General features: G+C 47.3%; 1 protein-coding gene across 1 annotated transcript; it reads left to right on the top strand.

Moving 5' to 3' along the window:
• The first annotated feature begins 25,475 nt into the window (after positions 1 to 25,475).
• On the top strand, positions 25,476 to 41,124 carry LOC140719900 (uncharacterized). Its single transcript, XM_073034826.1, has 7 exons — positions 25,476 to 25,524; positions 26,131 to 26,279; positions 32,359 to 32,472; positions 35,566 to 35,664; positions 39,620 to 39,713; positions 40,246 to 40,310; positions 40,946 to 41,124. Exons 2-7 carry the CDS (start codon positions 26,213 to 26,215, stop codon positions 41,122 to 41,124), a joined length of 618 nt encoding a protein of 205 aa, XP_072890927.1. The 5' UTR covers positions 25,476 to 25,524; positions 26,131 to 26,212.
• The last annotated feature ends 30,965 nt before the right edge of the window (positions 41,125 to 72,089 follow it).

Genomic DNA, 72,089 nt, shown 5'->3' on the forward strand with positions numbered 1-72,089 from the left:
CAACTGAGCCTCAAGCTCATCTACTTTATTTCTTATTCTTCGCACATTCATAGATAATAATTTTCATCCATCACTCCCCTCGTTTCACACGTCGATCCCTATTACATTTGGCCATACGCTACGATCACTTCCTGAGCTTTCTGCCTCTTTAATTCTGTTCTCGTTCTTAAGTTTTCTTATTCACTCTTTCCTTCTTCTTCGTCCACAACTGCCTGTTGAATTCCTCTCCTCGTTCTGTCTCCCCGTTCTCTTCCATTTTTCCTCCCAGCAACTTCATCTCTCAGCCTATTTCCCCTCTCAATCCATCACTCTTATCTGCTGCTCTGTCTCCACGTCTCTCTCCACTCACTTCCTCATCTCCCTCATATTGTGTCTCCATCTCTCACTCCGCCCCACCATTCTCTACCTGTCCCTTGCCCTTCTATTTGTCTTTCTCTCACATTCTCTTGCTTTGTCTCCCAGATGGACTGGACCCCACCTACTCTCAGCTGAACTTTCGCCAAAATGAACGTAACATCGCTACGGAAGAAGATCCTCCTATTGCACCGGGACAAGGAGGTCAGGCAGGTCAGATTTCTCGTTGATGACGCCATTCTGAAGGTGTCAAGTGCAAAAAGCAGAAGTGTACAAGTGATAATGCACCTGCATCGACCATTTCTCTAGCAGTTCCTTCCACAGACGAAGTAAAGTTTTTTAAACAAAATTCAACTTCGGTCCGCAGTTAAATCTCTTTCTGCTGTCACCTCAGAACTGTGCGCTCTGATCCTCGATTCTCCAAGTCTATAGAAAATGACTCTGCGCATTCACCTTGTCTTGCCCCAAGTGGTTTTATAAATCTCTGCCAGTCACCCATGAACTCCAAGTTATAAAATACTAATTTGCCTGACTTATCGCCATAACTCAGTCACTCGAGTCTCGGCAGTATCCCCGTAAAGCTCCCTCTTCAATCCTTGCTGCTCCGTGGCATTTCACCTGGAGCAGATGGACGAAAACTAAACACTATACTCCTAGGGCGTCCTACCCTACGTCCTGTACCACTGCAAAGTGACCTCTCGACTCCTGTACTCAGTGCATTGATTGATGGAGATGCAATCTTCACCGCCTTATCTACACTTGACCTTAATTTTTGCGAACCGTTTTCCCGTAGCCCTGTGGCTATCTGTTCTCTAAAACTTCCCAGGGTTCCTCCTCTTCTCTGTGACCATCCCACGCTGCTTGTCTTCCTGAAATACAACATCTCGCACTTATCCAAACTAACTTGCATAACAGGAAATTCTGAAACCTAAACCTACCTTGCCTCGCCCTTTTCCGCCTAAACTCGTTAAGCCAAAGCCTGTAAGCCTTTACTCTGTTCCCGGTTCACTCCGCTGACCGTTGCGTAAGGCTGTGCGCCTTTTAAATCTTCCCCCCTTCACTGCCCGACGTCACACGCCTGCGTAGTCCCGACTCTCTTAACTCCGATGAGAAGAAAATAAAAGAAATCAAAATGGCTTCCAACGCACTCCGTTCTGATCCACCGACTTCCTTCTCCAAATGCAACACTACCATGAAGTGATCGGTATGGCACTGGCACTCTCCTTTCAGTAATGTTTGTGAATGGCCCTGATGACAGTTTAGATAACAACACACACAAAAAGCTGGTGGAGCACAGCAGGCCAGGTAGCATCTATAAGGAGAAGCGCTGTAGACGTTTCGGGCCGAAACCCTTGTGGGCATCACTGGCAGAGGTTGCTTTGGTACGTTTGCCGATGTTACGACGATGGGTGGTGTTGTGGATCGTATAGAGGAACTGAAAATAATCCAGTGGGATATGTTTCAGTTACAAATATGGGTTGGAGAAATGTCAGATAGAGTTTCACACGGTCAAATGTGAAATGTTGCACCTTGTTAGGCCAAATGTTAAGAGATAGCGCACCCTGAAAACCAAGACCCTAAACAGTGTTGATTTGCAGAAGGAGATTAGGGTCCAAAGTTATTCTCCGTGGGTACGCTTTCGGGGGTGTTTAAGCAGGCATATAACACGCTTGACCGGGTTCAAATAATCAGGAAGGTACGTGGTATCAAAATTACCGATTAGGCTGCATCCGGCGTATTGTATACAATTCTGGTCAGAACATTATTGGGATAATTAAAAGGCCTTGAATAGCTCCGGAGCTGTTGAGCGGGAGATCCGACAGAGGTTTCGAAGATCACAAGAGACACTGACTCAGTCCACAAACAGTACCTTTTACCAATGTTGAAATGTCTAATACCAGAGGGAATGGATTCGGGACAACATTATAGGCCTGTTTCTGTACTCCGCTGGGTGGTCTCCGTTCTATACCTCGAAATAATAAAACAATTTACTAACAATTAACTAACTCTACGAGGCAGGAAATTCCAAAAGCACAAAGCCTACTTGAATATCCAGATTTCCATTCAAATCTTTGCCACAAAGAGCAGAAGCCGTAGGGCACATCGATGCATTGCACCACGATTCACGGACGTCCGCCGCTCTCTGAGGTCTTTACACAGGCCAACTCTGAGCCCAAATTCCCAGTTCATTGTGAATCCCAATCACCGCCATCTTGTCAATGTATCTCCCATGAAAGTTACGTTGCTGAATGCCCGTCTAAAGTCAAGAGTTTAGCACCCCTTTGAACTGCATGTTCAACTATGATCCCTTTCTATGTTCCTGGAACCTTAGAACTATAGAACATTACAGCACTGAAACAGGCCCTTTGGCCCTTCTTGGCTGTGCCGAACTATTTTTCTGCCTCATCCCACTGACCTGAACCTGGCCCGTATCCCTCCATACACCTCCCATCCATGTCCTTGTCAAATTCTTTCTTAAATGTTAAAAGTGAGCCAGCATTTATCACTTCATCTGGCAGCTCATTCCACACTCCCACCACTCTCGGTGTGAAGAAGACCCCCCACCCTCTTAATCATCCCTTTAAATGTTTCACACTTCACCATTAACCCATGTCCTCTGTTTTATTTTTTCCTCCTCTCGCCTCAGTGGAAAAAGAACCTGGTTGCATTGACTCTATCTATACACATTTCCCAGAGGACAGGAACATTTTCAATTGGGGAAGGGCAAATTATAAGGCTATAAGGCTAGAACTTGCGGGTGTGAATAGTGATGATGTTTTTCAAGGGAAAGGTACTGTAGACTTGTGGTCGTTGTTTAAGGATCTCTTGCGGGATGTTAGGGATAAATTTGTCCCGGTGAGGAAGATAAAGAATGATAGGGTGAAGGGACCATGGGTGACAAATGAGGTGGACAAACTAGTCATTTGGAAGAAAACATCATACATGAGGTTTAGGAAGCCAGGATCAGATGGGTCTATTGAGGAATATTGGGTATTACTTCCCTTACTCTCCTCTCGCCCTCCACTCTCTGTGCCATCTCTCCCAGATCTTTCACTCCAATATAACCATATAACAATATAACAATTACAGCACGGAAAAAAGCAATCTTGGACCTTCTAGTGCGTGCCGACGCTTACTTTCACCTAGTCCCACTGGCCTGCAATCCGCCCATAGCCCTCCCTTCCTTTCCTGTCCATATACCTATCCATTTTTTTTTAAATGACAATACCGAACCTGCCTTTAAAACTTCTACTGGAAGCTAATTCCACACAGTTACCACTCTGTGAGTAGAGAAATTCCCCCTCGTGCGACCTTTAAACTTTGGCCCCTTAACTCCCAAATCATGTCCAATTGTTTCAATCTCCCCTGCTCTCAATGGAAAAAGCCTATACACGTCAACTCGACCTATCCCCCTCATTATTTTAAATACCTCTAACAAGTTCCCCCCCCCCAGCATTCTACGCTCCAAAGAGCAAAGATCTAACTTGTTCAGCTTTTCCCTGTAACTAAGGTGCTGAAACCCAGGTAATATTCTAATAAATCTTCCCTGTACTCAGTCCATTTTGTTGACACCTTTCCTATAATTCCGTGACCAGAACTGTACATAATACTCCAAATTCGGCCTTACCAATGCCTTGTACAATTTTAACATTACATTCCAACGACTGTACTCAATCCTCTGATTTATAAAGGCCAGCATACCAAAAGCTTTCTTCACCACCCTATCCACATGAGATTCCACCTTCAGGGAACTATGCACCATTATTCCTAGAGCACTCTGTTCTACTGCATTCTTCAATGCCCTACCATTTACCATGTATGTCCTATTTGGATTATTCCTACCAAAATGTAGCACCACACATTTATCATCATTAAACTCCATCCGCCATCGTTCTTCCCACTCTTCCTACTGGCCTAAATCTCTCTGAAGCTTTGAAGACATATTTCAGTGTCCACCACGCCACCTATCTTAGTATCATCTGAATACTTACTAATGCAATAAACAACCCCATCATCCGGATCATTAATGTATATGACAAACAGCATTAGCCCCAAATCAGATCCCTGAGGCACACCACTAGTCACCGGCCTCCAACCTGACAAACAGTTATCCACCACTACTCTCTGGCATCTCCCATCGAGCCACTGTTGAATCCATTTTACTACTTCAATATTAGTACCTAACGATTGAACCTTCCTAACTAACCTTCCGAGCGGAGCCCTGTCAAAGGCCTTACTGAAGTCCATATAGACAACATCCACTGCTTTACCCTCGTCAACTTTCCTCAAAACCTCTTCAAAAAATTCAATAAGATTTGTCAAACATGACCGTCCAATCACAAATCCAAACTGATTATTCCTAATCAGACCCTGTTTATCCAGTTAATTATATATATCAACTTTAAGAATACTTTCCATTAATTTACCACCACTGATGTCAAACTGGTAGGCCTATAATTGCTGGGTTTAGTCTTCGAACCATTTTTAAACAACGGAACCACATGAGCAATACCCCAATCCTCTGGCTCCGTCCCCGTTTCTGAAGACATTTGAAATATTTCTGTCAGAGCCCCTGCTATTTCGACACCAACTTCCATCAAGGTCCTATGGAAATTCTGTCAGGACTCGGAGATTTATCCGCTTTTATTTTCCTTAAAAGTGCCAGTACTTCCTCCCCTTTAATCGTAATAGTTTCCATAACTTCCTTACTTCTTCGCCTTCCCTTACACAATTCAATATCCTTCACTTTAGTGAATACCGAATAGCCCCCTCACCGAATAGTGAATACCCCCTCACTCTTACCCTCTACCACCGCTTTCTATCCCATTCCCTAATCATTCTCTCTCCCTGTTTTCTCTTTCGCATTTTCCTGCCCATCGCTCCTATCGCTCACCACTCTCTTCTCCTTACCATCAATCTCTTTCACCCTCTCTCTGCCGTCTCTACCCTCGTTCTCTAACCTTCCATCCCTGCCTTTCAGCCCCATCTCTCCCACTCACCTCACTCTCACTATTGCCTCCCTGCTCTCCCTCTCTGTCCTCACTTCCACCATTCTCTACCGGCCGCACTAGCTCTATTTCCTTCCCTCCCATCCTCCCTCGCGCGCTGTCTCAGGCGGTTTGACCTCCACCTATTCAGAGCTGAACTTTCCGAAAGACGACAACCTCATCAATGAGGATGCGACTCCTCCCATTGCTTCGGTACCACGAAGGCTGCCAAACAATACCCGAACAGGTCCGAGTTCACAATACTGACGTCATTCTGGAGAAGTTATATTAGTTATATTCAGAAGTGTGTGTGCTTTCTTAATGCCTCAAATTTATCTCATCTCAACCAGCATTTATCTGGCAGCCCGTTCTACATTCGGACCATCATCTGGGTTGAAAGATTTGTCACCAGGGGATCCAATTAAATTTATTCCTTCTCTCATCTGAGACCTGTGCGCTCTCGTACTCGACTCTCCGTAATGTGCTCATTCACTCTATTTGTGCCCCTCATGGTTTCTTACCCCTCTGTAAGCTCACCCGTACACTGTAAGCAATAAATTCCAAAGCTGACCGACCTCTCCATAACTCAGTCTCTCGAGTCCTGGGAATATCCTCGGAAATCTCCTTCTGCACTCTTTCCATTGGTATCTTCCCCACAGCAGGACGACCAAAAGTAAACACCGTCCTCGCCGATGTCTTGTACAACTGCAACGTGACTTCCCGACCCTCGTGCACAATGTCCTGATTCTATAACACTGATTCTAGAACCAACTGTTCTATAACACTACCCAGGGTCCCTGTCTACCCGTTACCCCACTTTTAGTGAACCGTATCCCTGTACCACCGGGTCCCTCTGTCCCACAACACTCCCCAGGGTCCCTGTCTACCCGTGACTCCGCTTTCAGGGAACCGTTACCCTGTACCCCTGGGTCCCTCTGTCCCACAACACTACCCAGGGTCCCTGTCTACCCGTTACTCCACTTTTAGTGAACCGTGTCCCTGTACCACCGGGTCCCTCTGTCCCACAACACTCCCCAAGGTCCCTGTCTATCCGTGACCACTTTCAGGGAACCACTTCCCTGTACCACTGGGTCCCTCTGTTCTACGACAATCGTCTGGGCCCCTCTCTAACTGCGACTCCTCTTTCAGGGACGGTGCACCTCTGCCCCGAGGTCCCGCTGTTCACCAACACTCCCCAGGATGTCTCTCTACATGTGTTTGCTCATTCAGTGAATTTTGTACCCGGATCCCTGTGTCCCTTTGCTTCACCCCATTGGCTGAATCTTGAAGGATCCTTTGCCAGTCCAGCTTTACCACAAAACCGACAGTCACCGACCATAAGAGCATGTAATTTGGAGAGGAGTTCGGCCATTTGGCCCATCGAGTCTGCTTCGCCATTTCGTAATGGCTGATCCGATGTTCTTCTGGGTCCAATCTCCTGCCTTCAGCCCGCGACCCTCATACCCTGACTAATCAAGAATCTATCACCCTCTTTCACAGATCTGCATAGAGACTTGGTCTCCATAACTGCCTGTGGCAATAACTCCACAGATTCGCCAGTTTCTGGCTGAAGAGATTGCTCCTCATCTCCGTTCCAATGTCTGTCCGGCTATTCTGAGGTTGTGTCACCTGGTCTTCGATTGTCCCGCCACCGGAGACATCCTGTCCACAGCGAGTCCGTCAAGGACTTCATCTTTTATTCCTCCAGTCCTGCTGATTGGCTCTCGTTCGAAACATCACCTGTACTTTTTCAAAGATGTTGCCGAGCCTGCTGAGATCCTGCAGCATTCAGCTAGGATTTCTGCCATCTGCAGATTTTCACTTTGCATTTCATTTACCAGAGCGGAGAGCCCCACACTGCCATTTGTCCACCCATCTACGAATGATCCACATCCCACTGAATCCATCAGCGAAGTTCTACACTTTCCAGAACACCACCGATGTTTGTGTCGCCTCCAATTTTACCAGCCCACTCACCCCATTTTTATTCATGACAGTCCTGTACATCATATACAACTCTGAGATTCAGCTTTTAAAAATGTTTTTAGATTTGAATATATTTTTTTTTTAAAAACAACACTGCGTAATCGGTACTTCCAACACGTCATGTCGCGCTGCCCAGAAATCCCTAAATTATCCCTCGCCTAATCACGGGACAATGATTAACGCACCAACTGAGACGCCTTTGGACTGTGGCAGGAAGCCAGAGCGCCCAGGCAGTGGCAGGAATTGAACCCGTGTTTCTGGTATTGAGAAGCGCTCTGCTAACCACTACGTTACCGTACCGCCCTTCTGCTTGGCGCAGCCACAAAACAAAGAAACGCAATGGATTACAGGAATATCCCAACAAAAAGTTCGTCCCAAAGGACAGTCATATATCCCATGTGTGAAAAAATTACAAAGCGTCCAAACAATAATACAGTTGTGAAAAATAATAAACTCTGGATCGATACGGTCATTTCCCCGTGGATCCCATGTATTATGATCTCTCTGGATATGTTCAAACGCTCCAGTGAAGTTCAAGTCTGCAACATTCACGACTCCTGCTTCATCGATCACCGTTGAGAGAGAGAATAAAAGGCCTCTCGAATCAATTAGTCATTAGACAGACTTTGCCAGCACAAGGAACTGGGTTCTGAACAACGACGGATGGAACTAGATTTGATTGAAGGAGGGAGGGTGGAAGGAGAGAGCGCTGATGGTGGGTACAAGGGATCCCAGAGGGGGTCACGGCTGAATTCACACACACGCTGAATGTTTTCTCCAGGTCCGCATAAACAGGAGTCAAAAGAGAACATCGGAAATAGACCGTACCGGAAGATCTGCCTATTCTGTCTCGTTACATCCGCCCTCATCTTGATAGTGGCCGGGCTCTCGATCTATGGTGAGTCGAACGGGTTCCGGATGGAGCTAGAACGTAAACTAACAGAGTGGAATGAAGAGTTAACGTAAAACCTCACAGTAATGCCGACACGCAGCTCACCGTGACACCGACACACCTCTTAACCGTGACAATAACACGGCCTGTACCATAGTGCAATCCGGTCTCATAGTGAAACCGACATACCATTCACAATAACACCAATAATACCGTCACTGTAGCGCTGACACGCCCCCGTACGCGACACAGATACACTCCTAACCACGACACGAACACAACCTTCACCGTGACAAAGACATGACACTCACAGTAACAGCAACGCACCCCTTACTGTAACATTGACATACCCCTGACCCTGTGACTGATACACTCCTCAAGGCGACACCGAAACACACCTCACAGTGACACCGACACGCCCTTGAAAGTGACACTGTGTCACCACTCACTGTGACACCTACACGCTCCTCAACATTAACCGTACAGCACCGTGACAATGACACACCACTTACCGTGACCGCGCGGCACCGTGACAATGTCTCACACGTCACTGTTAAAGCTAAACGTCGTTCACCATCTCTCTCAGTATTACAGATTCGTCGGGCTCAAATCACCTGCGACCAAAACTACCAGATATTTTGCCAACTCCTGACCAGCAGCAGAGGTGATGTAACAACGGCCTCCTACCTGTCACGGCATCACAGGGTAGAGAGAGACAGAGAGAGAGCAGAGAGAGAGAGAGAGGGGGGGGGGGAGAGAGAGAGAGAGAGAGAGAGAGAGAGAGAGAGAGAGAGAGAGAGAGAGAGAGAGAGAGAGAGAGAGCTTCACTCTGTGTCTGACCCCCGGGAGTGTGTGATGGGGCGGTGTGAGGGGAGATTCAGTCTGTGTCTGACCCCGAGAGTGTGTGAAGGGACGGTGTGGAGGGAGATTCACTCTGTGTCTGACCCCGGGAGTGTGTGATGGGACGGTGTGGAGGGAGATTCACTCTGTGTCTGACCCCGGGAGTGTGTGATGGGACGGTGTGGAGGGAGATTCACTCTGTGTCTGACCCCGGGAGTGTGTGATGGGACGGTGTGGAGGGAGATTCACTCTCTGTCTGACCCCGGGAGAGTGTGATGGGACGATGTGGACGGAAATGCACTCTGTGTCAGACCCCGGGAGTGTGTGATGGGACGGTGTGGAGGGAGCGACACCTGGTGTCTCAACCTGTATGTTCGCGACGCGACCTGGCGCAGATAACTTGACAATGAGTCTGAGACTGATTGAGCGATTAGATGTCCCAGCGGGAGCTTCACTCTGAGTTTGACACAGTGTGGTTGTGACAGCACGGTCGAAGCGAGCGTCTCTCTGTGATTGAACCATTGAATGAGTAACCTGAGAGTGTAAAGTGACATTCGCACAGTGCTTGACCATCGGAGTTTGTCATGAAATGGTGTGCAGGGAGTTTTAATCTGCGTCTGACCGCGGGAGTGTGGGATGGGTCGTTTTGCTGAGAATTCACTTTATTTGATGCTTATTTCCAGAGCAAGCGTGTTCCCAGGATTGGATCAGAAATGAAGAACGCTGTTATTTAATGTCCACTTTGGAAACATCTTACGACGAAGCGAAGAAATATTGTTCGAACATTAATGCAATGTTGCTGGAAATAAATTCTACAGAAGAGAAGGTACGTGTCACACTGCGAGAAACGATATCCGCAACAATCACACACTCCCGGGCTGAGACACAGAGTAAATCTCCCTCCACACCGTCCCATCACGCACTCCCGGGGTCAGACACAGACTGAATCTCCCTCAGTACCGTCCCATCCAACACTCACAGGTCAGAAACAGAGCGAACATCCCCCCACACCGTCCCATCACACAATCTCGCTGTCGGGCACGGAGTGAACATCACTACACACCGTCCCAACCAACACTCCCGGGGTCAGACACAGAGTGAATCTCCCTCCACACCGTCCCATCCCACACTCCCGGGGTCAGACACAGAGTGAATCTCCCTCCACACTGCCCGATCACACACTCCACGGTCAGACACAGAGTGGATCTCCATCCACACCTTCCCATCACACACTTTCGCTGTCGGGCACGGAGTACATCTCACTCCACACCGTCCCATCACACACTCCCGAGGTCAGAAACAGAGTGAAGCTCCCTCAACACCGTCCCATCACACACTCCCGGGGTCAGACAGAGAATGAATCTCCCTCCACACCGTCCCATCACACACTCCGGAGGTCAGAGACAGAGTGAAGCTCCCTCCACACCGTCCCATCACACACTCCCGGGGTCAGACACAGAGTGAATCTCCCTCCACACCTTCCCATCACACACTCCAGGGGTCAGACACAGAGTGAATCTCCCTCCACACCATCCCATCACAGACTCTCTGTCTCCGCCAAAGTGAAGTTCCTTCTCTCTGAAGACTCTCAGGTTCCAGCATTGAGACAGACTCCTTCTTACCATTGATTAAATAATTTAATTTCGCAGAATGTTGTTTTCAACGCTCTCGTCCATCGAGATTGGAAAATGCGAAGCCGGGTGAGATTCGGATTCTTACTGGATTGTGACTTGGGACCGGGTCAGGATGATTCGTTTGGAGACACACGGTGGCTTGGGAAGTGCCAAGGGGGTAACGATCGTAGATAAGCTTCTGACACAGGGCTGTGAGGTAGAGTGTGAGGCAGTGGCATCAGTTTGGGGAGTGATGCGGTCTGTGGGGATAAAGTGGGCCAGGGGGATTAGATTGGGGACCGACACGGGGCTGTGTGGAAAGTGCGATGCAGTTGGATTAGTTTGGTGACTGTCTTCGGTGTCCTCCAGGAGCTGTTTTGACGATGTTTCAATTGTTCAACCTTCTTTGATAGGGAAGCGGCTTCTAGTCTTATGTACAGGGATAACATTGGAAAGTTCGTCTGCGGTAACTGCGACTTGGACGAATGGAAGAAACATTGCAAACGTCAACACCGTTTTATCTGCGAGAAGCGTGCAAATTGGTTCACGGATATTCCTGAAAATATCCGGGATCTCTGTCAACAGTCCCTAGGACCAAATTGAATCACCATAGAATCCGTTTTCCTCCCCGGTCTATCTTCCCCTCTCTTATCCACCTCATCCTCACATTCCATCTCCATCCACTCTGTCCCCCCAACCACTCTCACTACTCGTGACCTCTTCCACCAACACTCTCCTAAGTTCCTCTTTCCCCATCGATCTCTTTCCTTCTCGTCATCTTTCGCACTCTTCTCCCCTCCCTGCACCGTTCTCTACACCTCCTTCTCTGTTGTCTCACTCCCTCCTCTCCACCCACTCTCACCTCACTCCTGTGTACTCTGGTTCACAGATTACCCACCCTGGGTTAATAGACTGTACGCATTCACTCTATCGGGGTATTATGCACACCTCTATAATGTCACCCGTGCTCTTCAAAGAATAAATTCCTTCCGCCAGTCCAGTCTCCACAACTCAGCCTCTCAAATCCCGGCAACATCCCCGTCAATCTCCCTCTGCACTTTTTCCTGTTCATCTTTCCTACAGCAGTGCGACCTGAACCGAACACAGTACCTCATTTGTAGGCTCACCGATGTCTTGTACAACTGCAATGTGACCTCCCGACTCCTGTACTCAGTGAAGACCAGCGTGCCACATGTCCTGTATATCTGTATCGCGTGTTTGCCACCGTATTCACCATCTGATTTATTGTCTGTGACTTATACAACCTGAGAGTTGATCATTTGTACAATCAGTACTGCGCAAAGATGTAAATTTAATGTAAGTTCCAAAAATTAATAAATACAGAAAACAGGGGAATATCGAGGGTGCTCATGGATTCGGGAAGCGTTTAGTAATCTGATGGTGGTAGGAAAGTAACTTGTTTCAAATGGTTGACTGCGGGTCATCAGGCTCCGGTACCTCCTCCCCAATGGTACGAAAGATGATAGGGCATTTCCCGGGTGGTGATAGTCCTCAGTAAAAGATGCGGTACCTGTTGAAGATGTCCTCGGTGGAGGGGAGGGTATTGCCTGCGATGGAGTTGGCTGAGTCTGGAACACTCTGCAGCCTCCTGCGACCCTGTGAGTTGCAGCCTCCACACCAGGCGGCGATGCGACAAACCAAAATGCTCTCCGCCGGAGATCCGGAGAAACTCGTGAGTTTTCAATGACAGACCACATCTCCTCAAACTCCTGACGGTGTAGTCCCTTCTGTAAAGAGAGAGATATGGACGGTGGTGAAGGTACGTGCACAGTCAGGTCTGGAATACACTCAGACTCAGATTAGAAATAACCAAAACTAGAGTAAATAAATCCAAACACGAGTCTTTTAACTACAGACATTCCACGAAGGAATGTGGTAGGCAATAACTGGCAGTCTAAGTGTCAAATGGAAAGTAACACTCTCCATACTCCGGGGAATGGGAGTGCCGAACTTGGATGCACGTTCCCTTGTTGGTTAACCAGCATGCTGTTCCAGAAAGCCATCACGGCTGCAGTCTATGAACTCCTCCTCAACGTGGCCTCAAACAAATTGATTGCGCAATTTGAAGTCCCCCATGATAACTGCTGTTCCATTCTTGCAAGTTTCAGATATTCCTCTGTGTCCTGCCTGTGACACTGTATGATATTATACGCTGATCAATTGACAACTCACACCAGTGATATTTTTCCCACTAATTATATTATCTCTCACAATCGCCCTGATCTCATCCAAAATGAAGAACGCTTCCCGACCACCTTGACCTTCTGCCTATCGCTCTGTATTTCCTGATATACTTGGACATTTAATTCCCAATCCTCTCCACCCTGCAGCCACGTCTCTATCATGGCCACTAAATCACTCCCATTTGTACTTATTTGTGCCACAAGTTCACTGACATTTGGAAATCTACGGACTTTCAGATAATGTGCTTTTACACTCATTGCGCTTTTAAAAACATGTCATCTTTCTCTCCTTACACTTGAAGCTTCATAAACTTTACGTTTCTTTTAAAACCATATAACCATATAACAATTACAGCACGGAAACAGGCCATCTCGGGCTTCTCATCCATGCCGACGCTTACACTTACAAAGCCCCACTCGCCCGCTCGCAGCTCATAGCCCTCCATTCCTTTCCTGTCCATATACCTACCCAATTTTACTTTAAATGACAATACCGAACCTGCCTCTACCACTTCGACTGGAAGCTCGTTCCACACAGCTACAACTCTCTGAGTAAAGAAATTCCCCCTGGTGTTACCTTTAAACTTTTGCCCCCTAACTCTTAAATCATGTCCTCTTGTTTGAATCTCCCCTGCTCTCAATGGAAAAAGCCTATCCATGTGAACTCGATCTATCCCCCACATTCCTTTAAATACCTCTAACAAGTCCCCCCCCCCCAGCCTTCGACGCTCCAAAGAGAAAAGACCTAACTTGTTCAGCGTTTCCCTGTAACTTAGGTTTCCCTGTTACTTGGAAATTCAGAAGGAATTTATTAAGGTGTCACACAAGAGGCTCCTTAAGGAGACAAAATCCTGTGGCGTTCCGGGAAGAATACTGCCATGGATAGAGGAATGGCCAGCGGGCAGGAATCAGCGAGAGGGAATAACAGCGGCCTTTTCTGGTTACCTGCCGGCGACTAGTGGTGTTCCTCAGTTGTCAGTATTCGAACCTCTATTTTCACATTGTTTGACAATTATTTGGATAATGATCTGGATGGCTTTCTGGAAATATTTTCGGATGATACAAAGATAGGTGAAGTGGTAGTTAGTACTGCGGAAGCAATGTGATTGCAACAGGACTTAGACAAACTGGAAAATGGGAAGGAAGTGCCGTATGGAATACGGTGTTGGGAAATGTATGATCATGCCTTTTGGGAAAAGGAGCAATCGGCCAGAATATTGTAAATTATGGAGTAGCTGCAGAGGGATTTAGAATCCCTTGTTCAAGACTCCAAAAAGTTTAATTTATTGGTTGAATCTGGGGTAAGAAGGCAAATGCAATGTTGGCGTTTACTTCAAGGGGAAACGAATAAAACATACAAGGAGATAACGGGGAGGGTTTATAAGGCAACAACAAGACCGCACTTGGAGTACTGGCAACAGATTTGGGCCCCACATCTCAGAAAGGACGTGTTGTCGGCGTAGAGAGTCCAGACGAGGTTCTCGAGGATAATTCTGGAAATGAAAGGGTTAACCTATGAGGAGCGTTCGGCAACTTTGGGCCTGTACTCACTGGAATTTAGAAGAATGCGTGATGATCTTGTTGAGACGACCGAAGGTTGAGAGGACGAGAGAGGGTGGATGTGGAGAGGATGTATCCTGTGGTCGGAATGGCCAGAACTAGAAGGCGCATACTCAGAATTGCGGGGCGACATGTTAGAATAGAAGCAAAGAGGGGGTTTGTATCCAGAGAGAAGCGAATAGGCGGAGTGCTCTGCCAAAAACCATTTCACAGTTTTCTGATTGGTCAGGGCATCTAATTATACTGCGAGAAGGCAGGTGTATGGGATTAAGTGGGATCCGGGATCAGCCATGAACGAAATAGCAAAGCAGTTTCGATGGGCGGAATAGCCTAATGTTTAGCATTTCTCTTCTGGTCGTGTGATTTCCAATTTCAGCAAATCAATTTTATATAAGGGCACCAACGTTGCTCATAATGCCACACATGAACCCGCTGCAGTGCCTTGTAAAACTTCAAAAATAAATCTTCACTCTTCTTTTCTTGTCATGTGGAAATGAATGCGAAAATTGCATTTGCCTTCCTCACTTCCGACTCCCCCTGTAAATTAATCTTGAGAGACTCCACCAGGAATTCCAAATCGCTTTGCGCCGTAGATTGTTGATTTTCTTTCAGAAAATAGTCTATTCTTTTATTTTTTCTAGTAATTTGCATGACCATACACTTCCAGTCACTGTATTCCATCTGCCCTTACTTTGTCCATTTTCCCTCTCTGTATAAGACCTGCAGCCTCTCTGCTAATTCAACACTACCTGTAGATCGGAAATGTTATGACCGATCTGCACGGGCTGTGGTTTCACGATGAGGAAATCAAACATTATTTTGCAGAGGGAGGTGCAACGGCTCAGAATGTGGAGCTTGTTACTGAGAACTGAGGAAATGATCGTGCTGAACGCTGAGCTGTTGCCAATAAACCGCAGCGTGACGTAAGCATTGCTGTTGTCCAGATGGTCCAAGGCCCAGTGCAGAGCAAGTGAAATCGAGTTCCATGTGGGTATCAGTGCCATTGGTAGGACGTATGAGGAGGGAGTACAGGGAGTTAGGTGCTAAGTTAAAGGGCAGGATGTCCGGGGTAGTGATCTGTGGATTGCTGCTCGTGCCGGGCGCTAGTGAGCCCAGAACCAGGAAAACTGTGCAGTTGACAGTCATCGGTTCGAACCAGTTGCAGAGGGATGTGAGCCGGATTGCCAGAACAGATTATGGAGAATTTGTGGAGGCAGATGGTTGTAAAACACCTCAGACGATGTTGGGAATCATATGGTTGAACACAGTGCAACTCGTGTCCTGAGCTGCATAGATTCCAATGTAAAAAAAAACATGTAGGGAAGCCGATAATAGTGCTGGCGACGAGGTAACTGGTTTACGACCAAAGGCAATGAGTGGTAAGGAGAGACTATTGATTGGTGGAAATGGCAGTCAATCTGATGAGCTGCAACGTATAAGGTGGACAATATCGAAAAGGATGAATACAGGTCAGAAGGTGTTGAAATTGAATGCACACTCTAACTAAAACACAACGATGAACTTGCAGCACGGTTGCAGGTAGGCATGTACGATGCTGCAGGCATCACTGAATCATGGCTGAAAGATTGTAGCTGGAAATTTAATGCACAAGGATACACGTTCTGCCGAAGACACAGCCGGGAATGCAGAGAGGGCGTCTGAGCTCTGTTGGTAAAAATGAAATTATGTCGGAAGAAAGAGATGTCATCCAAGCAGCAGACACAGTGCTGGAAGAACTCAGCAGGCCAGATAACATCTATGGGAAAGAATACAGACGACGTTTCGGGCCAAGTCCATTCATCAGTTACCTAGGGTCTCTAGGTGTTGGATCATTGAGGGCAGGGACACGGAAATGCTCGGGTAAAAATATCTGATCAGAATTGTATGCAGACACACAAACAGTGGTAAGGAAATGGCCTCCAAAGCATAACGGGACGCGGAAAGCACATGCCAAAAGGGCAACGTTGCAATCGACATGGGGGAACTACGATATGTAGGTAAATTTCGGAAAATCAGGTTGGTGCTGGATTCCAGGAGGGGTATTTCTAGACTGCGGACGATTTAACTTTTCAGAGCAGCCCGTGGTTGAACCCAACTGGGGATCAGCTATTCTGGACTGGATTTTGATCTGATTAGAGAGCTGGAGGTAGAAGGACCCTCAGGGTCAAGTGGCTCTCTTTCTAATGACATTTCAAATATTTCTGTCAGAGCCCCTGCTATACCTACACTAACATCCCTCAAAGTCCCAGGGAATATCCTGTCAGGACTTGGAGACTAATCCACTTTTATATTCTTTCAAAGCGCCAGTACTTACTCTTCTTTAATCATCATAGTTTCCATAACTACCCTACTTGTTTCCCTTACCTTACACAATTCAATATCCTTCTCCTTAGTGAATGCCGAAGAAAAGAAATTGTTTAAATTCTCCCGCATCTCTTTTGGCTCCGCACGTAGCTGTCCAATCTGATTCTCTAAGGGACCAATTTTATCCTTCACTATCGTTTTGCTACAAAAACAACCGTAGAACCCCTTTGGAATTATTTTCACCTGTCTTGCCAAAGCAACCTCGTATCTTCTTTTAGCTTTTCTAATTTCATTCTTAAGATCCTATTTACATTCTTTATATCCCTAGAGTACCTCATTTATTCCATGCTCCCAATATTTATTGTAGATCTCTCTCTTTTTCCGAACTAGTTTCCAAGATTCCTGGAAAACCATGGTTTTCATAACTTTTTAACCTTTCCTTTCAACCTAACAGGTTCATAAAGATTCTGTACCCTCCAAATTGCAACTTTAAATTACCTCCATTTCTCTATTGCATCCTTCCCAGAAAGCAAATCGTCCAAATCCACTCCGTCTAAACCTTTCTCCAAGGCCTCAATGTCAGCCTTTCTCCAATCAAAAATCTCAACACTGGGTCCAGTCGTATCCGTCTCCATAATTGTATTGAAACTTATGACAATTATCACTGAACCCGAAGTGCTCCCCAACACATACCTTCGTCACCGGACCTATCTCCTTCCCTAACAGGAGATCCAACACTGCCCTTTCTCTAGTTGGTACCTCTATGTATTGCTGCAAAAATCTATCCTGCACACATTTTAAATACTCGAAAACCATCGAGCCCTTCTACAGAATGGACTTTCCAGTCTATATGTGGAAAATTAAAATCTCCCACAATCACAACCTTGTGCTTACTGCAAATGCCTGCTATCTCCTAACAAATTTGCTCCTCCAATTTTCGATCCCCATTCGGTGGTCTATAATACACCAAAGTACTGCTGGAATATTTTCTCTAACAAGCAATGCAGCACGTCCTCCTCTTGCCCCTCCGATTCTATCGCACCTGAAGCAACGAAATCCAGGTATATTTAGTAGCCAATCGCACCCATTCTGTACCGATGTTTCACTATTAGCTAAAACATCATATTTCGAGTTATCAATCCATGCTCTAAGCTCATCCACCTTTGTTACAAAGCTCCTAGCATTACAATAGATGCATTTAAGAAACTCTCTACCTCTTACTCTCTATTTATCCCTTACGGTGCAAATTATTTTATTATCTTTTTTTCTTTCTTCTCCCCTGCATTTTCGGTCTTAGCCCTCCCCATCTCTGTCACCTGTCTATCCCCCCTCACACACTGTCTACTAGCTTTCTCAATTTGTGAATTAACCTCCTCTCTCCTAGTCTCTTCAATTTGATTCCCACCCCCAACCATTCTAGTTTAATGTCTCCCTAGTTTGTAAGAACTGGAGCTTGTTTTTAAGAACTGAGGAAATGATTGTGCTGAACGCTGAGCTATGGACAATAAACCGCAGCCTGACGTAACTATTGCTGTTGTGCAATGGTCCAAGACCCAGTGGAGAACAAATGAGATTCCACCCGTTGTGGACCTATCGTGGAGAGAGTCAAAGTGCAGCTGATTAACGTATTTGGCCCTCCATAGATCCTCTGAGATGCTAACATCCGGGATATTCAAATAATTCTAGAGGCTTTCCGGGAGATAGGTAGGACATATAGGGAGGCAGTTACACCCAAGGTGGAGGACGCAGGAAACAGGGTGACAGCGAGACAGGGAAAAGCGGTTAATGAGCCAGTGCAGTGTAGCCCTGTGGTCATCATCATGAGAAGAATGTATAACACTTTAGATACAGTCGCGCATACAAACTAACAGAGAGAGGTCCCAGTGGTCGGATGTTTGGCAGTGAGTCTGCCTCTTGACTCAGAAGGGAAGGGGGAAGTAGAGACACACTGTGGTGATAGGGGATTCGTTAGTTAGGGGAACAGACTGCAGGCTCGATGTGCCACAATCAGATTCCCGGATGCCACGATGTCTCCCGCGTGCCAGGGTCCGGGATATCTCAAACCGAATCCTCAGCATTCGTAAGTGCGAGGGTGAAAAGCCAGAAGTCTGTTTACTGAAGAGGTATGATTAAATTCATTCTGCAGTTGGTGAGGGAGAAGCATAAGTCACATGCATCAGTCTCTCAATGGAATAATGGGATCTGCAGAGGCCTAAGAGTGGACCCCTTGTTCAAGTCTCCCAAAAGATTAATTTACAGGTTGAGTCTGGGGTAAGAAGGCAAATGCAATGGGGTATTTATTTCAAGGGGAAATGAATTAAAAAAGACAGACATATAATGCTGAGGATTTATACGGAAACAGGAAGGCCGGACGTGGAGTATTTGCAACAGATCTGGCATCCATAACGCATAAAGCATGTGTTGTCATTGGAGAGAGTCCAGACGAGGTTCACGAGGATAATTCTGGAAATTAAGGGTTTAACATATAAGGAGCGTTCGGTAACTTTGGGCCTGTAGGCATTGGAAATCAGAGGAGTGCGTGGTGATCGAACGATAGACCCTTAGAACATTATAGCACAGAAACAGGCCCTTCGGCAATTCTTGGCTGTGCCGATCTATTTTTCTGCCTACTCCCACTGACCTGCGCCTGGACCATATCCCTCCACACCCCTGGCATCCATGTGCCGCTCCATGTTTTTCTTAAATGTTATAATTGTGCCTGCAGTTACTTCTTCATCTGACAGCCTATTCTCCCACCATTCTCTGTGTGAAGAAACCGCCCCCCCACCATGTTTCCTTCAAACTGTGCCCCCTTCATCCTTAACACAGGTCCTCTGTTTTTTTTCTGTTCTCCCCTAGTCTCAGTGGAAAAAGCTTGCTTGCATTCACTTTAACTATATCCATAATAATGTTTGATACCGCCTCAAAAGACCCCTCATTTTGCTACGCTCCAGAGAATAAATTCTTAACCTATTTAATCTTTCTCTGCAACTCCGTTTCTCAAGTCCCAGCGACATCTTTGTAAACCTTCTCTGCACTCTTTCAACGTTTTTATTGTCTGTTCTGTACTTAGGTGACCAAACCTGCACACAACACTCTAAATTAGGCCTCACCAATGTCTTATATAACCTTACGATAACATTCTAACTGTTATACTCAATACTTTGATTTATAAAGACGAATTTATAAATATACTAAAAGCTCTCTTTACGACCCCATCTAACTGTGACGTCACTTTTAGGGAATTATTTATCTGTATTCTCAGGTCCCTATGTTCTACTGCACTCCTCAGTGCCCTACCATTTACCTTGTATGTTCTACCTTGGTTTGCCCTTTCAAAGTGCAATACCTCACGCTTGTCTGTATTAAACTCCATCCGATATTTTTCAGACCTTTTTTTCCAGCTGATCCAAATCCTCCTCTCACCTTTGAAATCCTTCCTCACTGCCCACGACATATCCAATCTTTGTATCATTAGCAAATTTGCAGATCCAATTTACCACATTATCATCCATATCATTGATATAGATCACAAAGAACAATGGACCCATCACAGATCACTGTGACACACCACTAGTCACACGCCTCCGCTCAGAGGAGCAATCCTCCACTACCACTGTCTAGTTTCTCCCATTGAGCCGATGTCTAATACAATTTACTACCCCACCATGTATACTTGGCGAGTGTTTCTTTCTAACAAACCTCCCATGCGGCACCTTGTCAAAGGCCTTACTGAAGTCCATGTAGATAGCATCCACTGTCTTCCCTTCATCCACTTTCCTGGTAACCTGCTTGAAAAACTGCAATAGATTGGTTAAACAATCTTGCTTTTCAATCTCGTGACCTTGTTGAAACTACCGAATGTTGAAAGTGGCTAGGTACAGTGGATGTGGAGAGGATGTTTCCTGTGGTGGGGATATCCAGAACTGGAGGGCACATATCAAAATTAAAGGGCGGCTTTTTAAAACATAAACAAAGAGGAGTTTTTGTCGGCAGATAGAAGCGAAAATGCTGAATGCTCTGCCGCAAACCATACTGGAGCCCAAGGCCGTGAGTAGAATTAGACGGAATATGACAGTTTTCTGATTGGTTAGGGCGTCAAAAAGAGAGAGAGAGAGAAAAAAAAACAGCGAGAAGGTTGGTTGAGTGGGAGCCGGGATTAGTCATGAATGGAATGGCAAATCAGTTTTGATCGACTGAATAGCCTTATGCTTCGCATTGTCTTCTGGTCGTATCAACTTCATTGTCAGCAAATCCATTATTTTCTAAGGGGACCAACATTGCTCATAATACAACAAATGTGACCTCTCCAGTGCCTTGTCAAGCCTAGAAAATAAACCTTTACTATTATACTCTGCTCATCTGGAAATGAATGCGAACATTGCATTTGTCTTCCTGACCACCGACTCCACCTGTAAATTAACCTCGAGGGAATCCTGCACCAGGACTCCCAAATCCCTTTGAGCCGAGGTTTGATGTTGTCTTTAAGGAAATAGTCCGCGCATTAATTACTTCTGGCAAATTTCATGACCGTACACTTCCAGGCACTGTATTCCTTCTGCCAGCACTTTGACCATTTTCCTAATCGCTAGATGACCTGTAGCCTCTCTGCTACCTCAACACTACCTGTAGATGAGAAATGTTATGACCGATCTGCACGGACTGTGGTTTCACGATGAGGAAGTGAAACATTATTTTGCAGAGGGAGATGCAACGGCCCAGGACTTGGAGCTTGTTGATGAGAACTGAGCAAATGACTGTGCCGAACGCTGAGCTGTTGCCAATACACCGCAGCGTGACGTAATCATTGCTACTGTCCAGATGGTCCAAGGCCCAGTGCAGAGCAAGTGAAATCGTGTTCCTTGTGGATATCAGTGCCATTGGTAGGACGTATGAGGAGGGAGTACAGGGAGTTAGGTTGTGAGTTAAAGGGCAGGATGTCCAGGGTAGTGATCTCAGGATTGCTGCTCGTGCCGCGTGCTAGTGAGCCCAGAACCAGGAAAACTGTACAGTTGCCAGTTTCCGTTCGAACTAGTTGCGTAAGGATAGCGGCCAGATTGCCAGAACAGCTTATGGAGAATTTGTGGAGGCAGCTGTCTGTAAGACCTCAGACGATGTTCAGAATCAGATGGTTGAACTCAGTTCAACTCGTGTCCTGTGCAGCACACATTTCAAAGCAACAGAATTGTATGAAAGGCCGATAATAGTGCTGACGATGAGGTCAGTGGTTTACAAACAGAGGCAATGTATACTGAGGAGAGTTTGATGACTGGGGGAAATTGCAGCCAATCGGCTGAGCTGCAACTTAAAAGATGGAAAGAATCGGAAAGGATGAAAGAAAAAAAAAGGAAAATGATGAATACAGGACTGAATATCATCGGGGACTGCAATATGCGGGTAGATTAGGAAAATCAGGTTGGTGCTGGATTCCAGGAGGGGTATTTCTAGATTGTTACGTTTTAGCTTTTTAGAGCAGCTCGTGGTTGAACCCAACTGGGGATCAGCTATTCTGGATTGGATGTTGTTCAGTGAACCAGATCTGATTTGAGAGCTTGAGGTAAAAGAACACTCAGGGGAGAGTGATCATATTTTGAAAAGTTTCAGCCTTCAGTTTGAGGAGAAGAAGCTCAAATCAGATGCGTCAGTATTACAGAGGGGGAATGAGGAAATTACAGAGGCATGAGGGAAACGTTGACCAGAATTGAATGGAGATGGACATTGCCGGGGCTGACGGCCGAACAGCAATGGATGGAATTTCTGTAAGCAATTCGGAAAGAACAGGACATGTACATCACAAACAGGAAGATCTGTTCTAAAGGAAAGCTGACAAGGTCGTGCTTAATAGACGAAGTCAAAGCCAAAGTAAAAGCGAAATCGAGGGATTAAAATAGATCAAATATTTTAGTGTGAAGTTAAACGATTGAGATACATTTAAAACAAACCGAAGGCAATTTAAAAAGTAACTAAGGAGGTAAAGATGGAATATGAAAGTAAACTAGCCAATAATATTAAAGAGGATGCCCGAAGATTCCTCAGATAGAAGAAGCGGGAAAGAGAGGCGAAACTGCATATAGGACAGCTGGATAATGATGCCGGAGTGTTTGTAATTGGGCGACAATGAAATGGCAGATGAACTGGGTCAGTAGTTTTCACTAGTCTTCACTGTGGCAGACACGACCAGTAGGATGGAAGTTACAGGTGTCAGGGTGTCGGAAGTGTGAGAAGTTACCATTACTGGACAGAAGGTTCTTGCGATACTGAAAGGTCTGAAGGTAGATGAACCAGCCGGACTTGATGGTCTACACGCCTGGGCTCTGAAAGAGGAGGCAGAAGAGATCGAGGAGTCATTAGTAATGATCTCTCAATAATCATTAGATTCTGGAATGGTTCCGGAAGAATGAAAATTGTAAATGACTCTCCTTTCTTCAAGAACGGGGAAATGCGGAAGAAAGGGAACTCTAAGCCAGTTAGTCTGAGCTCAGCGGTTGGGAAGGTATTAGAGACCATTGTTAAGGAAACTCTAGGCCAGTTATTCTGAGCTCAGCGGTTGGGAAGGTATTAGAGACCATTGTTAAGGAAACTCTAGGCCAGTTATTCTGAGCTCAGCGGTTGGGAAGGTATTAGAAACCATTGTTAAGGATGAGTTCGCAGGGTACTTGGAGACTCAGGATAAAATAGGCCGGAGTTTCTTTCAGGGAAAATGCTGCCTGACAAATCTGTTGTAAGTTTTGATGAAATAATATGCAGATCGTCAAAAGAGAATCGGTTAATGACGTGCTATTTGGATTGTCAGAAGGCCTTTGACAAGGTGCGACACAAGGAGGCTGATCAACAAGTTGCGAGCTCATGGGATTGCAGGAAACATTCTAGCATGGATAAAGCAGTGGCTAATTGGCAGGAGGCAAAGAGTGGCAATAAAGGGAGACTTTTTTTATCTGACTGACTGCCAGTGACTCATCCTTTTCCACTGGGGTCTGTGTTGGGGCCGATACCTTTCACATTCTGGGTCAATCATTTGGATAATAGAATTGATAGCTTTGTTGCAAAGATTGCAAATTATATGAAGATAGGTGGAGGGACAGGCAGTTTTGAGGAAGTAGAGAGTCTACAGGAAGACTTGAACAAATAAGGGGAATGGTCAAACAAATGGCAGATGAATACAATGACGGAAATTAAAATGCCACGCATGCTGGTAGAAGAAATGAAAGAGTAGGCAATTTTGTAATTGCAGAGAAAATTGAGAACACAAACGGAGCTTTACACTGACAGGGACTTGGGAGATCTTGTGAGGATTTCCTGAAGGTTAATTTGCATGTTGAGTCTGTGAGCAGGAAGTCCAATACCATGTGAGCAATTATTTCTAAGGAATATAAACGCGAAGATTTAAACTTCTGATATCATAAAACAACGGCGAAGCCTCACGTGGATTACTGTGACCGGTTTTGGGTCGCTTATCTTACAAAGGTTGTGCGGAAACTGGAGAAAGTTTAAAGGAGGTTCAGGAATATTATTCCGAGAATAAAAGGCTTGTCATATAAAGAATGTGTGATGGCTCTGGGTCGGTATTCAATGGAATTCAGAAGGATGAGGGGTGACCTCATTAAAACCTCTCGAATGGTGAAAGGTCTTGCGAGAGTGGATGTGGAGAGGACTTGCCCTGTGCTGTTAAGAGTCAAAGACCAGAGGATACAGTCTCAGAATGGAGGGACGACCTTTATTCACGTCGTATTCCTCTAAATTCTAGTGTGTACAGGCCCGGAGCCATGAAATGTTCGCCATATGACAAGCCATTCAATCCCGGCATCATTCGTGTGAACCGCCCTTCAACCTTCTCCAATGTAAACTCATCCTTTCCTCGAAAAGGGGCCAGAAAATGCCTACAACGCTCCGAATGAGGCTCCGCCAGTGCCTTAAAAGTCTCAATATTCATTTTATTTATATGTTCCATTCCTTTCGAAATGCATGTTATCATCACATTTGCCTTCTTCACCACCAATTCAACTTAAAAGTTAACCTTAAGGGAATCCTGCAGGAGTTCTCCCAAATGCAATTAAAAAAAAATGATACTTTAATTTTCTCTCCATTTAGATCCGGTCTGTTGGTGGGCACAGATCTGCAGATCCCTACCAGGTTGATCGTCGGCGCCTAACACCTGAAGGATATTCTGACTTTGTGCGCAAACAGAGATCGCAGAAGACGGGGTGCCTAGTCATCCACCCTTCCTTGCACCACTGACCATATCCATGATCACCTGACTCCTCTGCCGTATACATCCACTCCACAATACCCTACACCGACTGCCCGTCACCTACAACCCCGTCCTTCCAGAAAATACTCCCCCTCTCCTTCACACCCTCCCTCCACTAAACTCCTCCCAACTCTGTCACCTCTTTGCTCCACTGCACCCTTCTCCCTCACTCCCAAACTCACCGACACAACTCTCTGTTTGCGTATACCGCTCCATAACCAACAGCCCTCCATATCCCCGACTTCATCCCATGCCCTCCTCTATAGATCTCCCTCTCTCTGTTCACCTGGATTGATGAGGAGAATGGGGGAGGGTTGACACCAGGTTTTACTCCCTTTTCCAAACGCCATTGATCCCTCGGTTCTGAGCCTCTCCACAGTTCTGTGTGAATCGTCCTGTCATGCGGTTCCTGCCGTGTGTGCAATGTCACCACTCCGTCCCTGCCCACTGCTCGCCTCCCCTTGCTTCCTCTTCCGGATACAACACAGCGGCTTTCAGACACACACACACTCGCAGTCTTCTGGAGCGGCTGGAGGTAGGGAGGTGGTGGGGAAGGGAGAATCGTGAGAGGGAGAGGAGGAGCGGGTGAGGTGTGAGGGTGGGATTGGGGGAGACGGCAGATGAGGAATGGAGGGGTTACGGGGGTTACGAGTTTCAAGGGTAGTTGTTTACCCTCACTCGGAGGGAGGCGGGTCACTCACCTCGCTGTGTGTTGGGGGTATTTCCCGCAGACAGATAGTCTGATGTCTGAAACCCTGGCGCTGAGCAGGAGCAGTGGGACCGAAATCCAGGACCCAAATTGGGGGGCGGGGGTGGGTGGAGCGGCAGGGATGGGGTGGTGGTGGGGTTGCAAGTCCCCAGCACAGTCGAGGCCTTCTATGGATGACACAAATATCTCCGTCATTCCCTCGTTTCTCACCCCTGCCATCCCCCTCTACACCCCTCTATCCATTCCTTCCCTCTCTGTCTCCTATTCTCTACACTCTTCCCCAATCACTCTTTAAATCGCTACTCCCCTTCTATTTCTACCCCTCCCGTCACTCTCATCTCTCTCGACCGCCTTCTCGTACACCGTCAATCTCTCTCCTCCCCGCACTTCCTCCCCTTTTCACGGTCCCTCTCTTCATCCGCTTGTCATCAGGTGTTTGTGGACGACGGCCTGCCGCTACGGGTTTCCTCTGTCGACGGTTCCATCCCTCTCCTTGGCTCGGAGACCCGACAAGATGGCCGAGAACCAGACCGACGCCAACAGGCAGTTCACAGGAACGGATTCACAGGCTACGTTGAGAGGTGAGTGGGGCGGAGAGTGGGAGGGATCTTAGCGCTGTGTTTGACACCGACATTGTGTACTGGGATACTATGCTGAAGGAACAATGGGTTGTTAACAAGGTGCCTGTGAATCAATTACAGTTTGTTTTGGAATTTAAAGGTAAACTGCTCGCTGATGTTATTCAAGGATGTGATTTGGAGGGACAGATCTAAAAGTGTGACCTGCTTTCTGCACCAGTCGAAGTAGGGGTGCGGTCAGAATTACCGAGAGACGGCGTGGACGTCTTTCTTGGTAATGATATAGCAGGTGGTGACGTGTGTTCAGCAGTGAAATGAACAAGCAAGACCCGCCCCTGGATGCTAAGATCTATCCCGCATGCGCAATCACTCGCAGCATGTCGATAAAGGCAGCATGCGCTGGACATGGAGAGGTTTAAATCTCACAGAGGTGAAGTCGTCAATGAAAACGTAGGAGATACAGAGGGCCATAGCCCAGTATTCTAGACACTAGAATAATGCAGAACAGTACAGGCCCTTCAGCCCTCGATGTTCTGGCGCCCCATATGTTCCTAAAAATGTTAATCCCACACTACCCCGTATCCCTCTATTTTACACTTTCATCCATGTGCCTGTCCAGAGGCTCTAAAAACCCCTAATGTTTTAGCCTCCATCATCCTTGGCAAGTTATTCCAGACACCCACAACCAACTGTGTTAAAAAAAAGTTACCCTTGATCCCTACACCTCTCTGCCATAATTCTATACCAATGCGTTTGGAGCTTGCTATTCATGCCCTGGGAAACAGGCGCTGGCTATCCACCCTATCTATGCCTCTCATAATCTTGTAGACCTCTATCAGGTCCTCTGTCATCCTTCTACGCTACTAAGAGAAAAGTCCCAGCTCTGCTAACCTTGCCTCATAGGACTTGTTCCCCAATCCATGCAACACCCTGGTAAATCTCCTCTGCACCCTCTCCATAGCTTCCACAACCTTCGTATAATGAGGTGACTAGAATTGAACACAATACTCTGAGTGCGGTCTCACCAGAGATTTGTAGAGTTGCAACATGACCTCTCTACCCTTGAACTCAATCCCCGAGTCAATGAAGCCCAGCATCCCATAGGCGCTCTTAACTATCCTGTCTACCTCTGCAGCGTCCTTGAGGGATGTACACATTTAAACCGCAAGGTCCCTCTGCTCATCTACACTCTCAATTAACCGACTACTAACCCTGTACTCAGCCTTCTGGTTTGTCCTTCCGAAATGCATCACCTCACACTTGTCCGGATTGAACCCCAACTGCCACTTCTCTGCCCAACTCTGCATTCTGTCTATATCCTCTTGTAGCCTTCGACAACCTGTAGCTCCATCCACAACTCCTCAAATCTTCGTGTCATCCGCAAACTCACTCACCCTTCCTTCCGCCTCTACATCCAGGTCAGTTATAGGAATCACAAATAGCATGGGGTCCGGGACAGATTCTAGCGGCACTCCTCTAGTCACCGACCTTCAGGCAGAATACTTTCCTTTCACTGCTACCTTCTGCTTTCTTCCTGTAAGACAATTTTTTATCCAAACAACCAAGGTTTCACTGATCCCTTGTATTGTGACTTTCCGGATAAGTCGTGGGGAGCTTGTCAAATGTCTTGCTAAAATCCATGTAGACCACATCTACCACCCTACCCACATCAATTTATTTTGTTACCTCTTCAAAAAAAGCTCAGTTCGGCCTGTGAAGCACGACCTTCCCTTCACAAAGCCATGTTGACTATCCTTGAGTAGATTGTACTTCTCCAAATGCTCGTAGATCCTATCCTCAGGAATCCTTTCCAATAGTTTACATTGCACCGACGTAAGACTCACCAGTCTGTGGTTCCCAGGATTCTCCCTATTACTTTTTTTTAAAAAAGGAACTACTTTTGCCGTTCTCCAATCCTCCGGCACCTTCCCTCTGGCCAAAGAGGATACAAAGATGAAAGCTACTGCTCCAGCGATCTCTTCTCTCACTCCCATAGCAACCTGGGGTATATCACGTCCGGCCCTGGGGACTTATCAATCTTGATGTTTTTCGGAAGATACAACATCCTCTATCAGTCCATGCTCGAAGCTCATCCACAATACTCCTAGCATTAAAATAAATGCATTTAAGAAATGTTCCACTGTCCATTATTATTCCAGAAATTATTCACTGTCCATCTCTAATGGTGCAAACAACTTTACTATCTTCTTTTTCTTCCTTCTTTCATACACCTGCTCCTACACTCTGGTTCCTCCCCCTCCCCCCTGCATCTACAGTTTGTAGTTTAAATCCACAGCAACCTTTTCAGCAAAGCTATCTGCAAGCATATTTGTCCCCCTCCAGTTCAGATGTAAACCGTCCCACCGGAACAGGTCACAGCTTCGCTGGAAATCTGTACAATTATCTATAAATCTGAAGCCTTCCCTCCTGCACCGTGTCTTCAGCCACGTGTTGATCTGCGCTATCTTACTATTTCTAAACCCGTCTGCACGTGGCACTGGGAGCAATCCTGAGATTGTTCTCCTGGATGTCCTGTCCTTTCACTTGGCACCTAACTCCCTAAATTCAACTTTCAGGACCTCCTCACTCTTCCTATCCACGTCATTTGTCCCTACATGGACCACGACATCCGGCTGCTCGCCCTCCCTCTTGAGAATACTGAAAACTGGATCCGAGATATCACGGACCATGGAACCCGGGAGGCAACAGACCATCGGGGATTCTCGATCTCTTCCGCAGAACCTCTTATCTGTCCCCCTAACCATCGAATCCCCTATCACTAATGCTCTCTTCTTTTCCGTTCTTCCCTTCTGAGCTGAGCGTCCAGTCTCGGTGCCAGAGACACAACCACTGCACGTACTCACACAAAATGCTGGTGGAACACAGCAGGCCAAACGTCGAAACTATCGACGTTTCGGGCCGAGACCTTTTGTCCTGACGAAGGATCTCGGCCCGAAACGTCGACATTGCTTCTCCTTATAGATGGTGCCTGGTCTGCTGAGTTTGACCAGCATTCTGTGTGTGTTGTTTGAATTTCCAGCATCTGCAGATTACCTCGTGTTTGCACTGCAACTATTCCCTAGTAGGTCTTCCCCACCAACAGTATCCAAAACGATATACTTACTGTTGATGGGAACGGCCACAGGGGTTCTCTGCTCCTCCTGTCTATTCCCCTTCCCTCTCCTGACAATTACCTTGGTACCTGTTTCCTGACTCTTAGGGGTGACTATCTCCCTGTCACTCCTGGTTATTTCTGCCTGTGCCTCCCGAATGATCAGAAGTTCATACAGTTCCAGCTCCAGCTCCAGCTCCCTAACACGGTTTGTCAGGAGCTGCAGCTGAATGCACCTTTTACAGGGGTAGTCATCAGGGCCAATTGTGCTCGCCCTGTCATCCCACATACTGCAAACGAAGCACTGAACTGCCCTAACTGATGCTTCCATTACCTGCTCCTAAGTTAATTAAATTAATAAAAGGAACTGAACCGGCCTTACCTCACTTTGAGAGAAGCTCGTCCTCAGCCTCTGCTCGCTTTTTAAATGTTCCCGCTGCCTCACGGGCCGACGTTCACGCGCCTGCGCTGTCGTGTCCCGTTCAAACCTCGCCTCTGCCTGTTCCCGCCGAAGCCTGTCGAGCCACAGCCGTCCCACTGTGCCTCAGTCCACCCCGACGATGGCCTCAGTATATGGTTGTCTTTTTTTAAAAAAAAGCTTCGGCTCGCTCAGTCTCCCGCCTGCGCAATCTAGACTCTTTTCCCCGATCAGTTAAAAAAAAGGCTTCTCTACGAGATGCCTTTACTTCTTCCCCCTCCACCTCTTGCTTCGATTTTAAAAAGTTCCCTATTTTCAGACATCAAAAAGCGGAAGGGGTTAAAGAAGGAGGGGTGACATTATCATGCAGAGAAAATTTCACCGCAGTGCACATTCAGGACAGACAAGAGAATTCGTCTAAGTGAGGCGTTATGGGTGGAAATAAGGAATAAGAAATGTATGTCCATGTTCCTGGGGCTACATTGTACACAAACAAACTCTAACCTTGAACTGCGACCTCTGTTTGCAGACCCAATTATTCTATTTGGCAAAAACCTGCTTGCGTTTCACTTATTCATACCCCTCATGATTTTGTTTACCTTTGTCAAATAACCTCTCAGTCTTCTACATTCTACAGAGTACAGTCCTACCCTATTTAATCTGTCCTTGTAACTCAGATCCGCCAGACCCAGCGATACCCCTGTAAATTTTCTCTGAACCCTTCCAACTTTATTTACATCTTCCCTGTAGATGGGTGACCAAAACTGCACACAATACTTCAAATTGGGTCTCACCAATCACTCAGACAAGTTCAACGTAACGTCTCATCTCCTGTACTCAGAGCATTGATTTATGAAGGTCAATGTGCCAAAAGATTTCTTTACCACCCTGTCTACCTGTGACACCACGTTGATGGAATTATGGACCTGTATCCCTCCCATTCCGTCATCTGCCTTGCACGACACATCCGTTCACATACACACACACACACACTCACACACACACACACACACACACACACACACACACACACACACACACACACACACACACACACATACACACACACACACACACACACACACACACACACACAATCTATGAGGGACACGCAAACTCCGAGATGACTGGGGATTGGTGAGGGTGGGTAGGGGAGGGAGATTCGATCTGTATCTGACAGCGGTAGTGAGTGCCTCAATTGAGCCCAGAGAGGGGAGCTTCACAAAATATCTGTATCCAAGAGTGTGATATGAGAAGGTGTGGATGGATCTTCTGATGGCTGGACCCTGACAGTCCGTGATGCGACTGTGTGGAGGGAGTTTCACTCAATGTCGAACTCCCGTTAAATGCGATGAGAATGTGTAGGGAGATTCATTTCTTCTGTGACCCCGGGAGTGAGTGATAAGACAATTTCTAAGAAACTGCGCTCCATGCCTGATCAGGGAATTGTGTGATGGATTGTTGCGGAGGGAGCCTCATTCTGTGTCTGACTCCGGGAGAGTACATAGGATGGTATGGAGTGCGCCTCTATCTGGGTTTGAGTCAGACAGACATATGGTTTTGGCGTCGTCAAGAAGCGATCAGGAGCCAGGTAAATGTCGCTCACACGGGTGGGCGAGCGCACATTAAACAGCAGCGATTCACGGAGGTTTCGGAGTGAGGAAAGTCTCGCCGGTCAGTTCTCTTGCGCTGAGCATGGTTCTGTGAGTCAGAATGGAAGCAGGGTGGGGAAGATGAGGCGAGATGCAGTGAAAGGGGCTTCGGATATTTGTTTTTTTTTTTATTCCCTTCCAAAGAAGGTGAAACCGGTAGAGAAGAGACGGTTTCAATTCAATACAAGTTGCATTGCAATTCAACCATACATGGATACCCATGAATACAGACAAACGAGTCTGCGTTACTGCAGGACAAAGGTGCCAAACACAAAACCAAAGGACACACACGGCACAAAACACAGACTGCATGTACAAGATAGAAAGAGATCAAGTGGATGTCAATATCAGTAAAAGACATTCATGCGATATGTGTGGATTTCATATGTTATTTCATATGCATCTCAGACTGAGGGGAGAGTTGATACAGGTCTCTATCATGACGAGAGACAGAGATAGACTAGGCAACCCGTGCATTTCTTCCCCCAGAGAGAGAAGTCTAATACCATGAAATGGAAGTGGAGAGTGTGTATCTTTTCAGAACATGTGCGGGGCAAGATTTTCTTTACACAGAGACCGCGGGGGACAGGAATGTGCTGCCAGGGGTGGTGCTGAAGGCAAATCGATAGAGTCGTTTCATTGGCTCTTTGACGGGAACGTGGATGAGCAGGGTTTAGAAGGAGATGAACATTGTGTCTGTAAAAACTATTTAGGTATGAAATATAATTGGTAAAGTAAAATTTTCGGGTCAAGGGGTCAGTTTTGTTCTGTGATTTACGCTCACTGCTCTGCATGAGCAAAAGAGAGTGAACTGAACTCAGAGGGTGGGAGGAACAGGGGTGGGGTGGATCAGGGAATATGACGATGAATTGACAAAGACAAGGAACGATCTTTCCACAGCCGACATGGGCAGAGAACGACCCACAGGGAGAGACAGATCAGACTCAAGCATATGGCTAATCTGCGTCTTAACAGCGACCCTCTTTATCACGGGTATCTGCTGGAGGATTCATGGTGAGTTTCACTCCGGTCGCAACGACCAAACCGCAGAGAATAAAAATAGCCACTGTAACAGCGACACATTCCCAACATTTCCCAGAAACACCCTTTACGGCGATATCAACACACCCCTCACTGTGGTACTGACGGGTCTCTCAGTACGACCATGACACACCCCTCACCGTGACACCGACACAACCCCCACCAACACATCCATCAACATGATACCGACATATCCCTCAACCTAATGCCAACACACAACCTAATGTAATAACGATTCACTGTAACACTGACACGCCTCTCGACGTGGTGTCAAAGCGTCCCTCACTGTGACGTTCACACGTCCCTCACTGTGACACCGACACGTCCATCTCTTTGAACCCGACTCATCTCTTCTCATAACAGCAAAAGCCACTCCACCGAAACACCGACATAACCCTCACCGTCACAAAGACACATCCCTCACTTTGACACCGAGAAGCCCCTCAGAGCGTCATCCACTCAGTCCTCACCGTGAGAACAACACTGCACTGACTGTGAAACCGACACATCCGCCGTGACCAGAACAGATCCTTCCCCGTGACACAGATACACCCTTCACAGTGGCATCGACATTTTTCCACTGTCACACCAATACAGTATGTCACCGACGAGTCTCTCACTGTAACACCGTCAAACCTCGAACTGTGACCCCGACGTATCCCTCACCGTGACATAGAGATACACCGCGATGTGACCTGGTACACCTCTCACATGGACCCAGAAACACCTATCACAGTGAGAGCAACACGTCTCTCACTGAAACACCGACTCGGTGTGACAGGGAATCAAATATCACCGCGATACTGATGCAGCTCCCATCGTGACAACAAAACCTCATTGGTAACCTGATATACCCCTCAACGTGTCCCTGACACGTAGCTCACGGTGGCGCCGACGCCCCTCACTGGGTCACCAACACTCCCCTCACTGTAACACCCTTACGGTTACACTGACAGACCACTCTCCGTGACCCGCTCAGTAGCGTGACGCTGACACACTATAAACACCAAACATCCTTCACCATCTCAGATCACCTCTGGCCGAAACTACAAAGACCTTTGGGAAGAAATTTAGAAAATGAACAGGACCCATCACCACTCCATCAGTTAAGATATGTGACATTTCCCACACGGATCTCTCCCAGAGAACCTGTCTCAAGGCGACTCCGAAACACACCTCATAGTGACACTGACACGCCCTTCACCGTGAAACTGAGACACCACCGACACCTACAGGCTCCTCAACGTGACCCGCCCAGCTCCGCACCGTGACATGGACTCACACGTCACTGCAACACCCCCACAAAGACAGTATCGCCCCTCAACATAACACCGATGCACCGCTCACTGAGATAATTACCCACACCTCACCCTGACACAGGCAAACCCTCACCGTGATAGCGACATCTAAATTCCCAATGACACTGAGTTAGTCCTCTCCATCACACCGACACACACCTCAGCGTGGCAATCTCACACACGCCGTGGTCATGACATGCCTGTCACGGTGACACAGACACTCTCCTCTCAATGAGACCAGCACCCACACATTACACAGATACTCCACCCGCCGTGACACTACCAATCCCCCTCTTTGACATTTCCCTCGCCTTGACATCGACTTTTTCTTTCCACTGCCACACCAATACACCGGACACTATGACACCGACGACACTGCGACAACAACAAAATCCTCGCACTGTGACCCCGACATATCTCTCACCGTGACATAGAGATACACCGCGATGTGACCCGGTACACCTCTCACATGGACCCAGAAACACCTGTCACAATGACAGCAACTCGACTCTGACTGAAACACCGACTCACTGTGATAGTGAATCAACCATCACCGCGATACTGACGCAGCTCCAATCGTGACACCAACAAAAACCTCGCTGGTTCCCTGATATACCCCTTAGCGTGACCCAGACACGTACCTCACGGGGGCGCCGACGCCCCTCACTGTGCCACCAGCACACCTAGCGCTATAATACCCACATCGTGGCACTGACTCCGCACTCTCCGTGACCCGCTCAGCAGCTTGACCCTGACACACTGCAAACGCCAAACATCCGTCACCATCTCAGATCACCTCTGACCGAAACTGCAAACTCCTTTGTGAAGAATATCAGGAGATTAAAGGGACCGAACGCCAATGTCGACTACGAGTCCATGAGTTAAACTCAACTGCTGAATCCACTATATCTGAGATTTCCCAGCCGGATCTCTCGCAGAGAACCTATCTCAAGGCGACTCCGAATCACATCTCACAGTGACAGCGACACGCCCTTCACCGTGACACTGAGACGCCACTGACACCTACAGGCTCCTCAACGTGACCCGCCCAGCTCCGCACCGTGGCATGGACACACACGTCACTGCAACACCCCCACAGAGACATTAGCGCCCCTCAACATAACACCGTTCACTGAGGCAATTACCGAACACTGCGCCGGTCTCTGAAGCAATTACCCACATCTCACAATGACTCAGGCAAATCCCTTAGCATGATGCCGATACCTAAATTCACAATGACACCGACATACTCCTCTTCATCACACGGACACACACCTCAGCGTGATAACCGGACACACACCGTTGCCATGACATGCCTCTCACAGAGACACAGACACAGTCCTCTCAATGAGACCAGCACCCACACATTACACAGACCCCTCACTCTGACATTTCCCTCCTCTTCATTGTGACCCGGCACACCTCTCGCCGGGGCACAGAAACTCCTATCACAGTGACACCGGCACGTCCCTCACAGCAACTCGGACATGCCCCGCGCTGAGACAGGGAAATTATCATCTCCACGATACTGACACAGACCCCATTGTAACGACAACAAAACCTTCACCAGCGCATTGATAACCCCTCAGCGTGACACAGACACGCCTCTCAAGATGGCGCCGACGTCTCTGCCTGTGCCACCAGCACATCCTTCACTGTGACAACCTTCACCGTGGCACTGTCACAACACTCTCTGTGACCCTTCAGTAGCGAGACGCTGACTCACGTGTCACTGTAAACGCTAAACATCCTTCACCATCTCTCTCAGTGTCACAGATTCGTCACCAGTTCACTGAGATGGAAACGAAGTACAGATCTGTCAACGAAACCAAGGCTCAAATCTGTGAATTGTTGACCAGCAGAAGAGGTGAGACATCATCCCCCTCTTTCACCCGCTCCTCATCATTGGGCAGGCATGGAGAGAGGAAGCGTCACTCTGTGCTTGACATTGGGAGAGTGTGAAGAGATGTTATGGAGGGTGATTCACTCTGTGTTTGACCCAGTGAGTGTGTGATGGGGCTGCGTGGAGGAAGTTTCACTCTATCACTGAATCCAGGAGAGTGTGGTGGGACGTTGTGGAGGTGGATTCACTCTGTGTCTGACGACGGGATTGTGAGACGTAACATTACAGCTTCACTCTGTGTCTCACTCCGGAAATGTCTGATGGGACGGTATGGATCCAGCTTCAGTCTGTGTCTGACAGCGGGATTGTGTGATGGGACAGTGCCCAGGGGAATTCTCCCCATGACTGACCCCTGAAGGGTGTGATGGAACCGTGGAGAGAGAGTTTCACTCTGTTTCACGAAGTATGTGACGGGACGGTGAGCGGGGGCTTCATTCTGTGTCTGAATCCGGAGTGTGTGAAAGGATCGGTGAGAGAGAGAGAGAGTTTCAGTCTGTTTTTGAGTCCCGGAGTGAGTGACGGGACGGTGCAGCGGGGGCTTCATTCTGTGTCTGAATCCGGGAGTGTGTGAAAGGATCGGTGAGAGAGAGAGAGTTTCAGTCTGTTTTTGAGTCCCGGAGTGAGTGACGGGACGGTGCAGCGGGGGCTTCATTCTGTGTCTGAATCCGGGAGTGTGTGAAAGGATCGGTGAGAGAGAGAGAGTTTCAGTCTGTTTTTGAGTCCCGGAGTGAGTGACGGGACGGTGCAGCGGGGGCTTCATTCTGTGTCTGAATCCGGGGGTGTGTGAAAGGATCGGTGAGAAAGAGAGTTTCAGTCTGTTTCTGAGTCCCGGAGTGAGTGATGGGACGGTGCAGCGGGGGCTTCATTCTGTGTCTGAATCCGGGAGTGTGTGATGGGACGGTGTGGAGAGATTTTCACTCTGTGTCTGACACCGGGACTGTGTGATGGGACAGTTTAGAAGGATTTTCACTCCGTGTCTGACACCGGGACTGTGTGAAGGGACGGTGTGGAGGGAGATTCACTCTGTGTCTGACACCGGGAGTGTGTGATGGGACGGTTTGGAGGGATTTTCACTCTGTGTCTGACACCGGGACTGTGTGATGGGACGGTGTGGAGGGAGATTCACTCTGTGTCTGACTGTGGGAGTGTATGATGGGACGGGTGTGGAGGGATTTTCACTCTGTGTCTGACACCGGGACTGTGTGATGGGACGGTGTGGAGATAGATTCACTCTGTGTCTGACACAGGGAGTGTGTGATGGGACGGTGTGGAGGGAGTTTCACTCTGTGTCTAACACCGGGAGTGTGTGATGGGACGGTTTGGAGAGATTTTCACTCTGTGTCTGACACCGGGACTGTGTGATGGGACGGTCTGGAGGATTTCCACTCTGTGTCTGACACCGGGACTGTGTCATGGGACGGTGTGGAGGGAGATTCACTCTGTGTCTGATCCTGGGAGTGTGTGATGGGACGGTGTGGAGGGATTTTCACTCTGTGTCTGACACCGGGAGTGTGTGATGGGACGATTTGGAGGGAGATTCACTCTGTGTCTGACAGCGGGAGTGTGTGATGGGACGGTGTGGAGAGATTTTCACTCTGTGTCTGACACCGGGACTGTGTGTTCGGACGGTTGTAGAGGGAATTTCACTCTGTGTCTGACACCTGGAGTGTGTGATGGGACGGTTTGGAAGGAGATTCACTCTGTGTCTGACACCGGGAGTGTGTAATGGGACGGTGTGGAGGAAGATACACTCTGTGTTTTACTCCGGGTATCTGTGATGGGACGTTGTGGAGTGAGATTCACTCTGTGTCTCACTCCGGGTATCTGTGATGGGACAGTGTGGAGGGAGATTCACTCTGTGTCTCACTCCGGGAATCTGTGATGGGACGGTGTGGAGGGAGATTCACTCAGAGTCTGACACCGGGTATGTGTGATGGGACAGTGTGGAGGGATTTTCACTCTGTGTCTGACTCCGTGAGTGTGTGATGGGACGGTGTGGAGGGATTTTCACTCTGAGTCTGACACCGGGTGTGTGTGATGGGACGGTGTGGAGGGATTTTCACTCTGTATCTGACCCCGGGAGTGTGTGATGGGACGTTGTGCTGGGAGATAGATTGATAGATAGATAGATAGATAGATACTTTATTCATCCCCATGGGGAAATTCAACTTTTTTTTCCAATGTCCCATACACTTGTTGTAGCAAAACTAATTACATACAATACTTAAATCATTAAAAAAATATGATATGCATCTAAATCACTATCGCAAAAAGCATTAATAATAGCTTTTAAAAAGTTCTTAAGTCCTGGCGGTAGAATTGTAAAGCCTAATGGCATTGGGGAGTATTGACCTCTTCATCCTGTCTGAGGAGCATTGCATCGATAGTAACCTGTCGCTGAAACTGCTTCTCTGTCTCTGGATGGTGCTATGTAGAGGATGTTCAGAGTTATCCATAATTGACCGTAGCCTACTCAGCGCCCTTCGCTCAGATACCGATGTTAAACTCTCCAGTACTTTGCCCACGACAGAGCCCGCCTTCCTTACCAGCTTATTAAGACGTGAGGCGTCCCTCTTCTTAATGCTTCCTCCCCAACACGCCACCACAAAGAAGAGGGCGCTCTCCACAACTGACCTATAGAACATCTTCAGCATCTCACTACAGACATTGAATGACGCCAACCTTCTTAGGAAGTACAGTCGACTCTGTGCCTTCCTGCACAAGGCATCTGTGTTGGCAGTCCAGTCTAGCTTCTCGTCTAACTGTACTCCCAGATACTTGTAGTTCTTAACCTGCTCCACACATTCTCCATTAATGATCACTGGCTCCATATGAGGCCTAGATCTCCTAAAGTCCACCACCATCTCCTTGTTCTTGGTGATATTGAGACGCAGGTAGTTTGAGTTGCACCATATCACAAAGTCCTGTATCAGTTTCCTATACTCCTCCTCCTGTCCATTCCTGACACACCCCACTATGGCCGTGTCATCAGCGAACTTTTGCACATGGCAGGACTCCGAGTTATATTGGAAGTCTGATGTGTACAGGGTGAACAGGACCGGAGAGAGTACGGTTCCCTGCGGCGCCCCTGTGCTGCTTACCACCGTATCAGACCTACAGTCTCCCAACCGCACATACTGAGGTCTACCTCTCAAGTAGTCCACTATCCAATCCACCATGTGAGAGTCTACTCCCATCTCCGTTAGTTTGTGCCTTAAGATCTTTGGCTGGATGGTGTTAAAGGCACTAGAGAAGTCAAGGAATGTAATCCTCACAGCACAACTGACCCCATCTAGGTGAGAGAGTGATTTGTGCAGCAAATACGTGATAGCATCCTCCACTCCCACCTTCTCCTTATACGCAAACTGAAGAGGATCCTGGGCGTGCCTGGTTTGTGGCCTCAGATTCTGTATTATCAGCCGCTCCATGGTCTTCATCACGTGCGACGTCAAGGCAACAGGTCTGAAGTCATTCAACTCCTTTGGTTGTGGTTTCTTCGGTACCGGGACAATACAGGATGTTTTCCACTGTCTGGGTACTCTTCTCTGCTCCAGGCTCATGTTGAAGATGCGCTGTAGTGGTTCTCCCAGCTCAGTCGCACAGGCCCTCAGTAATCACTCTGATTACTCTGATTCACTCTGTATCTGACTGCGGGAGTGTGTGATGGGACGGTGAGGAGGGAGATTCACTCTGTGTCTGACCCCGGGAGTGTGTGATGGGACGGTGAGGAGGGAGATTCACTCTGTATCTAACCCCGGGAGTGTGTGATGGGACGGTATGGAGGGAATTTCACTCTGTGTCTGACCGCGGAACTGTGCGATGGGACGGTGTGGAGGAAGATTCACTCTGTGTCTGACCCCGGGAGTGTATGATGGGACGTTGTGCTGGGAGATTCACATTTCTTGTTCCTGATTTTCAGAGCAAGCGTGTTCCCAGGGCTGGGTCAGAAATCAAGACCGATGTTATTTCATATCCGCGTTGGAAAACAACTTGCCATGGAGCGAAGGAATATTGTTCAAAAAATGATGCATTGTTGCTGGAACTAAATTCAAAGGAAGAGCAGGTATGTGTCACACCGAGAGAGGAGATATCCACAACAATCACAAATTCCCAAAATCAAGCACAGAGTGAATCTCTCTCCACACCGTCCCATCATACACTCCCGGGGTCAGACACAGAGTGAAGCTCCGTCAATACTGACCCTTCACACCATCCCAGCGTCAGACACACATTGAAATTTACTCTCTCTCTCTCTCTCTCTCTCTCTCTCTCTCTCTCTCTCTCTCTCTCTCCTCTCTCTCTCTCTCTCTCTCTCTCTCTCTCTCTCTCTCCCCTCCCTCTCTCTCCTCTCCCTCTCTCTCTCTCTCTCTCTCTCTCCTCTCTCTCTCTCTCTCTCTCTCTCTCATCTCTCTCTCTCTCTCTCTCTCTCTCTCTCTCTCTCTCTCTATCTCTCTCTCTCTCATCCCACCCCCAGAGTCCCCGTATTAGGCATTGAGAGAGGCTCCTTCTTGCCAGGATTTTTCCTTCTTTTTCTATCTTTCGCAGGATTTTGTTTCCAACGCACTCGGCGATGAAGACAGAACAAACTGGATTGGAAAATGCGAAGACGGGTGAGATTCGGATTTTTACTGGCTTTGGACTGAGTCATTAAATAGTTTGGAGACCCTCTGGGGCTGTGGAATGTGACTGGGTCACGGTCGTGGATTAGATTCTGACACAGGGCTATTGGCGAGAGTGTGGGACAATGGCGTTAGTTTGGAGCGCGATCCGGGTCTTTCGGGAGAGCGGGTGTCACGATCGTAGATTAGAATGTGACATAGGGCTCTGGTGATAAAGTGTGTCAGGGGGATTTGTTTGGAGACACACGGGTCTGTGGGATGTGAGGGGCTCACGATCGTTGATTATATTCTGACAGAGGGATTTGGAGCAGGTGCGTTAGTTTGGGGAGTAATACAGCCTGTGGGTATAAGGTGGGTCGGGGGATTTGTTTGGAGACACACGGGGCAGTGGGATGTGAGGGGCTCACGATCGTAGATTATATTCTGACAGAGGGATTTGGGGCAGGTGCGTTAGTTTGGGGAGTGATACAGCCTGTGTGTATAAAGTGGGTCAGGGGGATTAGTTTGGAGACCGACACGGGGCTGTGTGGTTAGTGCGATGCAGTGGGATTAGATTGGTGACTGTCTGGAGTGTCCGCCTGGAGCTGATTTGACCCTGTTGAAATTGTTTTTACCTTCTTTGTTAGGGAAGAGGCTTCTAGTATTATTCACAAGTATTCCAGTGGAAAGTCGGTCTGCGTTAAATGCGGCTCTGACGGATGGAGGGCCCATTGCAAAGGTCAACACCGTTTTATCTGCGAGAAGTCTGCACATTGGTGCACGGATATTCCTGAAAAGATCCAGGATCTCTGTCAACAGCCCGTAGGGCCAAACTGAATCACATTACAATCCGTTTTCCTGCCCCGTCTCTCTTCCCCACTCTTATCCAACTCATCCTCACATTCCCTCCTCACCGACTATGTCCCTCCCCCAACCATTCCCTCCACTACTCGCATTCCCCAACACTCTCCTACATTCCTCTTTCCCCGTCAATCTCTTTCTTTCCAGCCATCCCTTCTACTGTTCCCACACCCCCCCCCCACCCCGCGCACGGTTCTCCACCCCTCCTTCCCTTTTATCTCTCTCCCTCCTCTCCACCCATTCTCCTCTGCACTTTGGGACACAGATTCCCGATCGCGGAGTAAAAGACTGTGTGCATTCACTCAATCTCTGCCCCTCGAGGTTTTACACACCTCTATAATGTCACCGGTGTTCCCCAAAGAATAAACTTCTCACGCCAGCCCTGTCTTCACAGCTCAGCCACTCGAAACCCGGCAACATCCTCGCAAATCTCCCTCTGCGCCCTTTCCAGCTGTACTGTCCTACAGCAGGGCGACCAGAACCGACACAGTACTCCAGGCGTGGCCTCAACAGTGTTGTACAACTGCAATGTGACCTCCCGACTCCTGTACTCAGTGAAGACCAGCGTGCCACATGTCCTGTCTGTCTGTATCGCGTGTTTGTCACCGGAATCACCATCTGATTTATTGTCTGTGACTTATATCACCTGAGAGTGATCATTTGTACAATCAGTACTGAGCAAAGACGAAAATTTAATGTAAGTTCCAAAAATTCATAAATAAAGCAAATAGGGGAATATCGAGGGTGCTCATCGAATCAGGAAACATTTAGTAATCAGATGTTGGAAGAGAAGTAACTTGTTTTAAATCGTTGAGCGCGGGTCGTCAAGCTCCTGTACCTCCTCTCCGATTTACAAATGATGTCAGGGCATTTCCCGGGTGGTAATGGTCCTCAGTAATAGATGAGGTCCCTCTTGAAGTTTTCCTTGATGGAGGGGAGGGTTTTGCCCGCGATGGAGTTGGCTGAGTCTGGAACCCTCTGCAGCCTCTGGCGACCCTGTGCGTTGCAGCCTCCACACCAGGCGGCGATGCGACAAGTCAGAATACTCTCCGCCTTACATCTGGAGAAATTCGCGAGTTTTCAATGACGGATCACATCTCCTCACCCTCCTGACATTGTAATCTCTTCTTTCAAGAAACAGACATGGACGGTGGTGAAGGTATGTGCAGAATCCGGGCTAGAATACATTCAGACTCAGATTAGAAATAACCAAGTCTAGAGTAAATAAATCCAAAGCGGAAATCAAACTCCTACGGTTGAGCACTGAGTGTTCAACACGAGTCTTTTAGCTGCAGACATTTCACGAAGGAATGAGGTAGGCAATAACCGGCAGTCTGAGTCTTACGTGGAAAGTAACAGCTCCCCATACTCCGGGGAATGGGAGTGTCGAACTTGGATGCACGTTCCCTTGTAGGTTAAACAGCATGCTGTTCCAGAAAGCCATCACGGCTGCAGTCTATAAAGTCCTACTCAAGAATGATTCGAACAAATTGATTGTGCAAGATAAAGTTCCCCATGATTACTGCTGTTCCATTCTTACATGCCTCAGATATTCCTGTTTCCTGCCTATGACAATGTAATGATATTATTCGCTGTTCCACTGACAACTCACACCAGTGAATCTTTCCATTTACTATTCGTTATCTCTACCCAGATGGATTCGACATTCTGCTCCTTAGATCTTATCTCGTCTCGCACAATCGTCCTGACCTCATCCTGAATGAAAAGCGCTACCGGAACACCTTGACCTTCCTGCCTGTCCTTCTGTATTACCTGATATACTTGTACATTTAATTTGCCAGCTTCTCCACCATTCAGGCAGTCCTTACACTCATTGTGCTTTTAAAATAATGTCATCCTTTTGTTTATAATTTTCTTCGCTTCATTTCACTCCACTCCTACGCTTCACTTTTATACCGTTTGATTTTCCTTCGTCTTTATCTACTCTTTTCTCTTTTACTGTCTCCACACTCCGCCAATCTGTTTTATTTCCATCCCCTACTATTTAGTTTAAATCCACAGCCCTCGTTATGCGACTCGCTGGGATCCAGGTCCCATCACGGTTCAGGTGTAGCCCGTCCCATTGGAACAGCTCCCTCTTTCCGCAATACTGGTGGCAATTTCTCATGAATTTATACCCACTTCTCTCAAACCAGTTCTTGAGTCATGCATTTACGAGGGGTGATTGATGGCCTAAAGTAGAAGGAGATGAGTTATTAACTTCAAACTTTCTGCCTTTTCACTCAAAGCTTTGAATTGCACGCGCATGTAACGAGAGCTGAATAACTCATCTCCCTCTACCTTAGATCACGAAGTTATCAATCGCCCCTGGTGTGGACCAGCTCTGCGAAGAAGGCATCCATATGCTCCAGGACCGCTGGACGAAGCGTGTGCATGCAGCAGGGGACTAAGTTGAAAAATTAATGTGCTAGGTTTTCTAATATTGACTCCTTCTAGGCCAAGAACTTAACAATCACCCATCGTAAGTCTCAGAACTTCTTTACCCTATGCTTATTTTCACGTGGTTCAGGCAGTTCTAGTTATTGTTTCTGCTTTTCCAGTTAGGCCCCAGCTGCTCGAATCCCTTCAGCAGAACCTACTTCCTTGATCGACGTCTGTTATAAATATATCTTAAACATAACCAGTGGCTTGGCTTCCACCGTCGCCTGCAGCTGCAAATTCCAGAAATTCACTCCTCTCTAGCTGAAGAAATCCCTCCTAATCTCACTACTGGATACTGGCAGTTTGTGGGCGGGGGTTCACCTAACAGATGAAAGTTACGGTGGTCCGGTCTCTGGCAGTGAGTCAGGATTCTTAAGTGTGACGGTGAACAGCTAAAAGTCTCCTAACTGAAAAGGTAGGATTGGATTCATACTTAACTCTGAGATGCAGAAACATAAGTCACAGTTATCAGTACCACAATGGAATTAAGGGAATTACAGAGGCATGAGAGAGGAGCTTGGACAGGTGGATTGGAGGGGGCTACTGGGGGCGATCACGGCAAAACAGAAATGGCTGGAGCTTCTGGGAATAGTACACAAGGCGCAAGATAGATATGCCCGACAGAAGGAGAAGTTCTCATATGGCAGGGTTAGCCACCGCGGCTGACGATGGAAGTTAAGGACCGCATTAAAGCCGATGGAAGGATCTCTAAGGTAGTAAAAGTGTGTGGGAAGGTGGATAATGGAAAAGTTTTCAAAAGCGGCCTTAACTCAGAGGCTGCGAAAATATCAGTGTCTATTATTATGGCTAAGTTATGGAGTCTAAGGAATGATCAAGTAAATCAAAGTCAGCATAGTTTCTGTGAATACAGATCTTGCCGGACAAGCCTGTTAGAGTTCTCAGAGGGAGTAACAAACCGAGTGAACAAGGAGAGGCAGTGGATGTCACTGTGAGTGTCTGTGAGTGTGAATCTTGCCGGACAAGCCTGTTAGAGTTCTCAGAGGGGGTAACAAACCGACTGAGCAAGGAGAGGCAGTGGATGTCACTGTGAGTGTCTGTGAGTGTGGATCTTGCCGGACAAGCCTGTTAGAGTTTCCAGAGGGAGTAACAAACCGAGTGGACACAGGAGAGGCAGTGGATGTCACTATGAGTGTCTGTGAGTGTGAATCTTGCCGGACAAGCCTGTTAGAGTTCTCAGAGGGAGTAACAAACCGAGTGGACACAGGAGAGGCTGTGGATGCCACTCTCTTGGATTTTCAGATGACATGTGACAAGGCGCCACACATGAGGCAGCTTAACAATAGAAAATCCGATGGCGTTACAGGAGAGATTCTGGCATGGATGACGGAATGGCTGACAGGCAGGAGGCAGAGAGTGGCAATAAAAGGGTGTTTTTCTGATTGGCTGCTGCTGTCTAGAGGCGAACCTTACTGGTCAGCATTGCGACCGTTACTTTTACCATGTTTGTCAACGATTTGGGATATTGAATTGATGACTTCGTGGCAACGTTTGGGGATGATACAAAGGTAGGTGGAGGGGTATGTCGAGCTGAGGAAGCAATGCGATTACAGCAGGATAGAGATAAATTGAAAGAATGGGCAAAATGGCAGATGGAATACAGTGTTGCGAAAGTATGAAAATGAATTTTGGTAGAAGGAACAACAGGACGGATAATTATCAGAACGGGAGGATGTTTCAAATATCAGAGGCGCAGAGGCACTTAGGAGTCCTTGTGTAAGGTTCCCAGAAAGTCTATTTACAGTTTGGGTCTGTTGTAAAGAAGGCAAAGTGAATTTTACCATTTATGTGAAAGGGAATGAAACGGGAAAACAGGGCAATAATGCTGATCATTCTTAACGGTCTAATCAGGCAGAAACCAGTATTTGCAACAGTGTTGGGCCCCATATCTCAGATATGAGATATATCTAAGGCTAATATATGGCTAATGGAATGTTGGCCTTTATTACAAAGGGAATTGAGTACAAGAGCAAGGAAATCCTTATGCATTTGTAAAGGGCCCTGGTGAAACCACACCTGGAGTATTGTGTACAGTTTTGGTCTCCAGGGTTAAGGAAGGACATCCCGGCTACAGAGAAAGTGCAGCGTAGATTCACGAGGTTAACTCCTGGGAATGTCCGGAATTTCTTACGCAGAGAAGTCAGAGAGACTGGTATTGTACACGCTGGAATTAAGGATATTGAGAGGGGATCTGATTGCATCATATAAGATTATTAAAGGATTGGACAAGATAGAGACAGGAAATATGTTCCAGATGCTGGGAGAGTCCAGTACCAGAGGGCATAGTTTAAGAATAAGGGGTCGGTCATTTAGGACAGAGTTAATGGAAAAACTTCTTCTCCCAGAGAGTTGTGGGGGTGTGGAATGCACTGCCTCAGAAGGCAGTGGAGTCCAATTCTCTGGATGCTTTCAAGAAGGAGCTAGATAGGTATCTTATGGTTGGGGGCATCAAGGGATATTGGGACAAAGCAGGAACCGGGTATTGATAGTAGATGATCAGCCATGATCTCAGAATGGCGGTGCAGGCTCGAAGGGCCGAATGGTCTACTTCTGCACCTATTGTCTATTGTCTATAGAGGATGTGTTCTGATTGAGGAGAGATCAGAGGAGTTTAGCAAGGGTAATTAAGGAAATGAAGGGGTAAAATCTAAGTAACATTTAGCTGCTTGGGTCCTGCACTCAATGGAATTTGGAAGAATGCGGAAAAGCGGGAGTGGGCTAAGTCTGATTGAAACCTACCCAATGCTGAAAGAAGACACAGGGTGGATAGGGAAGGTCGCTTTCTTTGGTGGGGGTGTGTAGAACTAGACTACACTGCCTCAGAATTGAGGAGCACCCTCTCAGAACAGGGATAGGGTGGAATTATTGAGCCAGAGTCGTGAATCTGTGGAATGCCCTACTACTGACTGAAGGAGGCCAAGTTTCAGGGTGTATTTAAGTCAGTTTTTGATCGTTGATTTCTTTTCTCCTCCTCTGGAAATGAATGCTGACGTGTATTGTCCTTCCTCACCACCTACTGCACCTGTAACTTAATTTTGAGGGAATCCTGCACGTGGATGGCCAAACCCTTTTCTCCGTAGACTGCTGAATTTTCTCTACATCTAGAAAATAGAATACACCTTTATTTCTGATACCAAATTGCATGATCATGCACCTCCCAACACGGTATCCCATCAGCCACTAGTTTGCCCATTTTCCTAATCTGTATGAACCCCTCTGTAGCCTATCTGCTACTTAAACACTGTTTGTTGATCGGAAATGTTATGGCCGATCAACACTGAGTGTGGTTTCCCGATGAGGAAGTAAAACATTCTGTTGCAGAGGGAGATGCACCGCCCGGGATTTGGAGCTTGTTGATAAGAACTGAGGAAATGATTGTGCTGAACTCCGAGCTGTTGTCATAAACCACAGCCTGCTGTAGGTATTGCCATTGTCCAGATGGTCCAAGGCCTAGTGGGGAGAAGGTCCGATTATGTTCCTTTTGGCTACCAATGGCATGGGTAGTATAAGTGAGGAGAAGATATAGGGCGTTGGGTTAAAGGGCAGGATCTCCAATATCTCCAAATGCCATGTGCTAGCAAGTCTAGAACCAGATTATACAATTTACACACAGAGGTTTCAGATAGTTACTGAGAGATAGGCGACAGAGTTCCAGAACAGTTATTGCTGAGGTTGTGGAAGTGGATGGTGATAGGAACTCACATTAAATTGGTACTCAGATGGTTGAGATCAGTGCAGATATTTTCCTGGGCTGCATACATTTCAATGCAGAAGAATCTGCATTGGCTGAAAATAGTGCTGAAGATGACGCAACCAGTTTACAAACAGAGGTAATGTGTACTGAGGAGAGGCTATTGAGGGGGCAGCTTTACAGTCAATTGGCTGAGTTGCAGCGTAAAATGTAGACACCATCGAACTGGATGAATAGAGGAGTGAAGGTGTTCAATTTTAATGTGCGGAGTATAATGGATAAAGAGGTGTTTCATTGGCAGGAGGCAAAATGTGGGAATGAGCGGAGACTTTTTGGTTGGCTGCCGGTGACTCATCACTTTCCACAGGGGTCTGTGTCGTGAGCAAAGCGTTTTACCTTGTATGTCAATCATTTGGATGATAGAGCTGATTGCGTAGTTGCGAAGTTTGCAGAGGATATGAAGATGGGTGGAGGGGCAGGCTGTTTTCAGGAAGCCGAGAGCATAGAGCCTCTTCTTTAAAAGGAGAGAAAATTCGGAAAAATATCTAAGGATGGATGGGATTCTCTAAACGTTAATTTGCGGGTTGAAGAAGGTAAATGCAACGTCGGAATTCATTTCAAGAGGGCTGGACTATAAAGGCAATGATGTAATATTGAGACTTTACAAAACATTGGTGAGGCATCTCGTGGAGTATTATGAACGGTTGTAGGCCTTTTATTTATCAAAGGATGTACTGAAGCTGAAGAGGGTTCTAAAGAGAGTCAAGAGGTTGATTCCATAAAAATCGTTTGATCACTCTGGGCCTACACCAGGATTAAGTAAATGAGTTGTGACCTCATCGAAACATCTCTAATGGTGAAAGGCTTTGCTCGAGTGAATGTGGAGATGATTTCCCCGCTGGTGGGACAGTGAAAGACGAGAGGATACATCTAAGAATAGAGAGGTACCCTCTGTGCACCCCTTATCCTCTGATTTCCAGTGTATTCAGGCCCAGAGTTGAAAGTTTCCTGTATAACAAGGCTTTCAATCACAGAATAAGTATTGTGCACCTGCTGTGAAGCCTGTCCAATGTATGCACATCCTTTACTCCATCAGGGGCCCGAAGATACTCACAACACTTAAACTGAGCCGCACCTGTGCCTTATAAAGTTAGAAAATTCCATCCTTGCTTATATACTCCAGTCCTCCGAAATAAAAAAAAGTAACATCATATTTTCCTTCCTCAGTATGGACTGAACCTGCAAATAAATCCTAAAGGAATCCTGCACGAGGTCCCTTTGCACCGTAGATATTTCTCCATTCAGAAAATAGTCAACTCTTACATTTTTTTTCTACCAAAGTGTAGGGCCATACACTCTCCCACACTGTACTCTATCTGCTGCTCATTTGTCCTTTTTCCTATTGTGTCTAAGTCCTTCTGTAGCCTCTCTGCTACCTCAAAACTGCCTCTTGATCGGTAATGTATTATTGGTCTGCACTTACTGTGGTTTCCTGATGAGAAATCAAACATCCTGTTGCAGACGGTGATAACACCTTAAACGTCCATTGGGTTAGACGGGGTAGAGTTTCTTTAGTGTGTCCAGGACGGTTTCCTGTCACAGTATGTTGACAGGCCGAATAAGGGGAATGCCATACTAAATCTAGTAACAGATAACGAACCGGGTCAGATCACAGATCTCTCAGTGGGTGAGCATCTGGCGAACAGTGGCCACTTCTGTTGGCATTTAGAATTATCATGGAAAAGGATACAATCAGAGAGGACAGGAGAATTTTTAATTGAGGGAATTGAAATTATGAACGAATACGACTAGAAAATGCAGGTGTGAATTGGGGTGATGTTATCGCAGGGAAATATACTATGGACATGTGGACGAAATTTAGGGATCAGGATGTTGGGGATAAGTTCGTCCGAATGAGGAAGATAAAGAATGGTAGGGTGAAGGAACCATGGGTGACAAGTGAGCTGGAAAATCTAGTCAGGTGGAAGTAGGCAGCATACATGAGGTTTAGGAAGCAAGGATCAGATGAGGCTATTGAGGAACATAGGGTAGCAAGCAAGAAGGTTATGAAGGGGGCATGAAAAGGCCTTGGCGAGAAGGGTAAAGGAAAACCCCGAGGCATCCTTCACTCATGTGAAGAGCAAAAGGATGCCAGTAGTGAAGGTAGGACCGATTAGAGATAAAGGTAGGACGGTGTACCTGGAGGCTGTGGAAGTGTGTGAGATCCTTAACGTATACATCTCTTCGGTATTTACCAATGAGAGGTAACTTGATGACAGTGAGGACAATATGAGTGAGGTTGATGTTCTGGAGCATGTTGGTTCTGGGCTCCCTGCTTTTCGTAATTTTTATTAACGGCCTGGATGTGGTGGTAGAAGGGTTGGAAAGTTTGCATAAGACACAAAGTTTGTGGTGTTTTGGATAGTGTTGAGGATTGTCGAAGATTGCAGAGAAACGTTGATAGGATGCAGAAGTGGGCTCAGAAGTGGCAGATGGAGTTCAACCCGGAGAAGTGTGAGGTGGTACACTTTAGAAGGACAAACTCCAAGGCAGAGTACAAAGTAAATTGCAGGATATTTGGTACTGTGGAGGAGCTGATGTATCTGGGGGTAGATGTCCCCAGATCCCAGAAAGTTGCCTCACAGGTAGATAGGGTAGTTAAGAAAGTTTATGGGGTGTTAGCTTTCATAAGTCGAGGGATAGAATTTAAGGTTCGAGTTGTAATGACGCAGCTATATAAAACTCTGTTTCAGCCACACTTGGAGTACTGTGTCCAGTTCTGGTCGCCTCACTATTGGAATGATGTGGAAGCATTGAAAAGGGTACAAAGGAGATTTACCAGGATGCTGCCTGGTTTAAAGAGTATGGATTATGATCAGAGATTAAGGGAGCTAGGGCTTTACTCACTGGAGAGAAGGAGGATGAGAGGAGACATGACAGAGGTGTACAAGATATTAAGAGGAATAGATAGAGTGGGCAGCCAGCGCCTCTTCCCCAGGGCACCACTGCTCAGTACAAGAGGACATGACTTTAAGGTAAGGGGAGGGAAGTTCAAGGGGGATGAGAGGAAGTTATTGTTTTTACTCAGAGAATGGTTGGTGCGTGGAATGCACTGCCTGAGTCAGTGGTGGAGGCAGTTGCACTAGTGAAATTTAATAGAGTAGTAGACAGGTATATGGAGGAATTTTAGTTGTAGTTGATATAGAAGGCAGGGTTTAAATGTCGACACAGCATTGTGGGCCTAGGGGCTTTTACTGTGCATTCTATGTTCTATGTTATATACCCTGGCCCAGGATTTGGAGCTTGTTTTTAAGAACTGAGGAAATGATTGTGCTGAACACTGAGCTATGGCCAATAAACCGCAGCCTGACGTAACTATTGCTGTTGTGCAATGGTCCAAGACCCAGTGGAGAGCAAATGAGATTGCACCCGTTGTGGACCTATCGTGGAGAGAGACAAGGTGCAGTTGGTCAACGTTCTGGGCCCTGTGTAGATCCTCAGAGATGCTAACATCCGGGATATTCAAATAATTCTAGAGGCTTGCCGGGTGACAGACAGGACATATAGGGAGGTAGTTACACCTAGGATGGAGGACACAGGAAACTGGGTAACAGCGAGGCAGGCGAAAACGTTTAATGAGCCAGTGCAGAGTAGCCCTGTTGTCATCCTCATTAGTAGAATGTATAACACTTTAGGTACAGTCGCGGAGAGAGGTCCCAGTGGCCGGCTGTTTGGCAGTGAGTCTGCCTCTTGACTCAGAAGGGAAGGGTGAAGAAGAGACACACTGTGGTGATAGGGGATTCGTTAGTTAGGGGAACAGACTGGAGGCTCGCAGTGTCAGAATGAGATTCCTGGATGGCAAGATGCCCTCCGCGTGCCAGGGTCCGGGATATCTCAAAACGAATCCTCAGCATTCGTAAGTGCGAAGGTCAAAAGCGAGAAGTCTGTTTACTGAAGAGGTATGATTAAATTAATTCTGCAATTTGTGAGGGAGAAGCATAAGTCACATGCATCAGTATCTCAATGGAATAATGGGATTTACAGAGGCTGAAGAGTAGATCCCTTGAGCAAGAATCCCAGAAGTTTAATTTGCAGGCTGAGTCTGGGTTAAGAAGGCAAATGCGATGGTGGCATTTATTTTAAGGTGAAATTAATAATAATAATAATAATAATAATAATAATAATAATAATAATAATAATAATAATAATAATAATAATAATAATAATAAAACAAGGATATAATGCTGATGCTTTATAAGGAAACAAGAAGGCCGCAATTGGAGTATTGGCACCAGATCTGGTCCCAATATCGCATAAAGGATATGTTGTCATTGGAGAGAGTGCAGGCGAGGTTCACAAGGATAATACTGGAAATGAAGGGGTTAACCTTAGAGAAGCGTTCGGGGACTTTGGGCCTGTACGCATTGGAAGTTAGAAGAATGCGTGGTGATAGAACGATAGAAACATTGAACATTACAGCACAGAAACAGGACCTCCGGCCCTTCCTGTATGTGCTGAACCATATTTCTGCCTAGTCCCACTGACCTGCACCTGGACCTTATCTCTCCATACATCTCTCAATCATGCACCTGTCCAAGTTTTTCTTAAATGTTATAAGTGAGCCTGAAATTAGAAATTCATCCCACAGCTCATTACACACTCCCACCATTCACTGTGTGAAGAAGCCACACCCCTGCACATATTTCATTTAAACGGTTCCTCCTTCACCCTTAACCCATGTCCTTTGTGTTTTTTCTGTCCCCTAGCCTCAGTGAAACAAGCCTGCTTGTATTCATTCTATCTGTACCCATCATAATTTTATATCCCTCTTCAATTCTCCCCTCATTCGTTTACGCTCCAGGGAATGAATTCTCAACCTATTCAACCTTTCTCTGTATCTCTGTTTCTCAAGTCCCAGCAACATCCTTGTAAACCTTCTCTGCACTCTTTCAACCTTACTAACATCCTTCCTTTAATTGGGTGACCAAAACTTCACACAATACTCCAAAATCGCCTTCACCATTGTCTTATATAACCTTACTATGACATTCCAACTCTTATACTCAATACTTTGATATATAAAGGCCAATGTACCAAAAGCTCTCTTTATGACCCTATCTGTCTTTTACGCCACTTTTTGGGAATTCAGTATCTATATTACCATATTCCTTTGTTCTACTGCACTCCTCAGTGCCCTACCATTTACCTTGTATGTACTACCTTGGTTTTTCCTTCCAAAGTGCAATACCTCACACATGTCTGTATTAATATCCATCTACCATTTTCAGCCCCTTTTTCCAGCTGATCCACATCCATCTCTAAGCTTAGAAAAACTTCCTCACTGTCCACTTCATCTCCAAAATTTGTATCATCAGCCTATCTGCAGATCCAGTTTACCACATTATCATCCATATCATTGATATAAATGACAAATAACAATGGACCCAGCACTGATCCCTGTGGCACACCACTAGTCACAGGCCTCCACTCAGGGAAGCAATCCTCCACTACCACTCTCTGACTTCTCCCAATGAGCCAAAGTCTAATCCAATTTTCTACCTCACCATGTATACCTAGCGCTTGTATCTTCCTAACTAACTTCCCATGAGGGACCATGTCAAATGACCTACTGAAGTCCACGTAAACAACATCCATTGCTTTCGCTTCATCTACTTTCCTGGTAACCTCTGCGAAAAAAAAAACTCTAATAGGTTGTTTAAACAGTCTTGTGATCTTGTTGAACCTACCGAATGTTGAAAGGGCTGGGTACGGTGGGTGTGCAGAGGATGTTTCCAGTGGTGAGGGCACATTTCCAGAACGTGAGGGCACATACTCAAACTATGGGGCGCCCTTTCAGAATGGAAGCAAAGAGGAGTGCGTGTTGCCGGAGAGAATATGCGGAACGCTCTGCCACAAACCATGCCGGAGGTCAAGCCCGTGAGTAGAGTTAGGCGGAATATGACAGTTTTCTGATCGGTTAGGGCATCAGAAATACGGCAAAGAGTTCGGTTGAGTGGGATCCGGGATTGGCCATGAATGGCAAATCAGATTTGATGGGCTGAATAGCCTTATGCTTTGCAATGTCTTCTGGTTGTATCATCTCCAACGTCAGCAAATCCATTATTTCCTAAGGGGACCAACAATTCTCATAATACAACAAATCCGAACATTGCAGTGCCTTGTAAAGCCTAGAAAATAAACCTTTGCTTATATTCTGGTCATCTGGAAATGAATGAGAACATGGCATTTGTCTTCCTCACCATCGACTCCACCTGTAAATTAACCTCGAGGGAATCCTGCACCAGGACTCCCAAATCCCTTTGAGCCGTAGTTTGTTTGTTTTTTTAAAAAAAGAAAATAGTTCACACTTTTATTTCTTCTGGAAAATTGCATGACCGTACACTTCGAGGCACTGTATTCCATCTGCCAGTACTTTTCCCATTTTCCCTATCTGTATAAGGCTACTTAAACTGCTACTTCAAAACTACCTGTAGATGCGAAATGTTATGACCGATCTGCACGGGCTGTGGTTTCACGATGAGGAAGTCAAACATTATTTTGCAGAGGGAGATGCAACGGTCCAGGTTTTGGAGCTTGTTGGTGGGAACTGAGGAAGTGACTGTGCTGAACGCTGAGCTGTTGCCAGTAAACCGCAGCTTGACGTAATCATTGCTATTGTCCAGATGGTCCAAGGCCCAGAGTAGAGCAAGTGAAGCCCTGTTCCTTGTGGGTACCAATTTCATGGGTTGGGCGTATAACGAGGGAATACAGGAAGCTAGGTTCAAAATAATTTATCCCTCAATGTCAGCAAGACGAAGGATTTGTTTGTTGATTTCAGAAAGAGTAGCACAACCCCGTCTAAATCGGTGGTGCGCAGGTGGAACAGGTCAAAAGCTTTAAGTTCCTCGGGGTGAATATAACAAATGGCCTGACTTGGTCTAACCAAGCAGAATCGACTGCCAAGAAGGCCCACCAGCGCCTTTACTTCCTGAGAAAGCTGAAGAAATTTGACCTGTCCCCTAAAACCCTCACTAATTTTTATAGGTGCACCGTAGACAGGATGAAGAGGTCAATACTCCCCAATGCCATTAGGCTTTACAATTCTACCGCCAGGACTTAAGAACTTTTTTTTTAAAAACTATTATTAATGCTTTTTGAGATAGTGATTTAGATGCATATCATATTCTTTACTGAGTTAAGTATTGTATGTCATTAGTTTTGCTACAAAAAGTGTATGGGACATTGGAAAAAAAGTTGAATTTCCCCATGGGGATGAATAAAGTATCTATCTATCTATCTAGAAAGCATTCTTCTAGGATGCATCACAACCTGCTATGGAAGTTGACCATGCCCAAGACCGGAAGAAGCTACAGAAGATCGTGAACACATCCCAGCACATCACACAAACTAATCTTCCATTTTGGACTCACTTTACACCACACGCTGTCGGAGGTTGATGTTCCGCAGCATGTTGGTTCTGGGACCCCTACTTCTCGTGATTTTTATTAGCGACCTGGATATGGGGGTAGAAGGGTGGATTGACAAGTTTGCAGATGACACAAAGGTTGGTGGTGTTGTGGATAGTGTAGAGGATTGTGGAAAATTGAAGAGAGACCTTGATAGGGTGCAGAAGTGGGCTGAGAAGTGGCAGATGGCGTTAAACTCGGAGAGGTGTGAAGTGGTACACTTTAGAAGGACAAACTCCAAGACAGAGTAAATAAAGTAAATGGCTGGATTCTTGGTAGTGGGGACGAGCAGAGGGATTTGGAGGGTACATGTCCATGATCCCGGAAAGTTGCCTCACAGCTAGATAGTGTAGTTCAGAAAGTTTATAAGCTGTTAGCTTTCATAAGACGAGTGGTAGAGTTTAAGGGTCGCGAGGTAATGATGCAGCTTTATAAAACACTGATTAAGCCACACTTGGAGTACAGTGTCCAGTTCTGGTTGCCTCAATATAGGAAGGATGTGGAAGCATTGGAATGGGTACAGAGGAGATTCACCAGGACGCTGCCTGTTGTAGAGCGTATGTATTATGATCAGAGATCAAGGGGGCTGGAGCTTTACTCTTTGGATAGAAAGACGATGAGAGGACACATGATAGAGTGATACAAGATATGAAGAGGAATAGACAGAGTGGACAGCCAGTGCCTCTTCCTCAGGACACAATTGCTCAATAAAACAGGACATGGCTTTAAGATAAGTGGCGAGAAGTTCAAGGGGGATATTAGAGGAATGTTCTTTTTCCTCAGAGTATGGTTGCTGTGGGGTATCACTGCCTGAGTCAATGGTGGAGGCAGATACACTGGTGAAATTTAAGAGACTACTGGACAGGTATATGAAGGAATTTAAGGGGGGAGTGGTTAAATGGGAGGCATGGCTTAGGGGTCGAATAAACATTGTGGATCGAAGGGACTGGACTGTACTGTAATATTCTATGTTCTATGTTATGTACTCTGGCCCAGGATTTGCAGGCTGTTTATAAGAACTGAGGAAATGATTGTGCTGAACGGTGAGCTATGGCCAATAAACCGCAGTCTGACGCAACTATTGCTCTTGTGCAATGGTCCAAGGCCCAGTGGAGAGCAAATGAGATTGCACCCGTTGTGGACTGATCATGGAGAGGGACAAAGTACATCTGGTCAACGTTCTGGGACCTCTATAGATCCTCTGAGATGCTAACATCCGGGATATTCAAGTAATTCTAGAGGCTTGCGGGTGACAGAGGAGACCTATAGAGAGGCAGTTACACCCAAGGTGGAGGGCACAGAAAACTGGGTGATAGCCAAGAAGGGGAAGCGGTAAAGGAGAGAGTGCAGAATACCCCTGTGGTCATCCTCATCGGTAGCAGGTATAACACTTCAGAGACAGTCGGACATACGAACTAATATCTCAAACCGAATCCTCAGCATTCGTAGATAAGAGGATCAAAAGCCAGAAGTCTGTTTACTGAAGAGGTATGATTAAATTCATTCTCCTGTTTGTGAGGGAGAAGCATAAGTCACATGTATCAGTATCGCAATGGAATAATGGGATTTACAGAGGCACAGGAGTGGATTCATTGTACAAGAATCCCAGAAGTTTAATTTACAAGTTGTCTGGGGTAAGAAGGCAAATGCAATAGGGGCATATATTTCATGGGAAAATGAAAACAAAAAAAACAAGGACATAATGCTGAGGCTTTATAAGGAAACACGAAGGCCACAGTTGGAGTATTGGCAACAGATCTGGGCCCCATATCGCATAAGGGATTATTTGTCATTGGAGAGTGTCCAGAAGAGGTGAACGAGGATAATTCTGGAAATGAATGGGGTTAACATATGAGGAGCGTTCGGCAACTTTGGGACTGTACACATTGCAAATTAGAAGAAAGCATGTTGATAGAACAATAGAACCATAGAAAATTACAGCAAAGAAACAGGCCCTCTGGCCCTACCTATCTGTGCCAAAACATTTTGTCTGCCTAGTCCCACTGACCTGCACCTGAACCATATCCCTCCATACCACTCTCATCCATATACCGGTCCAAGATTTTCTTAAATGCTATAAGTGAGCCTACACATACAACTTCATGTGACAGCTCATTCCACACTCTCACCATTCTCTGTGTGAAGAAACCACCCCCATGTTTCTGTGAAACTGTCCGCCCTTCACTTTTAGCTTCACTCTTCACTCTGTTTTTTCTTCTCCTCCAGCCTCAGTATAAAAAGCCTGCTTGCATTCACTCTATCTCTAACTATCATAATTTTATATACATCTTCAAATCTCCCCTCATTCTTCTACGCTCCAGGGAATAAATTATTATCCAATTCAACCTTTCTCTGTAACTCAGTTTCTCATGTCCCGGCAACATCCTTGTAAACCTTCTCTGCACTCTTTCAACCTTATTAATATCTTTCCTGTAATTAGGTGACCAAAATTGCACACAATACTACAAATCCTGCCTCACCAATGTCATATACAACGTCAGAGGTTCGTATATTACATTTACAATGGCATATTCGAACCGATCTAACTGTGACGCCACTTTTAGGGAATTTTGCATCTGTATTCCCAGATCCCTCTGTTCTGCTGCACTCCTCAGTGCCCTACCATTTATCTTGTATGTTCTACCTTGGGTTGACCTGCCGAATGACCATACCTCACACGTATCTGTATTAAACTCCATCAGCCATTTTTCAGCCCACTTTGAGAGCTGATCCAAATCGCTCTGAGGCTTTGAAAACGTTCCTCACTGTCCACTACATCTCCAATCTTTGTATATTTGCAGATCCAATTGACCACATTATCTTCAACATCATTGATACAGATGACAAATAACTATGGACCCGGCACTGATCCCTGTGGCACAGACACAGTCCTCAACTCAGGAAAGCAATCCTCCTCTACCTCTCTCTGGCTTCTCCCAATGTGCCAATGTCAAATCCAATTTTCTACCTCACCATGCATACCTAGCGCCTGTATCTTCATAACTAACCTGCATGTGAGAACTTGTCAAAAGTCCTACCGAAGTCTATCTAGGCAACATCAACTGTCTTCCCTTCATCCACATTCCTGGTAATATCCTCGAAAAACTCCGACAGATTGATTAAACAATCTTGTTTTACAATCATGTGATCTTGTTGAACCTACCGAATGTTGAAAGGGCTGGTTATGAGAGGATGTTTTCTGTGGTGGGGATATCCAGAACGAGAGGGCACATACTTAAATTACGGGGTGGCCTTTCAAAATGGAAGCAAAGATGAGTGTTTGTTGCCAGAGAGAAGCGAATATGCGGAATTCTCTGTCACAAACCATGCTGGAGGCCAGGCCCGTGAGTAGAGTTAGGCGGAATATGACAGTTTTCTGATTGGTTAGGGCCTCAAAAATGCGGCGAGAAGGAATCCGGGATTAGCCATGAATGGAATGGCAAATCAGATCTGATGGGCTGAATAACCTTATGCTTCGCAAAGTCTTCTGGTCGTATCATTTCCAATGTCAGCAAATCCATTATTTTATAAGAGGACCAACATTGCTCATACTACAACAAATTTGTGACCTCTCCAGTGCTTTGTAAAGCCTAGAAAATAGTCGGTGTCTTCCTCACCACCGACTCCACCTGTAAATTAACTTCGAGGGAATCCTGCACCAGGACTCTCAAATCGCTTTGAGCCGTAGTTTGTTGTGTTTTTTTTTTTAAGAAAATAGTCCACACATGTATTTCTTCCGCAGGCACTTTAGTTCATCTGCCAGTACTTTGCCAATTTTCCTAATCTGCATAAGACCTGCAGCCTCTCTGCTAATTCAACACTACCTGTAGATGGGAAATGTTATAACCGATCTGCACGGACTGTGGTTTCACGATGAGGAAGTCAAACATTATTTTGCAGAGGGAGCTGCAAAGGCCCAGGATTTGGAGCTTGTTGATGAGAACTGAGGAAATGACTGTGCTGAACGCTGAGCTGCTGCAAATAAACCGCAGCGTGACGTAAGCATTGTTATTGTCCAGATGGTCCAAGGCCCAGCACAAAGAAAGTGAAATCGTGTTCCTTGTGGGTATCAGTGCCATTGATAGGACGTATCAGGAGGGAGTACAGGGAGTTATGGGCTAAATTAATGGGCAGGATGTCCGGGGTAGTGATCTCAGGATCGCCAGTGAGCCCAGAACCAGGAAAACTACAGCTGACAGTCATCGGTTCAGCAGGCCGGGCAGCATCTGTGGGAAAGAATACAGACGACGTTTCGGGCCGACTCCTTTCAGCAGCGACCTAGGGTCGCTAGGCGTTGAATCATTGAGGTTAGGGATACAGAAATGCTCGGGTAAATACATCTGATCAGAATTGTATACAGGCACACAAACAGTGGTGAAGATCTGGCCTGCAAAGTACAACAGAACACGGGCAATACATGCCAAAAGGGCAAAGTTGCAATCGTCATGGGGGAACTACTATATGCGGCTAGACTGGGAAAATCAGGCTAGTGTTGGATTCCAGGAGGGGTATCTCTATACTGCATGCGATTTGACTTTTTAGAGCAGCTCGTGGTTGAACCCACCAGGTATTCTGGATTGGATGCTGGTATGTAAACTATATCTGATCAGAGAGCTTGAGGTAGAAGAACCCTCAGGGTTAAGTGATCATAATATGAAAAGTTTCATCCTTCAGTTTGAGAGGAAGAAGCTCAAATCAGATGTACCAGTGGGGAAAAAGAGGAAATTCCAGAGGCATGAGGGTAATGTTGACCAGAATTAAATAGAGAGGGAGGGATGACGACAGAACAGCAATGGCTGGAATTTCTGTAAGCAGTTCGGAAAGAATAGGACATGTACATCCCAAAGTGGATGATCTGTTCTAAAGGAAGGCTGACATAATCTTCTGCCAACATTGAAATGAAAGCGTAGGCAATTTTGTAACTGGTGAGAAAATGGAAAACGCAAACGGAGGCTGACACTGACAGGGAGTTGGGAGAACTTGTGCAGGATTCCCTGAAGGTTGATTTGCATGCTGAGTCTGTGATCAGGAAGTCCAATGCCACGTGAGCATTTATGTCCAGGGAATGTAAACTCAAGGATATAACGTTCTGAAATGATAAAAGCACCGGTGAGGCTTCATGCGGACTTTTGTGACCAGTCTTGGGCCGCTTCTCTTACAAAGGTGTGTGGAAACTGCAGATCATCTAAAGGGGGTTCAGGAATATTATTCCGGGATTAAAGTTCTTGTCATTTGAAGAGTATATGACTGGCTCTGGGCGGGTGATCAATAAACTTCTGAAGGATGAGGGGTGACCTCTCGAATTGTGAAAGGTCTTGCCAGAGTGGATGTTTACAGGATTTGCCGTGCGCTGGTAGAGTGAAAGACCAGAGGGTACAGCCTCAGAATAAAGGGACGACCTTTATTCACGTCTTATTCCTGTCAATTACAGTGTGTACAGGCCCACAGCCATGAAATGTTCCCCATATGACAAGCCATTCAATCCTGGATCATTCTTGTGAACCGCCTCTGAACCATCTCCAATGTAAGCTCGTCCTTTACTCGATAAGGGGCCAGAAACTACCCGCAACGCTCCGAATGAGGCCCCACCAGTGCCTTATATAGTCTCAACATTTCACCTTATGTATATAATCTGGACCACCCGGAATGCTATCATCATATTTGCCTTCTTCGCCACTAATTCAACCTAAAAGTTACCCTGAAAGGAATCCTGCCCGAGGTCTCCCAAATCCTTTTGTGTGAAAGATATTTTCGATTTCTGTGCATTTTGATCCAGTCTGTTGGTGGGCACAGGTCTCTACCAGCTCATCATAGGGGACTGACACCTTGAGAGGGTTCACCCACCTGAAGGACGTTCTGACGTTGTGCCCGAAACATGGATGACAGAAGACGAGGGGTCTAGTCACTCCCCCCCTCCCTTTCACCACTGACCATCTCCATGAGCTCCTGAATCCTCTACCGTCTCCATCCCACCCTCCCACCGCTAAAGTCCTCCCAATTCAGTCACTTTTTTGCTCCACTGGACCCTTCTCCCTCATTCCCAACCTCCCCGACTCGTCTCTGCGTGTACCGCTCCATCACCAACAGCCCTCCACATCTCCGGCCCCAACCCAACACCTCCTCTACAAATCTCCCTCTCTCTGTTCACGGAATTTTTGAGGAGGATGGGGAGAGTTGACGCCTGGTTTTATTCCCTTTATCTAGCGGTTAACGATCCCTCGGTTCCGAGCCTCTCTACAGTTCTGTGTGGATAAGCCTGTCATGTGACTCCTGTCGGATGTGCAATGTCACCACCCCGTACCCGCCCACTCCTCGGCTCCCCTTCCTTCCTCTTCCCTCTGCAGCACAACGGTTCTCAGACACACACACACACACACAGACGTGCCGTCTCTGAGGCAGACTCACGAGCCAAGACTTCTGGAACGGTCAAGAGGTAGGGAGATGGTGGGGAAGGGAGGAATGGTGAGAGGGAGAGAAGGAGCAGTGAGTGGTGAGGGTGGGAATAATGCAGACGGAGGGAGTCGGGTTGGGACAGAGGGCAGGGTGGGACGAGTAGGAGAGAGGAAAAGAGGAAAGGTGTGGGGGAGGGAAGGGGAAGCGACAGAGGGTTTGAAGGGGCGGAGAAATGAAGAAGGGAGACGGAGTGAACGAGAGAGAGGGTGGGGGAATCGGGATTGGAGAACGTGAGGGACGGCCGCGTGTTCCGAGTCAAAAAGCACCAACCCCTTCCCCATCCTCGAAAACTCGGAAAGGGAAAGTGTGATGGGAGATTTGGAAGGAGAGCGAGTGGCAATGGGAGAGAGTCGCGGAAGGAGGGAAAGAGTGTGGGAAGACGGAAAGGAGAGTGAGATAACAGATGAGGAGAAAGGTGGGAGCGGAAAAACGAGAACGAGATGGAGTGTATGTGTGAGAGAGAGTGAGACAGAGAGAGAGAGAGAGAGAGAGAGAGAGAGAGAGAGAGAGAGAGAGAGAGAGAGAGAGAGAGAGAGAGAGAGAGAGAGAGAGAGAGAGAGAGAGTGAGAGAGAGAGAGAGAGAGGAGAGAGAGAGTGCTGTGCGATAAGGAAGGGAAGATAGAGGACGAGAAAGACGAGTGTGCGTTGGGGGTGTGTCCTGTGGCCAGTCACTCCCCAAATCTCTCTCCTCCCTTTATTTCTCACCACCCCGCCCCGGCCACTCTTATCTCTGTCAACCTCCCCCTCACAGGCACTCAATCTTTCTCCTCTCCGCACTTCATCCCCCATCTCTCGGCCCCTCTCTTCATCGATTGTTCATCGGGTGCTTGTGGGAGACGGTGTCCCACTCCGGGTTTCCTGTCCCGAAGGTCCCATCCCTTTCAGGAGCTCAGAGACTCGATAGGATGGACGAGAGCGAGACCTACGCAAATATGCGGCTCCCAAGAACGGACCCACAAGCTCGTTCGAGAGGTGAGTGGTGCGGAGAGAGGGAGAGAGATTACCGCTGTGTCTGACACCGGGTGTATGAGGTAGGACAGCGTTGACGCAGGTAATCTCCATGGCTGATCCAGGGGAGGTGGGGTGGGAAGGTCGGCCGGTGCTGAGGGCGCTTTACTCGGTTTTTGACCCCAGTAGCTTATGCGAGTCGCTGTGAAGTGAGCTTTACTTAGTGACTAATTCGGGAATCTGTGAAGGGACAGTGTGGCGAGAGCTTCACTGTGTTTCTGTCCAGGAAATGTGTGATAGGACTGTGTGGAGGGTGTTTCACTCTGTGCCTGACTCCGGGTGTGTGTGATGTGACGGTGTGGAGGGAGATTCACTCTGTAGCTAACCCCTGGAGTGTGTGATGGGAAGGTGTGGAGGGAGCTTAACTCTGTGTCTTACTCCGGAAATGTGTGAGGTGACGGTGTGGAGGGAGATACACTGTGTCTCACCCGGGAGTCTGTGACGTGACGGTGCGGAGCTAGCCCCACCCTGATTGTCACCCTCTGTGTTCCGTTCCCAGCTGAACCGGAAGTATCGTACGTGCAACTGAATGTCACGGCCCTCTCGGCGCCCCGGGTTCGGGGAGAAAGAGGTCAGTTCCATCTTTGCTGGTTTGACTCTGTTTAGGAGACGTGTACATTCCTGTCGAGAGATCTCAGAGCTAACGCTAATGATTCGTTGCTGTAGAGTAAGTCAGAGGGAACCCATGGTATAGGCCCTGATGAGGGAGATCTGCCGGAGAGTCGGTGTGGAGGGTGCGCTCTGGGACGTGCGGTGAGGATTCAGCACCTTGAAGCGGGGGGCGGTGTTTGGTGTGGATGGTGCCTTCGTGAGGGGTTGTGAGGACAGAGCCCTGTGGGATGGGGTGAGGAGGCGGTGCTGTGGGAGAGTCGGTGTGGAGGGGGCGCTCTGGGACTTACGGTGAGGATTCAGCACCTTGAAGCGGGGGACAATGTTTGGTGTGGATTGTGCCTTCATGAGGGGAGATGTGGACGGAGCGCTGTGGGAGGGGGCGCTGAGGAGGGGCTGCTCTGGTCGGCGTGCAGTGGTGGGCGTGCCGTGGAATTGGGTGAGGAGCGAATGCTTGGAAGTGTCGCTGAGGAAAAAAGCGACATTGAGGAGGGAGCACTGTGGGGAACAGCGAGCGGAGGAAATGCCATGGGGGGTGTCGGAGTGGAGGAAGCTCTGTGGGAGCGTCGGTAAGAAGGGAACACCACTGGAGCCGTGGTGACGAGGAAGGCCATAGGTGAGTCGAAAGGAGACACTGCTGTGGATAAATTGAACGACACTCGAACCACTTTTCACTCTCCTCTGTTCCCTCTGTCTCCCTCTCTCTCTGCTCCTCTCCCCGCTCACTCTCCCTTCATCCCCTTCCTTCTCTCCTCTACTCTGCCCTACCACCCTCCGCCTCACAAACTCCCCTCTGAACCTCTCCATCTTTTCCACCACGTTCTCCCACTCCCCCTCTCCCTCTCTCTGCCCACTCTCACTAAATTCGCTCGCCTATCAACATCCCTCTATGTCTCCCCATCTCTCTTTCCCTCCCCTCTGCCCTCTCCCCTCTCCTCTCTCACTCCCCTCTTCAAAGCTCAAACTTTTCCTCAATATCAAGCACACTCCCCTTCCCTCACTTGCCCCACTCTCCGAACTCCCCTCTATCACACTCCCCCTTTCTCCCTTCCGCACTCTCGCTCTCTCATTCGCACTTTTTCCCTCATTCTTTGATCATTATCTCACCTCCCGCTATCTCCTCCCCTCTCTCCCTGTTCTCTCCCCTTCACACCATTTTGTGCTTCGCTCCGGCTCAGCAACCTTTTCTCTCTATCGGTTCCTTCCCCTTTTCGCCCTCTCGCTCATGCTTTCCCCTCTCACCCCCTCTCTCACAATCTCTCTCTCTCTTCCTCTGGCTCTTGCCCCCTCGGTCCCCCACATTTCTCCGACCCTCAATCTCCTATCTCCCTCCGCTCTCTTTGCTCTCTCTCGTCCCTTTCCCTCTCCCCCCACTCTTACCTTCTCTCTTCCTCTGCCACTCTCTCCGTCTCCGCTAACCATTCTCATTCCCCTTCTCTCTCTCCCATTTACCCGTTCATTGCCACTATCGCTCACCACTGTCTGCTCTTTTTCAGCCATCTCTCATCCTCTCCCCCCTGTCTGCCGACGTTCCCTCATCCTCTTTCTCTCAGCCTCTCATCCTTTCTCCTCTTTACTTAACCCACACTTTCCCTACTCGCTATCTCTGATCCCTCTCTATGTCCTCACTCCTCTTTCTATTACCTTCTCTCTATTCCTCCCTCGCTCTGCGTTCCAGGCGATCTGAGCTCCACCTACGCAGAGGTGAACATTCCGAACGACGAGCCCGTCATCGATGAGGACGAGGCTCCTCCCATTGCCGCGGGACCTAGCAAGCTGCCAACCAATGTCCAAGCAGGTCAGAGTTCATAATTATGACGCTATTGTGGACACGTCACTTGTTATATGCAGAAGTGTGTGTATTTTTAAATACTTCAAATTTAACTCCTTCAGCCACTTTTCTGGCATCTCGTTCCACATAAGGACCACCATATGGGTACACAAATTTGTCACCGCAGTACCCAATTTATTTTTTTCCTCCTCTCTCACCTTCGCCGTGTGCGCTCTCGTCCACGATTGTAATTGATAGGCCCCGCATGGCTTTGTACACCTCTCTAAGGTCATCCGTACACTCCAAGGAGCAAAGCCCCTCTGCAAGGTCACTCCTAGGATCCAAGGAATCAAGTCCTGAACTGCCCGACATCACTTCATAACTCAGTCCCTCGAGCTCGGGCAAGAACATGGTTAATTTCCCTCTGCACTCTTTCCAGCTGAGTGGCATCTTTCCTAGAGCAAGGCGACAAAAACTGAACTCCGAAATCCGAGTGCCTCCTCGCCGACGTCTTGTACAACTGGGATGTGACCTCCCGACTCCGGCACTCAGTGTCCCGACTGATGAAGGCCAGCGTGTCAAATGCCTTCTTCACCAGCCTGTCGACCTGTGACTCCCGTCCTCCTACAGACTCCTTCATTCCTCCAAGCTCCCTGTCCTCCAGCGATCTTCACGTCGTCTGCAAACTGCAACCAGCGTATTAATTCATTCATCCAAGTCTTTGACATAATAGAAAATAATCGGTCACAACAAGACCCTGTGGAACACCACAGGACACGGTCAGCCAACAAAAAAACATAGAAAGACGGAAAACCGACAGCACTACACAGGCGTTTCGGCCCACAAAGTTGAGCCGAACATGTCCCTACCATAGAAATTACTAGACCTCCCGTTAGCCCTCTATTTTTCAAAGTTCCATGTACCTGTCCAGAAGTCTCTTAAAAGACCCTATTTCTGTGTGGGGTATCTATCCATGTTTCTATAAAAGACCCGAGGGTATCTTACCCTAAATGAGATACATCGTTGGGAAAATGTATGCGTGCACACATTAGTGGGAAAAATGAACGGGCGGACTATTGTTTAGATGGACAGAAAATTCAAAATGCGGATGTGCAAACGGACTTGGACACCCTAAAGGTCAGTCTCCAGTTTGAGTCGGGGGTGGAGAAGGCGAGTGCAATGTTGGCATTCGTTTCCAGAGCTGTACAATAGGGATGCGATGTTCAGGCACTCGAAGACCACGTTTGGAGTATTCTCTGCGGTTTGGGGCTCCTTACGGATGTGCTGACATTGGAGAGGTTTTCAGGGAAGATTCACCAGAATTGTTCCAGCAATGAAAGGGTTACTGTATGAGGAACATCTGGAGCTATTGGGCTGTATTCCCTGGAGTTCAGGAGAATGAGGGGGAATCTCATAGAATCGTTCCGAATGTTAAAAGGCCTTAACAGGTTAAACATGGTAAGTTATTTCCCGTGATAGGGGAGTCTAGGACAAGAGGGCACGACTTCAGGATTGAAGATCGTCCATTTAGAACAGAGATGCGGCTAAATTACTTCAGTCAGAGACTGGTAAAGCTGTGGAATTTGTTCCGACAAGCGGCTGTGGAGGCCAAATCATTTGGTGCATTTAAGGCAGAGATCGATAGTTTCTTGATTAGCCGGGATATCGAAGGGTTTGGCAGTATGCAGGAGAGTTGGGATGACGGAAGAATTGGTTCAGCCAATTATTGAATGGCGGGTCAGATTTGAATAATCGAATGGCCTACTTCTGATACTATATCTTATAGACAATAGACAATAGATGCAGAAGTAGACCATCGGCACTTCGAGCCTGCACCGCCATTTTGAGATCATGGCTGATCAATTCCTATCAATACCCGGTTCCTACCTTGTCCCCAGATCCCTTGATTCCCCTATCCATAAGATACCTATCTAGCGCCTTCTTGAAAGCATCCAGAGAATTGGCCTCCACTGCCTTCCGAGGCAGTGCATTCCAGACCCCCACAACTCTCTGGGAGATGAAGTTTTTCATTAACTCTGTCCTAAATGACCTACCCCTTATTCTCAAACCATGCCCTCTGGTACTGGACTCTCCCAGCAACTGGAACATATTTCCTGTCTCTATCTTGTCCAATCCCTTAATAATCTTAGATGTTTCAATCTGATTCCCTCTCAATCTCCTTAATTCCAGCGTGTACAAGCCCAGTCTCTCTAACCTCTCTGCGTAAGGCAGTCTAGACATCCCAGGAATTAACCTCGTGAATCTACGCTGCACTTCCTCTACAGCCAGGATGTCCTTCCTTAACCCTGGAGACCAAATCTGTACACAATACTCCAGGTGTGGTCTCACCAAGGCTCTGTACAAATGCAAGAGGATTTCCTTGCTCTTGTACTCAATTCCCTTTGTAATAAAGGCCAACATTCCATTAGCCTTCTTCACTGCCTGCTGCACTTGCTCGTTCACCTTCAGTGACTGATGAACAAGGACTCTGAGATCTCTTTGTATTACTCCCTTACCCAAATCTATACCGTTCAGATAATAATCTGCCTTCCTGGTCTTACTCCCAAAGTGGAGAACCTCACTCTTATTCACATTAAACGTCATCTGCCAAGTATCTGCCCACTCACCCAGCCTATCCAAGTCACCCTGAATTCTCCTAACATCCTCATCACATGTCACACTGCCACACAGCTTAGTATCATCAGCAAATTTGCTGATGTCATTTTCTATGCCTTCATCCAAATCGTTAACGTAAATGGTAAACCGCTGTGGTCCCAATACCGACCCTGTGGCACCCCACTAGTCACCACCTGCCATTCCGAGAAACACCCATTCACCTCTACCCTTTACTTTCTATCTGCCAACCAGTTTTCTATCCATGTCCTCGTCTTCTCTTATGGTCGCATGGTCTTGTGGTCTCTCCACAGCTGCGCATGAACAGGAGTCGAATGTGAAGATCGGAAATAAACCATGCAGTCTGATCTGCCTACTCTGCCTAGTTACGTCCGCCCTCTTTGTGATAGTGGCTGGTCTCTCGATCCATGGTGAGTGGAACGGTCTCCCGGTGGAGTCACGCCGTAAATAAAGAGAGTGGAATATATTGTTATTGTAAAACATCACAGTGACACCGACACATCCCTTACCGTAACAGCGATGAAAACCCCTCACCATAAGACGGACACACCACTAACCGTGATAACCCTCAGAGCAACTCGGACTTGTCACAGCATGACACTGACGCATACCCCCACGGTTAGAACAACAACACATTCACTGGGACATTAATAACCCCTCAGCGTGACACAGACACGCCCCTCAAGGTGGCGCTGACGCCTCTCACTGTGCCACCAGCACATCCTTCACTGTGACACCCTTCACCGTGACACTGACACAACACTCTTTGTGACCCGTTCGGTAGCGTGACGCTGACTCACGTGTAAACATCCTTTACCATGTCTCTCAGTATCACAGATTCGTCAGTCTAAGATCACCACCGACCGAAACTACCATGAGTTAAACTCAACCCTTCAATCCAAGCTCTCTGCGCTCAACTCTAATCTGTCCGATCTCCGTCACCAGTTCACTGAGATGGAAACGAAGTACAGATCTGTCAACGAAACCAAGGCTCAAATCTGTGAATTGTTGACCAGCAGAAGAGGTGAGGCATCACCCCCCTCTTTCACCCGCTCCTCATCACAGGGCAGACATGGAGAGAGGAAGCGTCACTCTGTGCTTGACATCGGGAGTGTGTGAAGAGATAGTATGGAGGGTGATTCACTCTGTGTTTGACCCGGTGAGTGTGTGATAGGGCTGCGTGGAGGAAGTTTCACTACATCACTGAATCCCGGAGAGTGTGATGGGACGTTGTTTAGGTGGATTCACTCTGTGTCTGACACCGGGATTGTGTGATGGGACAGTGCAGAGGGACCTTCATTCTATGTGATACCAGACTGTGTGATTGGATGCTGTGGAAAGAACTTCGCTTTGTGTGTGAACACAGTGTGGTGTGATGGGACGTTTCAGAGAGAGTTTCAGTCTGTGGCTCGCCAGGAAGTGTGTGATGGGACGTAAGGAGGGAGATTCATACTAAGTTGGACCGTGTGGATGCAGCTTCCCTCTGGGTCTGACGCTTTGATCCATGCTGTGTTGAGAAGCAGTAGAGTGAAATTCCCTCTCCTTCTGACATTTGTCATGTGTGCTGAGGGAGTTTCTTTCCGTGTATTAACGCTGGAGAGTGTGATGGGGCCGTGGAGGGACAGATTCACATTGTGTCTGACCAAGCCTGTGTGTGATTGGACTATGTGGAGGTAGCTATATTCTGTTCGCCGACCCAGGGAGAGTGTGAGGGGTGGTGTGGAGGGATCTTTACTCTCTGCCTGACCCCGGGATTGTGTGATGGGACAGTGCCCAGAGAGATTTAACCAACGTCCGCCCACTGAAGTCTGTTATTGCACAATGAATCCGGGAGTGTGTGACGGAACGGTGCAGCGGCTGCTTCACTCTGGGACTGAATCCGGGATTGGGTGATGAGTCCGTGGAGAAAGAGACTCATTCTGCGTCTGACCGTGTGAGTGTGTGATTGGACGGTGGGCAGGGAGCTTAAATCTGTGTCTCATCCCATGTGTGTATGATGGGATGATGGGACTGTGCGTTTGACACTCTGTGCGTGTGATGGGAAGCTATGTCGGGGGCCGGGGTGGGTGTCGCTGTGCGTTGTGGGGGGTTCCTGTGTGTGTCTGACAGCGGGAACCGTGACACGTGCCGGGATGGTGCTTCGTTCGGTGTCTGATACCAATGGTATGTGATAGAACAGTGCGGAAGGAGCTTCTCTCGTTTTCTGACCCCTGTGTTGTGTGATGTTACGGGTAGAACGAGCATCAGACTGTGTCTGACCACGGGTTTATGCAGCTGGATAGCACCGAGAGTGTTTCATTTCCTTTCCTATCTGATCACGGGCTGGTCTAATGGGGTAGTTTAGAGGGAGGTTCACTCTCTATTTGTCCGCAGGACAGTGTGATGGGGAAGTGTGCAGGGAGCTTCACTCCATGTTTCAAGCAAGGGGTATTTGTTACAGTGTTTTAGGGTTTGGTCGTGTGTGATGGGAAAGTGTGGAATGTGCTTCACTCTGCGTCGGTCCGCAAGAGAGTGTGATTTTACAGTAAGCACGGTGCAATCTGAATCCATGTGTGTGTGATAGGACAGGAGAGAGAGAGAGAGAGAGAGTGCAGGGAACTTCATTCCGGGTCCGACACAGAGGCTGTCTGACGATGCGCTGTATAGTGAGCTTCACTCCGTGTTTTGTCTAGGGGTCTGTGATGGGATGGTGTGGAGCAAGTATCAATTTGTGTCTGACTCCGTGAGTGTATCAGGTGAGGGGGTAGAAGTAGCCTCAATCTGTGCCTGACTGGAGAGTCTGTGATGGATGATGTGGGGGGAACTTCACTCTGTGCCTGTTGATGTGAATCTGTGATGGGACGTTCTGGAGTGAAGTTCATTCGGTGTCTTTCCCAGGGCGTGTGCGATGGGTATGAGATTCACAGTTGTCCCTGTTGACTACACCTGCAAAAGGTGCATCCAGCTGCAGCTCCTGACAAACCGAGTTGGGGAACTAGAGCGGGAGCTGGATGAACTTCGGATATGTCGGGAGGCAGAGGCATAAATAGACAGGAGTTACACGGAGATAGTCACCCCTAACTGTCAGGAGACAGGTAGCTGGGTGATTGTTAGGAGAGAGAAGGGGAATAGACAGAAAGAGCAGAACACCCCTGTAGCAGTTCCTATCAACAATAAGTATACCGTTTTGGATACTGTTGGTGGGGACGACCTACCAGGGATAAGTTGCAGTGGTCCGAGACTGGACCATCAGCTCAGAAGGGAATGAGGGAAAAGAGGAAAGCACTAGTTATAGGGGATTCGATAGGTAGGGGGACAGAGAAGAGGTTCTGTGAGAGAAATCGATAATCCCGGATGGTCTGCTGCCTTGCTGGTGCCAGGGTCCGCGATATCTCGGATCGAGTTCTCAGTATTCTCAAGAGGCAGAGTGAGCAGCCGGATGTCGTGGTCCGTGTAGGGACCAATAACGTGCATAGGAAGAAGGAGGAGGTCCTGCAAAGAGAGTTTAGGGAGTTAGGTGCAAAATAATGGACAGGACCTCCAGGGTTACAAATTCAGGATTGCTATCAGTGCCACGTGCTAGTGAGGCCAGAAATAGGAAGATAATGCAGCTAAATACGTGGCTACAGGAGGGGGAACTGCATGTTTCTGGACAATTGGGCCTTGGTCCGGGAAACGTGGCACCTGTTCCTACGGGACGGGATGCACGTGAACTACAGGGGGACTCATATCCTTGCGGGAAGGTTTGCTAGTACTGCTCCGGGAAGTTTAAACTGGATTTGCAGGTTGAGAGGAAACAGAGTGTTAGAGCAGATAGTGAGGTGGAGGAGGATATAGTTCATGAGAGAACTGCAAGTATAGTGCATGGAGTAATGCCAGATCTAACATATAAAGAGGCTTTGAGTAAAGAGAAGCAGAATAAAGTGTGTAAAGATAGTAAGGTAGAAGGGCTGAAATGCGTGTACTTCAATGCAAGAAGCATCAGGAACAAAGATGATGAACTCAGAGCTTGGATACATACATGGAATTATGATGTACTGGCCATAATAGAGATTTGGCTGGCACCAGGGCAGGAATGGATTCTCAATATTCCTGGATGTCAATACTTTAAAAGGGATGGGGGATGGGGAAGATGTGTGGCGTTACTGGTCAGCGATTCCACGGAATCTACAGAATTCTACAGATTCTAGAGAAAGAGTGGGTAATGTAGCAGGATCCTCTTTTGAGTCAGTATGTGTGGAAGGCAGGATCAGGATGGGAGCACTTACTCTATTGGGAGTATTCTATAGACCTCGTTGTAGCAGCAGCGACACCGAGAAACAGACTGGAGACATATTTTTGAAAGGTGCAATAATAACAGGGTTGTTGCCATGGGTGTCTTGAACTTCCCTAATATTGATTGGCATCTGATTAGTTCCAATGGTTCAGACGGGGTAGAGTTTGTTAAGTGTGTCCAGGACGGATGTTTTTCACAATATGTTGACAAGGTAGGACCGATGAGAGAGAAAGGTTGAAAGATGTGCCTGGAGGCTGTGGGATGAGCGATGTCCTCAGTGAATGCTTCTCTTCGGTTTTCATCAATGAGAGGGAACTTGATGACGGTGAGGACAATACGAGTGGGCTTGATGTTTCTGGAGCATGTTGATATTAAGGGAGAGGAGGTGTTGGAGTTGTTAAAATACATTAGGACGGATAAGTCCCCGGAACTGACGGAATATTCCCAGGCTGTTCCAGGAGGAGAGGGAAGAGATTTCTGAGCCTATGGCTGGGATCTTATTGTCCTCCTTGTCCATGGGAATGGTACCTGTGGATTGGAGGGAGGTGAATGTTGTCTTCTTGTTCATAAAAGATAGTAGGGG

Source organism: Hemitrygon akajei, unplaced genomic scaffold (genome assembly GCF_048418815.1).
Source record: "Hemitrygon akajei unplaced genomic scaffold, sHemAka1.3 Scf000033, whole genome shotgun sequence".
Taxonomy (NCBI): Eukaryota; Metazoa; Chordata; class Chondrichthyes; order Myliobatiformes; family Dasyatidae; genus Hemitrygon; species Hemitrygon akajei.

What these genes read in the sequence shown, in the direction of transcription:
- LOC140719900 (XM_073034826.1), top strand. Translation starts at nt 26,213, where the DNA reads ATGGCCGAGAACCAGACCGACGCCAACAGGCAGTTCACAGGAACGGAT. An exon ending in TTCACAGGCTACGTTGAGAG is followed by an intron (nt 26,280 to 32,358) that starts GTGAGTGGGGCG and finishes ATCTTTCCACAG; the next exon opens with CCGACATGGGCAGAGAACGA. An exon ending in ATTGGAAAATGCGAAGACGG is followed by an intron (nt 40,311 to 40,945) that starts GTGAGATTCGGA and finishes CTTCTTTGTTAG; the next exon opens with GGAAGAGGCTTCTAGTATTA.